The following is a 72,089-nucleotide window of genomic DNA, read 5'->3' as shown; positions in this document are numbered from 1 at the left end:
GATTTCTCATTGTCGTCTTGATTTGCATCTCCCTGGTGATTAGTGATGTTGAGTACCTTTTCATGTGCTTTTTGGCCACTTGTATATCTTTTTTGGAGAAATGTCTGTTAAAGGTCTTTCCTCTTTTTTTTTTTGAGATGAAATTTCACTCTTGTTGCCCAGGCTGGAGTGCAGTTGCGCGATCTCAGCTCACTGCAAGCCCCACCTCCCGGGTTCAAGCAATTCCTCTGCCTCAGTCTCCTGAGTAGCTGGGACTACAGGCACGTGCCACCACGCCTGGCTAATTTTTTTGTATTTTAGTGGAGACTGGGTTTCACCATGTTGGCCAGGATGGTCTTGATCTCCTGACCTCGTGATCGGCCCGCCTCGGCCTCCCAAAGTGCTGGGATTCTAGGCATGAGCCACGGTACCCGGCCAGGTCTTTCCTCATTTTTAAGTTGGGTTGTTTGTTTTTGTGGCTATTAAATTTTCTATCTGGCTTTCGATTCTGCCATTTACAGAGCACTGTACCTCAGGTATTGTGGGAAGCCCTTAACACACATAATCTCATTTTATCCTTACAACAGCCTTGAAACATAGATACAATAAGAATTCACATTTTACAGATGAGGTATCAAAGCACAGATAGGTTAAACTACATGCCCAAGGTCACATAGCTAGTAAGTGTCCAAGAGGGTCATCAGATCAGACCTATCTGATCCTAGCCTGGATCATAATGTAGAAGCTGTCACCTTATCTCACCACTGTGCACGTTGATAGGGAGGCTGCGGCAGGGCCCTGTGGCAAGCCACAAGAGTCTCTTCTCTACAATCCAGTGCGCTGGGAAGACAACAGGTTGGAGGGTAGGATCCTGGGATCTGCTGATCTCAGTGCTGCTCCGACTAGCTGGGGAGCTTCTGGCATAGTCGCCTCGTGGCGCTTGGCCTTAGTGACAGCATTGAGTCAAGGGATGGGAAGATGTTTTGAAAAATTAGTGTGTCAGAAAGGAAGTACTGCTAGGAGTCCCAAGGCTGGTGCATACATCATGCCTGCATCTTCCCCCATCTCAGAACCCAGAGGCTGTCTCCTGGCTGGGGGCTGACAGAGGGTCCTGGCTGGCCGAAGTCTTGCTTTCTGGTGTGTCAAACACCCACAGGGTTGGAGCAGAGAGGATGGGGAGCCCGTTGCTGGCCTCCTCGTTGGGACTGTTCAGGGGTCTTCAGGAGGCAGAGGGATGGGGTGGAGGGGTTATGTGGATATAGGGAGTTGATGCTTCCAGGCCCCACTTTGCCAGGGTAACCCATGAGACTGCAGGCAAGTTAAGCTCCAGGACATCTGATTAGCACCAATTCTTTCCCTTCCCTGGATCCCTCTCCGCTTTGCCCCGTCTCACTCCACGTGAGTACAACCCTTATCGCATCTCAGGAGAACACCTGTCTGCCTTGGAGGAGGCTCAACCTGAATCTGAGCCTGTCTGCTCTCTGAGTCCAAACTCTGAGTCCAAACTAATGCTTAACCAGGAAGTACATTTCAGTTAGGAAGACTCTTTAACTTCACTGAAGATGTGGACATCGAAGTTCAGGGAGGGCAGATAGATTTGCCAGACTTGACTGTCCTGCCATCTACTGGTGGGATAAGAGGATTAGCTGGCGTCCCCTTCAGCTGTGGCTGCCCTGGAGCGAACAGCAAGTTTTTGGAGGATAAAAGAGGGAAGATTGGTTTGGTAAATGCACCGTCATTTTTTTTTAAGGCAGAATGCATGGCAGTACGCAGTCAGTTGCTTGAGATATTTAACCAATTGTTGGGCAAAAAGCAGTATAAATGTTGGCACCTGTGAGAACGCTGTAAGTTTTCTCTAAGGGGTCTCCTTCAAATGCCATCAGAAGCGGGACTTTGGGGCCGGGCGCGGTGGCTCAAGCCTGTGATCCCAGCACTTTGGGAGGCCGAGATGGGCGGATCACGAGGTCAGGAGATCGAGACCATCCTGGCTAACACAGTGAAACCTCGTCTCTACTAAAAAAATACAAAAAACTAGCTGGGTGAAGTGGCGGGCACCTGTAGTCCCAGCTACTCGGGAGGCTGAGGCGGGAGAATGGCGTAAACCCGGGAGGCAGAGCTTGCAGTGAGCTGAGATCCGGCCACTGCGCTCTAGCCTGGGCGACAGAGCGAGACTCTGTCTCGAAAAAAAAAAAAAAAAAAAAAAAAAAGAAGCGGGACTTTGGAAATGATGAAGTTTGGAATTCATATACTCATAAGTCACTGGTTCTTGCTAACTTATGTTGACGCATCACAGTAGAGGTGGATTCTAATGATTCACTCTAGGCCAGGCGTGGTAATTCACATCTGTAATCCTAGCAGTCTGGGAGGCCAAAGTGGGAGGATAACGTGAGCCCGGGAGTTTGAGACCAGCCTGAGCAACACAGTGAGACCTCCTCTGTACTATTAAATAAAATTAGCTTGACGTGGTGGCATGCACCTGTAGTCCCAGCTACTCAGAAGCCTGGGTGCTTGAGCCCAGGAGTTCAAGGCTGCGGTGAGCAGTGATTGCACCACTGCACTCCAGCTGGGGCGACAGTGAGAGACTCCCGTCTTAAAAAAAAAGTATACATATGTAACAAACCTAACAAACCTGCACGTTATGCACATGTACCCTAGAACTTAAAGTATAATAATAAAAAAATAAATAAAAAAACATAAAAAAAATTAATTCAAGAGATGTGCTTTCTCTGATTTATTTGGCAGAAACAAGTAGCTCTGAAACTAAAAAACAGTTACAGTGAGGACTCTAGAAATTCCGAAAATGATTACTGAGATTGTCCTACTGTTTCCATTTATTGAGAGCTGTATTCCTGAAACTCATGCAATACGGAGATGTAGTGGAGAAGGAAAGCTGGGAGAGGAGGAAAGAGAAAGAGCTCAGGCTCCTCCAGAAATCATCACCTTCAGCGATGATAACAAAAACAGTAAGAATGACAGCTAACTATCAGTCAGGAGAGGTTACGTTTTGTTATGACGCTATCCAAGATAAACAATGCTGACCGACACTAGTCAAAGTGGTGAGGACAGGTTTTATTCAGCAAGGAAGAGAGACCAGTATGGATTGAACTCAACTTCTCCAAAACAAAAGGCTGGAAACTTTTAATGGTGGAGTGTGCTCAGGGAAAGGCACTAAAGGTGTGAATGGGGTTAGGCCATGTCAGGCCACCTGGGTTTGTTGGCTGCTGTCTATCTGAAGGACACACACACTTCTCATGTCTTTGTGACCCGGGCAGTGGTGCAGGTTGGAGCGAGGTGCCCACAGTTAGGACCTCAGCCTCCCTTAGAGACTAGGAGAGACAGAATTATCTCCCTGAAGCCTCGCATTTTAAAGAGAAGACTCTCAGGTCCTGGAGGAAACAGTTTTGGGTGGTAGTTTTACATCCCAAAGAGCAGAGAAAGGCTTTATAATTGCAAGCTTTCTAGAGTGACGGCTCTATAGGCAGTTGAGGGATGGTGGTGCAGAGTTCTGTTTGCCTATCTCTTGGTACTGGCTGGATCAAACAGTCAATTCTCCTGGTAGCCTTGAGCTTTCTTGGGAAGGCCTTTATTTTAATTAAAAAAAATTTTTTTTGAGACAAGGTCTCACTCTGTTACCCAGCCTGAAGTGCAGTGGCATGATCATAGCTCACTGAAGCCTCGATCTCCTGGGCTCAAGTGATCCTCCCTCCTCAGTCTCCCAAGTAGCTGAGACTAAAAGTGTGCATCACCATATCCATCTAATTACATTTTTTTTTTTTTTTTTTTGTAGAGATAGGCTCTCCCTAGGTTGCCCAGGCTGGTCTTGAACTCCTGGGCTCAATGGCTCCTCCCATCTCGGCCTCACAAAGTGTTGGAATTAGAGGTGTGAGCCACCATGCCCGGCCATAGGCAGGCCTTTAGCTGGGATTAGGGTCATCCTAGAGACAGGGCCTTATGCTTCTAGAAGCCATGCTAGAGTTCAGTCGTCTATTAGTGCAGAAGTTAGGATGGAGCCATTGTATGCTGGGAGTTCCACAGCTTTTGTTTGTTTCAGGGAAAACTTTTTAAAATTGTTACAAAATATACATGTCATAAAATTTATCATTTTAACCATTTTTAAATGCACAGTTCAGTGGCATTAAGTGCATTCACATTGTTAGGCAACCAACACCATCCTCCACCTTCAGAATGTTTTCATCTTCTCCAACTGAAACTACCTCTCAAATAATAACTCCCCATTCCTCTCTCCTGCCAGCCCCGAGTAAACAACATTTTATTTTCTGTTTTTATGAATTTCATTCCTCTATCTACCTTGTCTAAGTGGAATTATACAATATGTATCCTTCTGCAACTGGTTTATTGAACTCAGCATAATGTCCTCAAGTTTCATCCTTGTAGCACTTTCTTCAGTAGGCTAAGATTCCACTGTATGCGCCGGGCTCAGGCCTGTAATCCCAGCACTTTGGGAGGCTGAGGTGGGCGAACTGCCTGTGGTCAGGAGTTTGAGACCAACCTGGCCAACATGGTGAAACCCCATCTCTATTAAAAACACAAAAATTAGCCAGATGTGGAGGCAGGTGCCTGTAGTCTCAGCTACTCAGGAGGCTGAGGCAGGAGAATTGCTTGAACCCGGAAGGCGGAGATTGTGCCACTGCAAGGAGATGTGACAGTTTCAAATTTGACCATGTTGGGATGATTCACCGAAGTGACTGGTTGTAGAGAACCGATCTCAAGACTGCAGGGAATCAACACAGGAAGATTAGACGATAAAAATGGCCAATAAGGTAATGAGCAGAGGGACAGTGTTATAAGGAAATACAGACTAGGTAGAATAACAGAGTAGGAAAAGGTACAGAATTAGAGCAGAGAACAAACTCTCATCACTCTAAGCTTTGATTAGTGGGGTTAGGGTCATCCTAGAGACAGGGCCTTATGCTTCTAGAAGCCATGCTAGAGTTCAGTCGTCTATTAGTGTAGAAGTTAGGATGGAACCATTATATGCTGGGAGTTCTTCAGTTTTTGTTTGAAACCTTAATGAACATCTTGCCTTTCAGTTGCTTTCCCGATTCATCTGTGCCTTGCACACTGCTATATAACTATTCTTTCTAGAGTACCAATTTCATTCCCAGGCACAGGGGATCATGCCTGTAATCCCAGCTACTTGGGAGGCCGAGGCAGGAGGATCGTTTGAGGCCAGGGGTTAAAGACCAGTGTTGGTAACATAGTGAGACTCTGTCTTATAAAAAAAAAAAAAAAGTGAAAAAAAAAGTTTCCATGTCTTTAGCTAAAACTTAAAGATTTTTAGGATAAAGAGTACTATATGTTGCATAAAGAAACAGTCATGGCTGGGCGCAGTGGCTCACGCCTGTAATCCCAGCATTTTGGGAGGCCGAGGCAAGTGGATCACCTGAGGTTAGGAGCTTGAGACCATCCTGGCCAACATGGTGAAACCTCGTCTGTACTAAAAAATACAAAAATTAGCCAGGCATGGTGGCACACTCCTGTAGTCCCAGCTACTCAGGAGGCTGAGGCAGGAGAATCACTTGAACCCGAGAGGCGGGGTTTGCAGTGAGCCAAGATTGCACCACTGCATTCCAGCCTGGGCAACAGAGCGAGACTCCGTCAAAAAAAAAAAAAAAAAGAAAAAAGAAAGAAAGAAAGAGTCATAATACTTGAATAGACATCTCTCCAAGGCATACAAATGGCCAAGAAACACATGAAAAGATGCCCAACATCATTAGTCATTAGAGAAAATGCAAATCAAAACCACAATGAGGAACCATTTCACACCCACGAGGATGGCTATAATAATTTTTTTAAAACAGTGCGAAATAACAAGTGTTGGCAAGGTTGTTGAGAAATTGGAACTCTCATGCATTGCTGGTGAGAATGTAAAATGGTGCAGCCACTGTGGAAATTGGTTTGGCATTTCCCCAGTACGTTAAGCATAGTTACATGTCCCAGCAATTCTACTTGTAGGTATGTACCCAAGAGAATTGAAAACAGGTATCCAAACTAATTTTTTTTTTTTTTTTTTGAGATAGGATCTCGCTCTGTCCACCAGGCTGGAGTACAGTGGCATGATCACTGTTCACTGCAGCGTTGACCTCCTAGTCTTCTCTCTTTTTTTTTTTTTTTTGAGATGGGGTTTTGCTCTTGTTGCCCAGGCTGGAGTGCAATGGCTCAATCTCAGCTTGATACAACCTCTGCTTCCCGGGTTCAAGCGATTCTCCTGCCTCAGCCCCCAAGTAGCTTGGGTTTACAGGCATGCACCACCACTCCTGGCTAATTTTGTATTTTTAGTAGAGATGGGGTTTCTCCATGTTGGTCAGGCTGGTCTCTAACTCCCGACCTCAGGTGATCTGCCCACCTTGGCCTCCCAAAGTGCAGGGATTACAGGTAGGACCTCCTAGTCTTAAGCTATCCTTCCATCTCAGTTTCCCAAGTACTTGGAACTACAGACAGATGCCACTATGCTTGGCCAATTAATTTTTTTTTTTTTTTGTAGATACAAATCTTGCTATATTGCCAGGACTGGTCTCAAACTCCTGGGCTCAAGCAATCCTCCTGCCTCAGCCTCCCAGAGTACTGACATTACAGACATGAGCCACCATGCCTAGCTTGAACAAAAATTTCAATGTGAAATTTCATAGCAACATTTTTCATGATAGCCAAAAGGTGGAAAAACCCAAATGCTCATGAACCGATGGATAGATATAAGTAAAACATGGTGTGTTCATACAATGGAATATTACTCAACAGTAAAAAGGAATGAAGTGCTGATACACGCCACAACATGGATGAAGCTAAAAAAATGTGCTAAGAGAATTAAGTTGGTCACAAAAAGCCACATATAATATGATTCCATTTATATGAGATTCCCAGAATAGGTAAATCCATAGCGACAGAAAGCAGATTAGTGGTTGCCAGGGTCTGGGGGAGGGGAGACTAGGGAGTGACTCTCTAGTGTGTATGAAGCTTCTTTATGGGGTAATGAAAATGCTGTGGAACTAGGTAGTGGCAGTGGTTGCTCACTATTGTGACTACACCAAAAACCACTTCATGGTATGGCATTAAAATGGTTAAAGTGGTGCATTTTATGGTAGATGTATATAAACACACACACACACACACACACACAAAGAAATAGTCATAACAGGTTTTTTTGGGCAGTTGTCACCTGAAAGATGATATCAGAAGAAATTAACATCACAGTATGATGGAAACTGGGACAGTTTCCTATTCTGGTTGATTGATTTCTGAGCACAGTTTTGATTACAAAACATTTCAAACATACTGAAACCTACAGAAAATAAGACACCCACACATCTGTCACATAGATGTAGCAGAGGTTAACATTTTGCCAGATTTGTTTTTGGTTAAAAAAATCGAACATTACAAATACAAGTTTAACCTGACACAGATACACACACATATAACAGATGCTAACAGCATTATTTATTTATCATAGCAAACTAAACAGTTTAAGCTAAGCAACCACTGGTAGGAGATGGGAATCTGTGATCCAAGTTGTTAAAGAGGTTTCCTTAAGTGGGGGTGACAAGAAGCTGTGATGGTGAAATCACCGAGGGACTTTTATCTCTGGTTTGTTTGTTTGTTTGTTTGTTTGTTTGTTCAGAGTCTCACTCTGTCACCCAGGCTGGAGTGCAGTGGTGTGATCTCTCCTCACTGCAACCTCTGCCTCTTGGTTTCAAGCGATTCTCCTGCCTCAGCCTCCTGAGTAGCTGGGATTACAGGTGCCCACCACCACTCCTGGCTAATTTTTTGTATTTTTAGTAGAGATGGGGTTTCACCATGTTGTCCAGGCTGGTCTCGAACTCCTGACCTTTGGTAATCTGCCTGCCTCGGCCTCCCAAAGTGCTGGGATTATAGGCGTGAGCCGCCACACGTGGCCTGTCACTGTTTTGCTTTAACAATTTCAATGATCATCCTTGACTATAAACTCTCACTTGCGTTGGTTTTCTAGGGCTGCAGCAACAAAGTACCATAAACTGGGTGACTTAAAACAATAGAAATTTCTTCTCCCACCGTTTGGAAGCCAGAAGTCTGAAATCAAGGCATCGGCAGGGTTGGTTCTTCTGGAGGCTCCAAGGGAGAGGCTGCTCCATGCCTCCCTTCCAGCTTCTTGGGCTGCTAGCAACCCTTGGTGTGCCCAGGCTTGCTCCCTGGTCTTTGATCTCTGCTTCCATCCTTGCCTGGCCTTCTTTCTGCATGTCTTCATAGGGTGTTCTCATCTCTGTGCGTCTCTGTCCAAGTTCCCCTCATCTTACAAGGACACTAGCCATTGGATTAGAGCCCACATTAATTCAGCAAGACCTCATCTTAACTAGATTACATCTCAAAGACCTGATTTCCAAGTAAGATCTGATTCATAGGTACGGGGATCAGGACTGCAACATCATGTATCTTTTTGGGAGGGCACAATTCAACCCACAGCAATCAGGTACAAACAGAAACAATAAAGATACTTCCGCGGATTAAATGGTAAAAAAGTCATTACAAAATAGAGAGAAAAGAGAATGCAAGCAAAGCCAATTCAAAGGAAGAAATAAAAACGGAGAGGAGATGCAATGGGGAGATGTCGGTCACAGGGTGCAAACTGAGTCAAAAGGAACCAGCTCTGAATCTCAGGTGCAGCAAAGGCAGTGAGGGGTGTGTTCCTTAATTGGATTCTGGTAATCATGATACAATGTATATTGATCATCACGTTGTACACCTTGAATATATGCAATCTTCATTTGACAATTAAATATTTTAAAATTAAAAAAGTTTAAAAAACAAGGCACATTCTGGACACTAAAATCCTGCTCCAGTAGGTACCATTCTTCCTGAATCCAGCTCCTTGATTATCCAGGAATGCCATGATCACAGGGTAGATTTTCCCGCAAATTTTTTTTTTTCTGTTAAACTGATATGTGCCGTTTAAAGTTTCTCAAACTAGTCCTTCCTTGCTGGAAAGTCTCTTATACTTAAAACACTGGGAGGAGAGGAGCTATGGGAAATGAGAAAGGGGAGGGGACAATATATTAAAGGTGAGACAGTTCTCTCTACATTGGGTGGACTATCAAGTGACGTCATCCCCTAGGCAGGTGGGAAGGACGGGAGTAGATCCTAGAATAGGCCACAGGACAAACACTGGGAGCTGCCCGCGGAGAACTGAGGACTGAAGCAGCCATAAACGCTGAGTTCTGCAAGGGAGTGACCACAGAGTGAAAAGGGCAGAGGGTGGACCACGAAATCCTCGGGAGAACCTCGGAAAGGGGAACAGGGAAGAACTGACGTGAAGATGCCATAAAGGGGTGGGGATCAGAACTGGGCAGGTCTCCAAAGTGAGTGAAGGCAGGAGTGTCAGGGGAAGGGAGGTCCACATCACATCCTACACACATGATGTCAACAAAGTCAGAGGGGAGGTGAGGAGGCAAAGACCCTAAAATGCCACTGGGTTCATTTGGGAAGTTGGTGTTGATTAGAAGAGAGTACTTTGGTGGACTGAAGGAATTAGTGTTGAAAAGTAGAAAGAACTCCTATAATTTGATAAAGACTCTCTGCTTGACCAAACTTTAGTCAGGCTCCTGAACCTTGTCCCGGGCTCATCTGTGCGCTTCCTTATAAATCTAGTTTTAGCAAAGAACCCGGTCAAGTCAGTTTAGCCAGTGCTGCCGGCCTCTATGCTCTGATCACCTGGATGTCTGATCACATTCCTCACTCTGCACCATCTCCCAGGTAATGTTGGGTCACCTTGGCCTGTCTTTAGCAAGAGTCCCGTTAGGTGCGGTTAACCAGAATTCTCATTACCTGTAATATTTCCTTTTAGTAATTTTCCACCCACTGACTGCCACCCTGCTCCTTGGTTATAAACTCTCACTTGCCCAGGCAGTATTCAGAGTTGAGCCCAATCTCTCTCTCTCACCCACTCCAAGACCCCATCGAGTGGTCCCTATGCCCATCCAGGTGGTCCTGAATAAAGTCTTCCTTACTGTGTGTTAACAAGTGTCATTGAATTATTTTTCCTTAACAAATTCAATATGAAAAAGACGACTCAATAGAAAGATGGGCAAAGTATATAAAACAACACCTACAATAGACTTCTTTACAGAATTTACAGTGAATAAACAGGGGCTATAGGAATCCACATGGATAAATCTGAAAAAGACAAGATAGGACAAATTGCAGAAAGAACTGCACAATCTGGTACTTCAAATGTTTTAATTTTCATTTTTTACTTAACAGGTGAAATTTCACATATTATTTGTATATACATACACATGTAGTAAAAGAATAAATACATTTAAAAAATGGTTACACATACAGAAAAAGACAAGGGAATGAGATTCAGGAGAGGTTCACAGGGGATTTTAATTGTATCTACCATGTTTCAAAAACATTTGACATTTTGTTAAGGATATTAGACATCATAAAATAAGCCAGCCTCCTATTGTTGGTATCTAATGAAAATCTCCTTCTTGGTCAGGCACGGTGGCTCATGCCTATAATCCCAGCACTTTGGGAGGCCGAGGCGGACTGATCACTTGAGGCCAGGAGTTTGAGACCAGCCTGGCCAACATGATGAAACCCTGTCTCTACTAAAAATGCAAAAATTAGCCAGGCAGCCGGGCATGGTGGTGCATGCCTGTAAATCCCAGCTACTTGGAAGGCTGAGGGACAAGAATCATTTGAACCTGGGTGGCGGAGGTTGCAGCGAGCTGATTGCACCCCTGCACTTCAGCCTGGGCAGCAGAGCAAGACTCTGTCTCAAACAACAAACAAACAAACAAAAAAACTCTGTGCCGTGCCCCTTGAGCATTGTGTTGCTGCATTGCACCCCACCAACTCCACTATGTTGAAGAAATTCGACAAGAAGGACGAGGAGTCAGGTGGAGGCTCCAACCCATTCCAGCACCTTGAGAAGACTGCCGTACTCCAGGTGGCCAGTGTATTTAATGAAACTCCCATCAACCCTTGGAAATGTGTCCACATCCTCACCAAGATTCTTTATCCTATAAACCAGGGGGAGCAACTGGGGACCACGGAAGCGACCGAGGCCTTCTTTGCCATGACCAAGCTCTTTCAGTCCAATGATCCCACACTCCATCGGATGTGCTACTTGACCATCAAGGAGATGTCTTGCATCACAGAGGATGTCATCATTGTCACCAGCAGCCTAACAAAATACATGACTGGGAAAGAGGACAACGACCAGGGCCTGGCCGTGCGAGCCCTCTGCCAGATCACTGATAGCACCATGCTGTAGGCTATTGAGTGCTACATGAAACAAGCCATTGTGGACAAGGTGCCCAGTGTCTCCAACTCTGCCCTCATGTCTTCCTTGCACCTGCTGAAGTGCAGCTTTGACGTGGTCAAGCACTGGGTGAATGAGGCTCAGGAGGCGGCATCCAGTGATAAGATCATGGTCCAGTACCATGCACTAGGGCTACTGTACCATGTGTGTAGGAATGACCACCTGGCCACCAATAAGATGATCAGCAAGGTCACCTGGCACAGCCTTAAGTCTCCCTTTGCCTACTGCATGATGATCTGGGTGGCCAACAAGCAGCTGGAAGAGGAGGATGGCAGCCATGACAGCCCACTGTTTGACTTCATCGACAGCTGCTTGAGAAACAAGCACAAGATGGTGGTGTACAAAGCCGCCTTGGTCATTATCAATCTGCCAGGCTGCAGTGCCAAAGAGCTGCCCCTTGCTGTGTCAGTGCTCCAGTTTTTCTGCAGCTCACCCAAGGCTGCTCTCCACTATGCTGCTGTTCCCACCCTCAGTAAGGTTGCCATGAAGCATCTGTCAGCTGTGACAGCTTGTAATCTGGATCTGGAGAACCTGGTCACAGACTCAAACCGCAGCAGTGCCATGCTGGCCATGATCACCCTCCTTAAGAGGGGCAGTGAAAGCAGCATTGACCACCTCATGAAGCAGTTCTCCTCCTTCATGTCAGAGATCTTAGATGAATTCAAGGTGGTGGTTGTCCAGGCTATCAGTGACCTGTGTCAGAAGTATCCTCACAAACATGCCATCCTCATGAACTTCCTGTTCAACATGCTGTGGGAAGAGGGTGGTTTTGAGTACGAGTGTACCACCATGGACTGCATCATCAGCATCATTGAGGAGAACTGAGAGAGCAAGGAGACAGGGCTGTCACATTTGTGCGAGTTCATCGAGGACTGCGAGTTCACAGTGCTGGCCACCCATATTCTACATCTCCTGGGCCAGGAGGGGTCCAAGACCACCAATCCCTCAAAGTACATCCACTTCATCTCTAACCGAGTGGTCTTGGAGCATGAGGAGGTCCGGGCAGGTGTTGTGAGTGCTCTGGCCAAGATTGGAGCCCAGAATGAAGAGATGTTACCCAGGATCTTGGTGTTGCTGAAGAGCTGTGTGATGGATGATGGCAATGAAGTAAGGGACCGAGCCACCTTCTACCTAAATGTCCTGGAGCAGAAGCAGAAGGCCCTCAATGCAGGCTATATCCTAAATGGTCTAACTGTGTCCATCCTGGTCTGGAGAGGGCTCTGCAGCAGTACACTCTAGAACCATCAGAAAAACCTTTTGACCTCAAGTCATGACCTCTGCCTCATGGCACCCACAGCAGAGCAGAGAACAGAAAGTGCTCCCATCACAGCTGTCAAACAGCCTGAGAAAGTGGCAGCTACCAGGCAGGAGATCTTTCAGGAGCAGTTGGCGGTGATGCCAGAGTTCCGGGGACTTGGGCCCTTCTACAAGTCCTCGCCTGAGCCCATGGCCCTCACCGAGTCAGAGACGGGGGTATGTCATCTGCTGCACCAAACACACCTTCACCAACCACATGGTGTTTCAGTTTGACTGCACAAACACAGTCAATGACCAGACCTTGGAGAATGTCACAGTGCAGATGGAGCCCACTGAGGCCTATGAGGTGCTCTATTACGTGCCTACCCAGAGCCTGCCCTACAACCAGCCTGGGACCTGCTACACACTGGTGGCACTGCCCAAAGAAGATGCCACAACCTGCACATTCAGCTGCATGATGAAGCTCACTGTCAAGGACTGTGATCCCACCACTGGGGAGACGGATGACGAAGGCTATGAGGATGAGTATGTGCTGGAAGATCTGGAAGTTACTGTAGCTGATCACATTCAAAAGTCAAGAAACTGAACTTCGAAGCAGCCTGGGATGGGGTAGGGGATGAATTTAAGAAGGAGGAAACGTTCAGCTTGTCTGCCATCAAGACACTTGAAGAGGCTGTGGGTAATATTGTGAAGTTCTTGGGGATGAACCCTTGTGAGAGGTCAAAGTGCCGGATAACAAGAACATCCACATGTTGCTCCTGGCTGGTGTGTTCTGGGGTGGTCATGACATCCCAGTGCACTCTCGGCTGCTGCTTTTGGACACAGTGACAATGCAGTTGACACCCAGAAGTTTGGAGGAGCTGCCAGTAGACATCATCTTGGCATCTGTGGGCTAAGGGGCCAGCCTGCATAGGACCTTATACCCTTCCCCAACACTATCTGAAAGTTGTGCCTTTCTCATGAAACCGACAGAAACCCCTTCCCAAGTTTCTGTATTCAAAAATAGTTAGGAATCATTGCAGATATATATATATTTTATTCTGTCCCCTACCCGGGACTACTTGGAGGTGAATTTTTTTTTTTTTTAAATAGGGGGTGATTTTAGCTTGTCCTACATCTTGCTATCCTCCCTTCCAGGAAAGGGACATCATAAATGAATAAAACATTCTCAACTCCTCTTGAATTTATCCCCCAAGAAGCCATCTTATCCCTGTTATAAATCAGCATGTATTTATTGAAAAAAAAAAAAAAATCCTGGCCGGGTGCTGTGGCTCACGCCTGTAATCCCAGCACTTTGGGAGGCTGAGGCGGGCGGATCACAAGGTCAGGAGATCAAGACCATCCTGGCTAACACGGTGAAACCCTGTCTCTACTAAAAACACAAAAAATTAGCCGGTGTGGTGGCGGGCGCCTGTGGTCCCAGCTACTTGGGAGGCTGAGGCAGGAGAATGGTGTGAACCCGGGGTGGGGGGCAGGGGGTGCAGTTCTTACAAGTTTAAATATCTGAAACATGAAAAGCCGCAAATATCTACAGTGAGCCGAGATCACGCCACTGCACTCCAGCCTGGGCGACAGAGCGTGACTCCGTCTCAAGAAAAAAGAAAAAGAAAAAAAATTCCCGTTCTTACAGGCATAAAACTGTTAAAGCAGGGCTGGTGAGAGGCTACCTCCCAGCCCTGCCAGGAAATCCAAATACTTGCAATCCCATTTCTTGATGTTTCTTAGAGTCAGTCCAAGGTCATCACATGTGCTTCACCACCCTGCCCCCTGCCATATACATTGAAATTAACAAAAAAGTTTTCATTTTGTTAATAAAGCCATGATTTTGAGTTTAAAAGTGAAAATTAGGCCAGGCGCAGTGACTCGCACCTGTAATCCTAACACTTTGGGAGACCAAGGCAGGAGAATCGCTTGAGCCCAGGAGTTCGAGACCAGCTTGGGCAACATGGCAAGACCCGGTATCTACAAAAAATACCAAAATTAGCCAGGCATGGTCGTGTGTGTTTGTAGTCTCGGCTGCTTGGGAGGCTGAGGTGGGAGGATCACTTGAGCCTGGGGAGTTTGAGGCTGCAGTGAGCTGTGATTGTGCCACTGAACTCCAGCCTGGGCAAAAGAGCGAGATTCTATCTCAAAAAAAAAAAAAAAAAGGGGAAATTGCATTTTTTCTGTTCTTGGGCACCTTCAGCTGTAACAGAAGAGAGAAGAGCTGACTTCTGGAATTAACCAAATGTGACAGGTCCAGGTTTAGATGCGTCTGGGCAGGTGTGGGGCTGTGCAGAGGCACACTATGTTTAAATTTGTCTTGTTACATCTGGCTGACAGCCTGGCCAAAGCTACAACATTCCTGCTCACATAGGCCAAATGTGACTGCATTACGGTCTCATTGCAATTTCCGCAGCTCTGAGGGCAGGCTGGAATCGCCACCAGGGATGTGAGAGAAACTAGAAGGTGCTTTGTTCCTGGGGCTGGACTTTTCTACTGGAGTTAATATTCACAAACTCTGGAAATGAGACTGAATCAAATTTCCACATCCAAATCAAGTTAATTGTACTCCCTATTCTCTTTTACAAGTTATCAGCAGCAAGCATTAGAGCTGTCAAATCTTTACCCACTTGATGGAAAAGACCAACAAAGCTGCTCTTTTTGAACATTGCTGATTTTTATTTGCTTTTACATTTTCTGGTCATAACAAGACATTTTCTCAGAACGCCTTATACTTGATCAAAAGATTTGTACTGACTTACAGATGTGCTTTTCCCTTAGATGAAATGAGATTGGAAAAACAGTGTACTACTCCATTTTATTTCAATTCTCCAGCATGAAGCCATTGAAAAATATGAAAATTGTATTTTTTTTTTTTTTTTGAGATGGAGTCTTGCTCTGTTACCCAGGCTGGAGTGCAGTGGTGCTATCTCGGCTCACTGCAAGCTCTGCCTCCCAGGTTCACGCCATTCTCCTGGCTCAGCCTCCTGAGTAGCTGGGACTACAAGTGCCCGCCACCACGCCTGGCTAGTTTTTTGTATTTTTAGTAGAGACAGGGTTTCACCATGTTAGCCAGGATGGTCTCGATCTCTTGACCTCGTGATCCGCCTGCCTTGGCCTCCGAAAGTGCTCGGATTTGAGGCGTGAGCCACCGCACCTGGCCGAAAATTGCATTTTGAACATTCCCTTAATTTTCTTACAAGATGAACTATATGAAACACGAAAAGCTGCAAATATCTACATTCATTGTACATCATAAATATTTTATTACTCTTTAAGCTGCCATTTCTATGATGTTCATAAGAGGAATTCCCAGAAGATAGAAAATGATTAGAAAATTTAAGCCAAGTTCAACATGAAAATGATTTGGCTTATTTTCCTTTAAACCTTGTGGCACCCAGGATACAGCTTCATGCTCGCCTTGTTATCGTTCCTCACAAACCCACTGGTCACTCTGCTTCCCGCTCATTTTCTAGAGACTTTTGTTCACAAACCCCAAGCCTTAGCTTCATGCTCCATGAAGTCAATGTCCATAGGATGATCAGTTCCACTTGCCCTGCTGTTCTTTGAACCTCTCATCTCCACCACCCCCCTACCCCCCCACACACACACTGGCATCCCCATGCCTCACCAGCACCAGGACCTTTACCTCTAGAACATTCACCCCAGACATCTCTCACCACCACCAGTATGTCAGCTACTTGCTCGAGAACTCAGAATATTCAAATCCTTTTACCCCGGGAGAGCTCTGTCCTGAGTGCGTATGTTCCTGTTGCCAGAAAAGAGGGTCCCAATCCAGACTCCAAGAGTAGGTTTTTGGATTTCATGTAGAAAAGAATTCAGAGGGAGTCACAGAGCACGGTGAAAGCCGCAAGTTTATTGGAAACTACTCTGTTACAGAGTAGGGCATCCTCAGAAAGCAGGAGGAGGAATGCATCGTCCTTTGTTAGTGATTCTGCTTGTAAGAAACTTCAAGGAGGCCAGGCGCAGTGGCTCATGCCTGTAATCCCAGCACTTTGGGAGACCAACACGGGTGGATCACCCGAGGTCAGGAGTTCAAGACCAGGCTGGGCAACATAGTGAAATTCCGTCTCTACTAAAAATACAACAATTTAGCCAGGCATGGTGGCATGCGCCTGTAGTCCCAGTTACTCCGGAGGCTGAGGCAGTTGAATTGCTTGAACCTGGGAGGCGGAGGTTGCAGTGAGCCAAGGTCACGTGCCATTGCACTCCAGCCTGGGCGACTGAGCGAGACTCTGTCTCAAAAAAAAAAAAAAAAAAAAAAAAAGAAAAAAAGAAAAAGAAACTACAAGGAGCTATGACTAAACTTGGAACATGCCTACGTACTCACTAAAGGTAGGGACTATAGGCATTATCGATTTTACATGACTATTATAATCCTTCAACCTAAGCCTGTTCATTGGCATTATTTCCAAGTAAAGAGTGCTGCATTCCGGCCTGGCGCAGTGACTCACGCCTGTAACCCCAGCACTTTGGGAGGCCAAGTCGGGCAGGTCATGAGGTCAGGAAATCAAAACACGGTGAAACCCCGTCTCTACTAAAAATACAAAAAATTTGCCGGGCGTGGTGGCGCACACCTGTAGTCCCAGCTGCTGTGGAGGCTGAGGCAGGAGGATCACTGGAATCTGGGAGACGGAGGTTGCAGTGAGCTGAGATCACGCCACTGCACTCCAGCCTGGGTGACAGAGCGAGACTCTGTCTCAAAAAACAAACAAAAAAGAGTGCTGCATTCTGAGGAAATCTGGCAAGCTTGTCCAACCCATTTGATTTTGTTGTTGTGTTGTTCTGTTTTGTTTAGTTTTAGGCTTTTAACACCCTGAAGCCATGGTTTTTAGTTTCTGTCTCTGGTGATAAGTGGAAGATAAGAATGAGGAAGGGGCTTTACTGGCCCAATCAGAAACAGAAACTAAGAACCCATGACTGGGCCGGGAGTAGTGGCTCACGCCTATAATCCCAGCGCTTTGGGAGGCCAAGGCGGGCAGATCATGAGGTCAGGAGATCGAGACCAGCCTGGCCAATATGGTGAAACCCATCTCTACTAAAAATACAAAAATCAGTCGTGTGTGGTGGCACGCGCCTATAGTCTCAGCTACTCGGGAGGCGGAGGCAGAAGAATTGCTTAGGCCGGGCGCGGTGGCTCAAGCCTGTAATCCCAGCACTTTGGGAGGCCGAGACGGGCGGATCACGAGGTCAGGAGATCGAAACCATCCTGGCTAACACAGTGAAACCCCGTCTCTACTAAAAATACAAAAAACTAGCCGGGCGAGGTGGCGGCCCTGTAGTCCCAGCTACTCGGGAGGCTGAGGCAGGAGAATGGCGTGAACCTGGGAGGCGGAGCTTGCAGTGAGCTGAGATCTGGCCACTGCACTCCAGCCTGGGTGACAGAGCGAGACTCCGTCTCAAAAAAAAAAAAAAAAAAAAAAAAGAAGAATTGCTTAAACCCAGGAAGTGGAGGTTGCAGTGAGCTGAGATCACGCCACTGCACTCCAGCCTGGGTAACAGAGCAAGACCCTGTGTTGCCCAGGCTGGAGTGCAGTGGTGTGATCATGGCTCACTGCAGCCTCAAACTCCTGGCTCAAGGGATTCTCCTGCCTCAGCCTTTCAAGTAGCTAGGACTACAAGTGTAGGCCTGCATACCCAGCTAATTTTTTTCTTTCTTTCTTTTTTTTTTTTTTTTTTTTGTAGAGATGGGGTCTTGTTATGTTACCCAGGCTGGTCATGAATTCCTGGCCTCAAGGGATCCTCCCACCTTGCCCTCCCAAAGTGCTGGGATTACAGATGTGAGCCACCATGCCTGCCCTAATCACATTCTTTAAACTGTGTATACTTTAACTGATTTTTTAAAATCTGTTTATTTTACCAGTTACTGACAGAGGTATGTTATCATATTATGGTTCAGGATTTACTTTTCCTTTCAATTCTGACAGTTTCTGCTTTACATATTTTGAGATTAAGTTATTAGGTACTTTTTAAATGTACAGTTGTTATGATTATCTAGTGGATTAATGCTTGTATCATTATATTATTCTTCATTTCTAGTAATGCTTCTTGCCTTAAAATGTCTTTTGCATGATATTAATATAGCAACACTAACTTTATTTTGATTAGGGTTTGTGTGGTATATCTTTTCTCCATACTTTCACTTTCTACTTTTTGTGCCCTGAAATTTAAAGCGCATCTTTTGTAAACAAAGTAAGTTTTTAAAAATTCAGTCTGAAAATTTGATCTTCACTTAAAATATTTATCCATTTATGTTTAATGTAATTACAAATGTGTTTGGGTTTAAGTCTATCTTCTTGCTATTTGTTTTCTATTTGTCCCACCTTATCTATGTTTCTTTCTCTCTCCTTATTTTCCACCTTTTGGAAATTCTCCAAATGTTTGTCATTAAAGGACCGCTTGGATACACTGTACAACCAAACAATATAGTAATATGCAACTGTAAAAAGGAATGAGAAATATCTCTGTGATTCTTAGGATTTATTTTTATGTGGGAAAAACATGAATAGTATGCTGCAGTTTAAGAGAGAACGGAAGGGATAGAAATATATATGTACACATTTGTTTATGCTAAATAATGGAAGAATAAACCATAAAATTTAAAAGTGGTTAGCTATAGGGGAGGGAGTGAACTAGGTAGAGGGCATAGGAATAGAAGTTGGGTTTCTCTATTCTGTTTTGTGGATTCTACTTTGATAGCATAAAAAACTTTACCTAATTATAAAACCAAAATACATTAAAGAAAAAGCAATCCATAAACCTTGAAAGTACAATGAAACAAAGGAACTTGTGTATATTAGTTTCTTGTGGCCACTGTACAAATCACCACAAACTTGGTGTCTTGGAACAGTTTCTCACAGTTTGGGAGGCAAGAAATCTGCAATCAGTTTCACTGGGCCAAAATCAAAATGTTGTCAGGGCCATGCTCCCTCCAAAGGCTCTAGAGTAAAATCTGTTCCTTGCCTCTTCCGGTTTCTGATTGCTGGCATTTCTTGGTTACTGACTGCATCACTCCAATATGTGCCTCTGAGGTCACATTATCATCTTCTCCCTTGTTAAATTTTCTTCTGCCTGTCTCTTACAAGGCATTTGTAATTTCATACAGAGCTCCCCAGGAAAAACAAGATAACCTCCCCAACTCAAGATCCCTAATTATTCACACCGAAAATCCATTCTGACATTATAAAGTAACATTCACAAGTTCTAAGGATTAGGACCTGGATATCTTTGGGGGCCATCATATGGTCTACTACATGGTGGAGTTGGTGTTATTAAGGAAGGAGACCACTACTACTGCTGCTGCCCTCCTCCCCCCACCTTGCCTAGTTCGCAAGACAGGAGAGAAAAGCAAAAAGTTAGAAAGAAACAAAAGTAAGATAAATAGCCAGACAACCCTGGCACCACCACCCGGCCCTAGGAGTTAAAAAAAGGTATTAATAATAACATCAACCCCTGACCTAAACTACTTGTGTTATCTGTAAATTCCAGACACTGTATGAAAAAAAAGCACTGTAAAACTTTTTGTTCTCTTAGCTGATGCATGTAGCCCCCAGTCACGATTCCCACGCTTGCTCAATTTATCACGACCCTTTCAGGTGGACCCCTTAAAGTTGTAAACCTTTAAAAAGGCCAAGAATTTATTTTTCGGAGAGCTCAGCTCTTAAGATGCAAATCTGCTGACACTCCCGACTGAATAAAAAACCTCTTCCTTCTTTAATCAGGTGTCTGAGGAGTTTTGTCTGCGGCTCGTCCTGCTACATTATAACACCCAGAGAAAAATTATTCCAAGTTACTTTAAGATTCATTGACTTGACTGTATATCTCTAGTAGAGTATACTCTAAGGACAGAAATAATTTTTAAAAAATCTTAAACTTTTCAATAATAATGGTGATGGTACTATTATAATTGTTCTGAAATTTTTAAAAACGTGTGTATTGTTTGATAAAGTAAATGAGTAATTATATTGGCATAACTGATAATTTGGGTTTCCAACATTGGAGAATAGAGACACAGATGTAAGACTGATGAGGTTAAGTAAAAATCCTGTTGTTTGAATTTGAATTGGGAGTTATCGGTTTGAACTGTAGCTCTATTTGGGAGAGGTCACAATAGTGATGAGTACCACTTGCACCTAGATTGTGGTTTGCAAATACCAGCTCCCACCAAAAGGAACCAGGGTCTCCAGAAGAAATGATTAAATCTAGGTATGGGGCAAGAAGTGTGCCAGTTGAACCTGGTATACCATATCATTTCAGAAAACAAATAAGTCTCCATCTTTAGAAATTGGTACCGAAATGTTTACGATTCTGAGATGTGCTTCAAAATAACGGGGGTGGTGAGCGCAGCGGTGGAAGCTTAGCGGGGTGTAGGTTGTAAATGAGATCGGTAATTCCTCAGGCCGTCTACAGGTACATGACGGTTCATTAGAGACCAATGAGAGCGAAAGGCTGCTGCCATCTTCCAGGAGGGACATGACGGTAGCGCTGTAACTGGGGACAAGGCATTTACTTCAAGAAACCCCGTCCACAAGTTCCTCGGGTCCCTGAAGCAGGGCTCCTGAGGCAGCTCGGCCAGTGTGTGGGTGCGCACCCACACATTCCGCTGCCGATCTCCCCCTTCGGGTGGGAAGATCTTACAAACTGCGTGTCTCTCCCACTTAAATTAGGAGTCAGCCTTAAATAAACCCGGCCGCCCTCACCACAACACCGCCACCGAGACCGGTAGCGCCTGCCTCAGCATCCGCCACGCCTCCTAGTACCCCGGCAGGGTGCTTGCGCGCTCTCGGGGACAGGAGTCTCCAGCCGAGCGCGTGCGGCGCAAGGCCACGGCGCCTGCGTGGAGCGGCGCCCGCGCCGCTGAGGCTGTGGACCCCATTTCCCAGGAACACTGCGTTCCTGGCCCCGCCCAGTGTCCCAGAGTCCCTTTCGAGCCGGAAGCTGGGCTCCTCCCTACGTCTCTTTGTGGGCAGCGGAAGCTGTCCTTTCTGAAACCTGAGGGAATTGTACTTCAGGGAGGGGCACCTCTTGCACCTAGGTCCGTTAGGAACGAGTTTTAGGTTCGAATCCCATCTTATGGAAGGTGGTATTGGTCCCTTGGGTGTCCTACCCCTCTCAGCCAAACTGCAGGCCATTTTGCGGGGTGGGCAAGGGGAGTTACCCCGCCAGTGGGTAGACTCGCGGCCCCTCGGAGGCGGGAGGAAGTCGAGCATCGACAGGAGCTGGGGTGCAGGGAGGAGTCTCAGTTAAGAATGAAAAGGGTGGCCAATGGTGGGCCAGGCGCAGTGGCTCACGCCTGTAATCGCAGCACTTTGGGAGGCCGAGGCGGGCGGATCACGAGGTTAGGAGATAAGAGACCAGCCTGGCCAACATGGTGAAACCGCGTCTCTACTAAAAATACAAAAATTAGCTGGGCGTGGTGGCGCGCGCCTGCAGTCCTGGCTACTCGGGAGGCTGTGGCCAGAGAATCTCTTGAACCCAGGGGGCGGAAGTTGCAGTGATCCGAGATCGCGCCACTGCACTCCAGCATGGCGACAGGGCGAGACTCCGTCTAAAAAAAAAAAAAAAAAAAAGTGGCCAATATGGTGAAACCCCGTCTCTACTAAAAATTCAAAAATTAGCTGGGCGTGGTGGCGCGCGCCTATAGTCCCAGCTACTCGGGAGGCTGAGGCAGAAGAATCGCTTGAACCCGGGAGGCAAATGTTGCAGTGAGCCGAGATTGCGCTACTGCGCTCCAGCTTGGGCGACAGAGCGAGATTCCATCTCAAAAAAAAAAAAAAAAAAAAAGAATGAAAAGAGGACTCGCTTCCGAGAAGCTGCCCTCTCTGCAAACTTAAGGGACTGAAGTTAGGGAGAGGAAAGGGAAACACATCTGTTAGTGCGAGTTGCATGTCTTGTTAGTGCGAACTTGAACCCAAGTTTCCTTTCGTAAGACTTTGGTGAAAGAGTACAGGAACACCAGCCACTCCAGAAAGAGAAGACCGCTCCTCTTGAACCCGCCCATTTAACTCCTCCCACAGGCTCTACGTTCCGCATGCCTCCACCCTGATTTTAGATAGTTAAAGGCGCACAATCAAGGAATGTCGACAGAGGGCGTCCTTGCTCTAAGTAGCATTGTCCATCTACTTCCTGAGCGGAGATGAATGATGATTCTCTGAACCTAGACTTCTGGCGTTTTGTCTCTATACTCCATTTCCCTGCTTCAAAGCTCTCCTAATTGACTTTATTTTCGGACACTTCCCCACTTTACCCCCCAGGAGTGTTGCTTCTTTTGTTTCTTTGCTTTACTGTTGTTTCTTTGCCTGGATGGTTGTTTGGCTTAGTAAATAGACCTAGACCCCACCCCATGGTGTAGAAGCAGTTGGTGGACTTCTACAAAGGGCCAGATAGTACACGTTTTAGGCTTTGCAATCTCCTTATGGTTGTAAGTTCGGCTGTTGTAGCACAAAAGCAGCCTTGGACAGTAAACAAATAGGTGTGGCTGTGTTCCAACAAAACTTCATTGAAATTTGAATTTCACTGTAATTTTCACGTGTCAGATTTTTTTTTAACCATTTAAAAATGTAAAAAATAATGTGTGTGTCTGTGTGTTTTAGCTTGGGCCGCCAGCTCGCAGTAGTTTTTCAATTCTTGGTAGAGAAACAGAGCAGTCTCCACCTAGGTCTGGGAATTCTGGGAGAGAGGCCTTGCCAAAATAACAGTTCATGGCTTGCTTTTCTAGATCTGGGAGTGAGGAGGACTACTACTAGACTCTCATTTGACCTCTCCTTTGGGAATTGCAGGGTATATAATGCCCACTGATTGGTGGGAATTTTGTCAAGGTGGGTCTGTTAATCTGTGGCTTCTTTCCCTTCCCAGCTCTTTAGAGTCTTTCTTTCTTTTTCATTGTTCTCTAGAGCCCTCTCTCTTTTTAGAGATGTGGTCTTGCTATGTTGCCCAGGCTGACTGCAGTGACTATTCACAGGCGGGATCTAGGGCACTGCAGTCTTGAACTCCTGGCTTATAGTCCTGCTGGTTTCTGAGAAGCAGGGGAAGAAATGGCCACCATGCTCTGCAGCTAGGTTTCAGGTAGGTTTGGGCCATCTGAACCTACCTTCAGGTAGGTTAGGGCCATTTCTGGTTTCTAGGCTTATCTCAACTCAGCATGCACCTCTCCCTAGAAAGGTGCATCCTGAGTTGAGATAAGTATTCATCCTGGTTGCAAGATGAATACTTTTCATTCTTTTACTACATAATCATTTTAAAGTTAAGTTTCATCTATGAGGGGTATTCTGGGTCCTAGAAAAGAGGTGGTACCTGGGTCAGTTCCTTTGCAGTCTGGAGTCTCACATGTACAGATTACATGAATGTGAAAATATAAAAATGCTTTGTAATTACAAAGCAGTCTACAAATACAAATGTTGCCGTAAAGAAAAAAAAGTATGGTTGACATCTTTCTTTATCCTGGAAAGTACAAATCTATCCTTTTTGAATATTTAGCACTTCTCTGAACTACTGTATCTTGCCAGCACTTTGCACAGTGCATATTAGAATGATTCCTTCAGTTAATATTTATTGAGTGCCTGCTTGCCTACTGTGCATCTCTTAGTGCCTTTCTGGTTCTTTTTTTTTTTGAGACGGAGTCTCGCTCTGTCACCCCAGGCTGGAGTGCGGTGGCGTGATCTCGGCTCACTGCAACTTCTGCCTCCCGGGTTCAAGTGATTCTCCTGCCTCAGCCTCCTGAGTAGCTGGGACTACAGGCGCGTTGCACTGTGCCCAGCTAATTTTTGTATTTTTAGTAGAGACGGGTTTCGCCATGTTGGCCAGGCTGGTCTCGAACTCCTGACCTCAGGTGATCCACCCGCCTCGGCCTTCCACAGTGCTAGGACTACAGGCATGAGCCACCAAACCCGCCCCCTTTCTGGTTCTCAAGTGAATCTTCTCCATTACTGCTGTCTTTTGGTTTGAGAAAGGGCAGGACCAGAAATTGGCCTTCTCAGCATCCTTGATCACCTCCATTTTAGTGGTACTAGAGTCCCCTTAGCAGGTGGGACTTCCTAGGACCCTAGTGTAAGGTATTATAGAGTTGGCTCTTGGCCCTTGGTATGCAAATGTTCTGCATTTCTTTTTTCTTTTTTTTTTTTTGAGACGGAGTGTCGCTCTGTCACCCAGGCTGGAGTGCAGTGGCCAGATCTCAGCTCACTGCAAGCTCCGCCTCCCAGGTTCACGCCATTCTCCTGCCTCAGCCTCCCGAGTAGCTGGGACTACAGGCTCCCGCCACCTCGCCCGGCTAATTTTTTGTATTTTTTAGTAGAGACGGGGTTTCACCATGTTAGCCAGGATGGTCTCGATCTCCTGACCTCGTGATCCGCCCGTCTCGGCCTCCCAAAGTGCTGGGATTACAGGCTTGAGCCACCGCGCCCGGCCTCTTTTTTTTTTGAGACGGAGTCTTGCTCTATCGCCAGGCTGAGTGCAGTGGCATGATCTTGGCTCACTGCAACCTCCGCCTCCCGGGTTCAAGCGATTCCCCTGCTTCAGCCTCCCGAGTAGCTAGGACTACAGGTGCATGCCAGCATGCCCGGCTAATTTTTTGTATTTTAGTAGAGACGGGGTTTCACCATGTTAGCCAGGATGGTCTCAATCTCCTGACCTCGTGATCTGCCCACCTCTGCCTCCCAAAGTGCTGGGATTACAGGCGTGAGCCACTGTGCCTGGCTATGTTCTGTGTTTCCCCCAACCACAGATTGGAAATATTGAGCAGAAAACCCTCAAAATGATGCAATAAAAATTTAAAACTACTGTGTAACAACTATTTACATGGTATTTACATTGCATTAGGTATTATAAGTAATCTAGAGATGATTTAAAGTATTTGGGAGAATGTACATCAGTTATATGCAAATACTATGCCATTTTTTATATCAGGTACTTGAGCATCCAGGGATTTTGGTATAGGGTGTCCTGGAACCAATCCTGGAACCAATACTGAGGAATGACTCTACTTTAATGTAAAATATAGTGCTCAGCATGAATATTCCAGGTATAGTTTAAAATCAGTTTACAGTGGAGATCATTCCTTTTCAACTTCTGGATGCAGATCTTATTTTGGTATGGCCCAAAATTGTTCTTCAGGAAAAAGCCTCTACTCTTGTAGGCATGAAACAGCCAACTTTATTGTAAAACCAATAGGACTAAGATGATTATTGGTGAATAAGAGAGTGGCTCCTAGCTCCCCTGTCAAAGTTATAATGAATTTAGAGAGAAGAGGTTTGGGGATGGAAACAATTTAGTTTTAGGTTAAACCACAGAAAGTACTTGTGAGATAGTTCTGGGTGATCACTGACTATATGGCTTTGAAACTTGGGATAGATCTGAGTGAAAAATTGGTAGGGGGAGGTGCATCCTGAATTGAGATGTTCTTATTTAAACATTTGAATTTAAGAAACTGTACGGGAGGGGGACCTCCTCTTTTGGCTTTGGAGCCCCCCCCACCCCGTCTCTGTACAGGGGAGCTGCTTATTTCTTCCTTTTCCCTTCTTTCTTGCCCCTCTTGCCTATTAAGCTCTCCGTCCCTTAAAACCACTCCACGTGTGTCCGTGTCGTTTCATCTAAACCGGCATGAGGACCAAGAACCCTGGTGTTCCTCCACTCATCGGAGCCGTATCATTTTGGTGCATTGGCTGGGAAAGGAAATTCAATCATGAGACTGGTGAGTATGGAGCAGATTTCAACTTTAAATCTGTCCTTTAATCTCAAGGCTCTCTTCCAGCTACCCTGTCGCCAAACTTTCTTTCTATCCGTGGTCTCTCTCTCTCTCTGTGTCTAATGTGCAGGATTCTGTTAGAAAAGATCGTGAATCACGGCAGGCAGTGACTCAATAAATATCTCTCTCTCTATGTTTTATCTGGCAAGCACATGGTATTTCTAAGCCACCTAGTAGAAATCAGGCTCTAGACCTCCTCTAAGAACCATAAGTTTCTGCTTTTTAACAGGAGTAGGATGTCTTCCGTAGCCAAATTTTAGTCTCAATATTGTCCCACTGGCAGGAAAACGGCCATTCAGTTCCTATGTTCCTTTAAGCCATCATTCTGGCCCCTACTAAGACAGTACTTAATTAGTAAGGGGATTTTAAGTCCAGAAGTTAACCAGAACCATTCTTCTATGGGTAAATGCTTTAGCATGGGCTATAATAGCAGGATATAGAGTTCAATCTAGCACGCCCCCTCCCTTAAAGGGGCTCTTCCCAATTACATGGTTTTTCTTGAAATCCATTTTTTGGGAGGCCACACAAATCTAGGAGGTCAAAGGGAAATAAAAGGCAGAAAACTGATTGCTTGGAAACAACGTGACTAAGGCCCCAAACTCAGATCCTCTGATGCCATGGCTTGGAGGGTTACACCTGCAGTCATGGGTGGCACATTTAAATGGGTGCTGGGAATCCAGGAACGAAGTAGAGAAAATAGTTGGGGGACGCCTCCTACTGCTTTCTTCTCCATTCTGGATCTCATACCGAAAGGAAGGAGACTAAAAGGATGCTTTTATTCTCACTTCTCTTTCTAGATGGGTAACAGATCGTCTTCAACATGCACTCCCCTTGAGTGTATTTTGAAGCACTGGGACTCTTTCGACCTTGAAACTTTGAAGAAAAAGTGGCTTATTTTCTTTTGCAGTCATATTGGGCAGGCCCAGGGAAAACAGTTCCCCCAAATTAAAAAAGTAACTTTCAGGGAAGTCATCTGAGGGTCCCCCTTATTTGGGGCCCCTTCAAGTTCCCTTCTCATTGCAAGACCTTTGGCAAGTAAAGGGAGACTTAGGCCAATTTTCTGATGACCTTAATAAGTATATAGAACCTTTCCAAAATTTAACTCAGGTATTTAACATCTCGTGAAGGGATGTTGCTGCTAAGGCAAACTCTCACTGTAGCTAAAACAGGCAGCTCTGCAAGCAGAAGAAAATTTTGGAGATAAGCAATATGTCTCCTATAGTAGAACAAAAGGGAAAAGAAAAACTTGAGAAGGCAAAGGGGAAACACCATTCCCAATAGGAAAAGAGGCAATACCTCCTGACAACCCTAACTGGAACTCCTTTCTGTGGTGGTGTTCCTTCTTCCGCAGTTTAAAATGGCTTCTATCTCTTTTATAATGTTCTTCCAACATGGAAAAGGTTAATTTTCCAAATCTTAAAATGCTTGGCGTAGAGTTGAGCTGGGGGAAGGAAACCCAGAAGCCTGATATGCTGGCAAAAGGGTAAAATCTTCTTACCAGTTGGGCTTTTGGCTTCTCTCTTCCTGTGGAAACTGGAAAAGGGATAATAAAGGGATAATAAAAGGGATAATAAAGATGATTATTTATGTTTTCTTTAAATATATAATCAATGAAAAAGGATTTGTGAGGTTGGTCTTAAGCTGTAAACAATCTGCTCTGCTTTGTATGTCTTTCTGTATGGTTCTGTTAAAGAAAAGGTATCTCGGCCGGGCCCGCTGGCTCACGCCTGTAATCCCAGCACTATGGGAGGCCGAGGTGGGTAGATCACGAGGTCAGGAGATCGAGACCATCCTGGCTAACACGGTGAAACCCTGTCTCTACTAAATAAAACACAAAAAATTAGCCGGGAATGATGGCAGGCACCTGTAGTCCCAGCTACTCGGGAGGCTGAGGCAGGAGAATGGCGTGAACCTGGGAGGCAGGGCTTGCAGTGAGCCGAGATTGCACTACTACACTCCAGCCTGGGTGACAGAGCGAGATTCCGTCTCAAAAAAAAAAAAAAAGAAAAAAAAAAAGAAAGAAAAGGTATCTAAGCTCAGGATGAGGCCGAGAACCCCACAACCCTGCTGTTCAAACCAGCCCAGCAAAGCGTCAACTGGCAAACTTGGCTACAGGCCTCCATCTTGTTTCATGTCATGGGAACATAATCTGTAGCCGCATGGTAATACTTTGTTTTAGTCTCCGCCATTTTACAATGGTGGCTGTCTTCTTGTGCTAAATCAGATATGCCAATTTGTCAACCTGGGCTGTGTCAGCTGATCCATCAAGGGCAAGGTTTACAAAACATCTTAAGCACTGATCATGAGAGCAGTTTAGGGAGGGCCAAAATCTTGTAGCCTCCAGCTGCATGGCTCTTGGGCCATGGTTTCTAATCCTGTAGCTAGTTTCTTGGTCTGGTCCCCAGGCAAGAGGGAAGTATATCTTGAGAAGCAGCTGTTATCGTCTTTGTTTTAGACTATCAACTGTGAACCAGGCTCCTCCCCAAGTTGGTTCAGCCTATGCCCAGGGATGGGCAAGGACAGCTTGGGGGCTGGAAACAAAACGGAGTTGTTTGGGTCAGATCTCTTCCACTGTCTCAGTCACAATTTTGCAGTGACAGTTGTAAAAGCTGCCTGTCCGGGTGGATCATGAGGTCAGGAGTTCAAGACCAGCCGGGTCAAAATGATGACACCACGTCTCTGATAAAAATACAAAAATTAGCCGGGCGTGGTGGCATACACCTGTAGTCCTAGCTATTCGGGAAGCTGAGGCAGGAGAATTGCTTGAACCTAGGAGGCAGAGGTTGCAGTGAGCCGAGATTGTGCCATTACACTCCAGCCTGGGTGACAGCGAGACTCTGTCTTAAAAAAAAAAAAGCTGCCTGTCGCTTCTTTAAAAATACCTTTTACACTCCTGGTTAAGTCATAACCTAATTAAAGCTCTTTAGTTTCACCTGTGAGGTTACTTGTTGTAAAGTTCAAAAGGCAAAAATCTTAACTGCTTGGCGTGGCTAAAGCCAAGTAACAAGTGATTTAAAATAATTTTCTTAAAGAGTGCTCAGCTTAATTAAAAGTGGATATTCAAGTTATAGGTATATTAAAAGGCCTTTATGTTTTTTCTCTTCTTGAATCTTGTTTTTCTGGAAAAAGGCTCATCTCAGTCGACTGAATTATTTTTCTCCATTTTTTTTTTTTTTTTTTTTTTTTTTTTTTTTTGAGACGGAGTCTCGCTCTGTCGCCCGGGCTGGAGTGCAGTGGCCGGATCTCAGCTCACTGCAAGCTCCGCCTCCCGGGTTTACGCCATTCTCCTGCCTCAGCCTCCCAAGTAGCTGGGACTACAGGCGCCCGCCACCTCGCCCGGCTAGTTTTTTGTATTTTTTAGTAGAGACGGGGTTTCACCATGTTAGCCAGGATGGTCTCGATCTCCTGACCTCGTGATCCGCCCGTCTCGGCCTCCCAAAGTGCTGGGATTACAGGCTTGAGCCACCGCGCCCGGCCTCCATTTTTTGTCTTACTACTCTTAATGCATGCATACAAGGCCCTAAGATAACTTCTGGTAGCATGGGATTCATTGGGAAAAACAGAGGAGGTGCCACAGACCCCGTTTTGGGAAAAAAAACCCTCTGTTTTCCTCATGAAACCCCAGGAATTAAAAGCAAATAATTCCCTCTCAAAATCAAAGGCTCTGTTCTGTTTTGCATTGTGTTATCTGATGGTTTTGAGTTTTTGGGGTATCAGAAATTACTTTGCATTATGAGAAAACTTTGGTGGATAATAATTAAGTACAAAATACACTGTAAGGGATGGCTAATAGTAGTTATAAATCAGGGATGCTCTTGGCCACCTGGAAGATAAGGAAACATCCCCACCCCGCACTGGGAGATGAGACTCCCATCAGGGATGGGCTAATTACAAAATAAGCCAATCGGCTTGGGTTACCTCGCACTGCAATGCACGGTAGAAGCACTACAGCATCTTCTCCCATAGTATCTACATGGTCTTTTCATAAATTAAGCATTAAAATAAAAGCATAGCAAGGAGTTCTTAAGACACTAATCTATCCCTTAGTAAAAAGGTTATAAAAAGTTTGTAAAGATTTCACCTTGGCTGGGTGTGGTGGCTCACACCTGTAATCCCAGCACTTTGGGAGGCCGAGGCAGGCAGATCATCTGAGGTCAGGAGTTTGAGACCAGGCTGACAAACATGGAGAAACCCCATTTCTACTAAAGGTACAAAATTAGCCGGGGGTGGTGGTACATGCCTGTAATCCCAGCTACTTGGGAGGCTGAGGCAGGAGAATCGCTTGAACCTGGGAGGTGGAGGTTTTGGTGAGCTGAGGTTGTAGTGAGCCAAGATTTCGGTGAGCCGAGATCATGCCATTGCACTCTAGCCTGGGCAACAAGAATGAAACTCCATCTCAAAAAAAAAAAAAAAAAAAAAGATTAAAGATTTCACCTCATGGTCAAATTGGTTAGGATTAGATGGAATAATCTATAAGGTTTCATGTAAACGAATTGGGGTTAACATTAATAAACTAATGCAAGGGTAAAGTTTTGCTTTGAACAAGATTTTCATTTCATAAAAAGGCTAATGAAAGGTTTTTGCCTTGAGTCATCATTTTGGCAAAATAATTTATGGCAATCTGGAAATTGTCCTTCCTGATGCCTGGCTTTTTGGATGGCTCAGAGGGCCCCTGAAACATTCAGAAAAGAGGTAAACAGGATTATTTGACATGTGTAGTCACATGAGATTGCCAAAATGATGTCCAATCTTATTTAAGTTATATTTTGGTGAATAATACTAATATATGTTCCAGAATTGTATGGGATCTCTAAGATTCTAATGTCTAACTATGTGCTATCAATCATAATTAAGGGTAAAGTTATTGTAAACCATGAAGATAAACTTCATTTGCAGACAATTGTTGTCCTGCTTTGTTCCTTCTCAAAAAATAGTTTATAATCAAGCTCTATTAAGGAGTTTAACAGGTGTTCTCAAATGTAGGTTTTTAATAGCTTTAAAGATTGTAACATTGGAATAGAGAAAGAATGTACGGGACTCATAAAGAACTAACATGTTCACAAATATCAAGCAAAACAAGAGTTAACTAAATGGACTACACTCAGAAAGTTAAAGCAGACTTTTTAACTTTGCTTGGAATATTGCTGATCCTTGTTTTGTTTTTCAGAGTCAAAAAAAGTTTTAAACTATTTATGGCCTTTAATAATTGAGTAAGGTATACTCCTGTGAACAAAATTTGGGGCGTGTTTATTTTTCTCTGCCTGGTTCCTCTAGAATTTGGAGACTAGTTGTAAGTACTCTTAACTTATGGCAATATAGCTGTTTGCATCAGTGCAATAAGAATCCATTTTTCTTTGTCAACAGGACACAATTGGAAAAACTGGTTATTTTAACCAAGGCTTTGACTGAAAAGGATGTATTTCCTTTTAAGGAATGAAGCTTGACATGCAGAGCCAATAAAAGCCCCTTGGGGAGAACTGGCCTCATATCTTGTCTGCACAGTCCCCACACAGGATTCCTAACCGGTGGTCAGTAAAGAATGTCACTTTCTAACAGGTCTGGGGGCTACGAGTTTATCTTGGGACCTCAGGAGGAGGGGATCACCCAACTCACAGGTATTTAAGGATACAAACCCATGGCTGGGCTTGGCTTTAAAAGGGATTATCTGAGATTCCTTGTGGAACAGTTTCATCAAAGCCAATCCAAAAGGCCTGTATAGAAATAACCTTTCTCACTGCACTTTATGCAAATAATCAGGCCACGTATAGGACTAAAGTTTACGGACAACACACACGGTCCTATCATAATTTGTTTTTATCAAAAGTGAGGACTGGAGAGAAAAATTATGCTCCAAAGTTTATCATACATTTCTCCAAAGCTTAGCATACATTTCTCATTAAATCCTAGTCTCATTGTTTTTAAACTTTTTGCCTACATTTTGTACTAACCCTGCTTATTCCTCTGAATCAAGTGGTAATCTCCTCCAGTTTGGAAGAAATAAAAAGGGATGGGTAATGTAAAAATCTGAATCAATATGCTAGTTCTGGGCAATTATCCTGCAAATTCTGCCAGGTAATGAAAGTGAGTATGATGCCCATAACCCAGAGGTTTTTTGTTTGGGAAGATAAAACCAAGGCTTTATAGACCACCAAAGGAAAATTCTGTATCTTGGCAAGTAAAATTTTACATGGAAATTATCTACTACACCATACTTGTGGAAGTTGCTATACTCACTCTACTATTTGCAATAGGGTTATACATGGTAGCGCCTTCTAACTGAAATATTGGACAGAGTTTACATTGCTGTTGTATTTTGCTTAATTATTATCCTTATAGCAGGGATAATAGTTACTGACAAAAAGGAAGCATGAAAGTTTTACTATCACTGAGTATGCTAGGACTTTTTTTTTTGTTTTTTTGAGATGGAGTCTCAACTTTGTTGCCCAGATGGAGTGCAGTGGCGCACTCTCGGCTCACTGCAAGCTCCATCTCCCGGGTTCACGCCATTCTCCTGCCTCAGCCTCCCAAGTAGCTGGGACTACAGGCACCCGCCATCACGCCTAATTTTTTTGTATTTTTAGTAGACGGGGTTTCACTGTGTTAGCCAGGATGGTCTCAATCTAACCTCATGATCCACCTGCCTTGGCCTCCCAAAGTGCTGGGATTACAGGTGTGAGCCACTGCGCCTGGCCTCTGCTAGGACTTTTTATTGGGTTTAGTAATGATTAACACCTCTAGTAGAGGAAAATCTACAGGTACTTAAAAACGAAATCAAAATTATCAACAGGCTCAGGGAAAATGCCAGCTTCAGCCCTGGGTGGCTACAGTCCCTCTTTAATGAATTCTATTCTTCTTTATGGAATTGGTTAGCCCCTTTATCAAGCCCTCTCTTGCTTATATGTCTTGTATTGACATTTGGACCCTGTATACTCAATACTATAACTCGAACTGTTTCTTCTCACCTCGAAGCAGTCAAACTCTAAATGATGCTGCAAACTGAACCACATATAGACACGCCCTTCTCCAGAGGACCCTTAAGTTGACCCCAGGAGGAGCCCTCGCTGCTGGTCCCCATTTGACTTCCTGCTGAAAAGCAGAAAGTAGCCAGAAAGAGTCGTAGCCCAAAACCCCCTAACAGCAGTTAGTGTCACATCGCCACAGGGAGGAATGTGGTAGGAGTTACTAAGAAATTATTTTAGGCAGATAGACAGGAAAAGGGCTCTTTGGGAAGTTCTAGTTTTTTAAAGCATCTCCAGAAAAGATTCTTGTAAAGCCCAGGCTCTTACAGTCAGGCTGTCAACCTTTGATATACAAATGCAGACTATTTGAAACTGGGTCAACGCAACATGGTGATTCCCACAGCCTTCTTGCCCTTGCCCCACATGTTCCTGGCAACATGGCCACCCCCACCTATCCCCACGTGTGTAGAACATCATGGCGCCCTGTATTTGCATATTAAAAGACTAGGGTGGGAGGGCCAGCTCTTTCTCTGGCTATGTGAAGACATGCCTAGTCAAACTAATCCCCTGAGCCCTATGCAAATCAAACACCGTGTTCTCCAGCCTTTGCATATATACCTAGCTGGTATCCGTGGCGGGTGGGGACCTTCTCTTTCAGCTTTGGAGCCCCTTCTCCTTCTGTCTCTGTACAGGGGAGCTGCTTCTCTCTTCCTTCTCCCTTCCTTCTAGCCCCTTCTTGCCTATTAAACTCTCTGCTCCTTAAAACAAAAAACAAACAAAAAGAAACTATGGGAAATAAGACAAAAACAGATTTGAAAAACTTTCAGTGCTCTAATCTCATAAAAATACATAATTTTATAAAATTGTAGGTACATACTCTTTGTACTCAGAATTTCCATTCAACATTATTTTACAAGAAGAACTCAGTTAATTAAGTGCTGGAGCTATGCTGTTCCAATCCTTTTCCTGTCATTATATGACGTATGACCTCAAGCAAGATACTTCAGCATCATGGGCTTCACTTTCCCCATTCATACAGAGTGTGGGGCCCAATGCTGCTTACACACTTACACATTTGTATGTATCACTGTAGTGCACATGCTTGCCATTTTTAATGGTTATAGTGTTCTAAGGGGCTAATACTTATGAAAGAGCTATGGGGAGAATAACAGAAACAGAGGAGTAAGAATACATTTACAGGCACATGCAAGTGAACTGACACCAGAAGACAAAGATGAAACATAACAGCCTTAGTTTTAGAGATCAAAAGGTTTAGTAAGAAAAACTAATACTTAGATTTGCATGAAACAGATCCTTAGGATTAATATTCAGATCTTACCAGAAATCTGCCTTAAGAGATGTGATGGGAAAGGAGGGCTATTAGCTTATAAATACCGTAAGTTATCAAAACATGTAACAGTTAAAACACAACATATTAGGTATACATCTAGTTGCTCTCTTAATTGCCCTCAACCCACTTGGCAGAGTAACTGACAAGCTCTATTCCCTTGTAAATTTCCTGATGGCCTTGTCACAGGCCTCTTGCAGCTAATTTGCTGCTTTCTAGCATACATAACATGGAAGTGTTCTCTCCAATTTAGGTGCATGCTTAACAAGATTTAGTTGTTTGTGCCCTAAAGTTTATCCCAGTTATGTAATTATATCCCTCATCACACAGACATTATATAACTGATGGCATGAGTGATGAGTTGTCTTTATGAAAACCAACTTGAATAGTTGGAAAGAATTGCCAGTGACACTCCAGGAGCAGTGAGAATGCCTAGTGCCCAGATCTTGGTTTCTAAATAGCTACCTATTAAAAGGAGCCAGGGATTCTTGGAAAAAGGTTTCATTCCATGCCTGGGGCATTGAAAATGCAAGGTCGGCCGGGTGCGGTGGCTCAAGCCTGTAATCCCAGCACTTTGGGAGGCCGAGACGGGCAGATCACGAGGTCAGGAGATCGAGACCATCCTGGCTAACACGGTGAAACCCCGTCTCTACTAAAAATAAAAAACTAGCCGGGCGTGGTGGCGGGCGCCTGTAGTCCCAGCTACTCAGGAGGCTGAGGCAGGAGAATGGCGTAAACCCGGGAGGCGGAGCTTGCAGTGAGCTGAGATCTGGCCACTGCACTCCAGTCCGGGCGACAGAGCGAGACTCCGCCTCAAAAAAAGAAAAAAAAAAAAAAAAAAAAAGAAAATGCAAGATCAACTTGAGATATCTTGTGTTAGAAGGCAATCAAGTGTCCAAAGACTAGAGAGTGAATGTCAAAAGGACACAAGAGCTACTTGAAGGGCTCCACCTGGCCAAATTTGGGACAATTTGAACATCAGAAACAATGATCATAAATGACTGTTAACACATTGAATCATTTGTTATCACTGCAGATGAGAGCATCAAACTCTTTACTGGTAATTAAACTCCTACACCAGTAATTAAGGGAAAATAATTGAGCCTGACTCTGCCTCTAGTGCATTCCTAGTTGATGAGGGAAGGTTATACAAGAATGCCACTCAACAAATGTAGAGTGATAGAATTAGAAAATTGTCATTTTGCAAACACTGATGAGACAATGGATTCAGGCAAGGATCGTTAGTTACTTTTTACCAGGTAAAAAGTTGTTGGCAATCAAAATATCCATATGCTGCCAGTGTCAGTACACAGATTAACTGTAATAGGAAAAACTATCTTTATGTTGGGAAGATCTGGTGACCTCAAATGAGTGATCCATTAATAGTGACTCAACCTGATATTAATGAGACTTTTGATATGATGCACTATGAAATACATCTGTGAGGTTTTATCATTAAAAATGTTTAAACAACCCAATCAAGCCTTTTGCCCTAACTTCTAATTTATGGAAACTACAGGGGGTACCAGAACCCACATGTAAATAGTCAGTTGAATCGTGAGATGTTTTTCAAGACAACTGACCTGCTCTCTTAAAGACGAAATACCAAAGTGGGGACTGTTCTAGATAGATGAAACATATAATAATCAAATATTATGTGTGAAAACTGACTGGATCAACAGAGGAAATTTAAACACAGACTAGGTGTTCAGATATTAGGGAATTACTGTTCTTTTTTTAAAAAAGGTATGTAAATGTATTGTGGTTATGTAAAAGACCATCCTTATTTTTATGCAATGCATGCTTAAGTGTTTAGAGATGAAATGGCATGTCTGTAAGTTCCTTTCCAATGTTTGGTTAAAAAAAATATGGCAAAATGTTAGTTTTTAAATCTAGGTGGGTATACAGTTCACTTTATTATTTTTAAACCTTTCTGTATATTTGAAAACTCATAATAAAAAGTTCTGGAAAATAAGGCTATTTGCTAAAAACTGTTGAATAATCTGTGGGTCAGACAACTGTAAAAGTGGGAAAAATACACACAAATCTACAGTTCTCCACTATTACTAGTCTGTTATTTTATAAGGGGATAAATTGCCTCTGTTTATCAGTGGAAGACTTTATAAATGCATTATTTACATAAAACATACAAAGACAGGAAATACAGAGTAATGCAAAGGAAGGTGCTATGGACTGTCACGTGCCACGTGCTCAACCAAGGGAAATAAGTGCTGTGTGAGGGATGAAGCAGCATCAAAAAAATAAGATTATCAAACCACTGTTATTTAAAAAAACATAGCTATATAAGCACAGTTTGAGTATTCTGCAACCTGTACTTTGTGCAGGATGATACTATGAAATCAAGGTTAACTAATGTAAGGGAAATGGAAATCAAGTTTTTTAAAGAAAACACTCAACAATATAGCCTTTAGGATGCTAGCATCCCAGGTCTTTCCTTCAGTACCTGTTTGTAGGATGGTTTTATAAACAGTAATGTCCAAAGGAAGTTGCATGGTTAATACAAGCTTAAATTGATATTTATAGTACCAGAATTGATATCAATTTCCCCTCATTTAGCTCAGGAAAACTTCCTGTACAAAGATGTCCCATGAAACCTGATTCACTACTTTTAAGCAGTTCCCAAGTAAATGTTATTTGTTGAACATTTCTTTGATATATGCACAAAAGTATTTTTAGTTATGCCAACTTTCACTCCATGCCAGTCAATTCTACTTTATTACTGAAATCTAATTTATATAATTTATTCATTAATTCAACCATGTATTGGCTATGCACTATTATGCAAGGGACTGGAGAAACAAATATGAGCACAATGAAATCTCAGTTCTCAGAATATGGCCTTATATTCTGGTAGTGGAATGCTGTAAATATGAAATACAATAGTATTTTTATCTATTTCTATTTGCATTTCTGCCCGTTTTCCTTTTATGTTTAAGACCCACAAATCCAGTAATCATTGTTTAATGATTACTGCATCAATGCTTTTGCCAATTAAATTTTTTCCTGACATGTTAAGAGTAACCTCTATTTTACTTGCATGTATGAAGGAGTGTCAGGCTTCCAATTATTCCTTAAAAATCAGTCACTTTGTTTTTAGTTTCTTCTAATATCCAGGCTGAATTCTTTTTTATTTAGCCACTCATTTCATAGGCAAAGCAAGTCCAATTACATTTCATGTTATAGCAATTATCTATGTATTTTTTTCCTCACTCCATTAAAATTTCACCTTTTTCCCTGACCCACATTCTGCAGTGAACTCAAATCTATTTTCCATTATTTATTTTTTCTCACATTATTTATATAGCTACACTATTATTTCCACTTCCTTCTCTTGGGATGTAGGTAGCATTTGGCAACCCATTTTAGCAGGTTGCTTATGCTCATCCCATGACAAAATATCACATCCTCACTCTCTCATTGCTCTGGAAATCTTTCTGTTGTGTAAACCACCTGTGAATTTCAGCACTGTAACAAGCCTTGAAAGGATCCAATTAGGAAGTCTGGGACCTAAGCATAGTAGACACTTAAGAAATGTGTTTAAGTGGAAGAAATGAACTTTCCATGGTAAAACAGTCACAGATAAATCTAAAGTATAAATTTAGGAGTCAGGTGAAAAAAATGCGAACTGTATACCTTATACCTACTTTTTTCCTTCAGGATGACCTTGAATGTCAAAACCTAGTAAAATCAAGGCTAATGTGTATTAAAAATTCATTTAAGCTTGGAGCATTTAATTTTTGCCTGTTTAAATCTCTACACATCTTATGTTATATACACATTAGTTTCTATCATATCTTTCATTAAGCTTCTCTTTAATATTTCGATATGTGAGGGAAGGTGTAACCAAACTGTGGTCACATAGAAATCTTTAAAATACTTTCAACTGTTTTTTTTCAAACCTACTGGCTCCATATGGCAGTTATGGCATAACAGGAGAAGGGGAAGTAAAACAGGGAAGGGAGTCCTTTACATATTTTAAGGCTTCAAAGCTGGGAGTAAAAGGCCTGAAAGCAGCTTTCTCTTTATATTCTATAATTTTAAGATCACTCTCTAGTGTGAAATCTCTACTTGATGGACACCTTCCCAAGTTACATTCATAAGGCCTCATCAGGATGTACAGTTGACCCTTGAACAACACGTTTGAACTGTACAGATCCACGTATACTGGAATTTTTTTTTTCAACTGAACAGAGTTTGAAAGCACATTATTCAGGGATGGGAAACCTGCGTAGATGTAGGGTTTTTCATATACACAGGTTCCACCAGACTGACCATGCAACTTGAGTATGGGTAGATTTTGGTATACATGGGTGGTCCTGGAACCAATCCCCCGAGTATACTGAGGGATGACTGTACTTGAAATAGAGTTGATGAGTTATGTTTCTGAACACCCTTCACAGGGTTTCTTTCTGTAATGAATTAAACTCGTATCAAATAAAAGTTAAGAAGTCAAGTTTCCTTCTTAAATTTCACATTAAATCTAAATAGGTTATATCCCTACCACTACTTCTGATACTTCTGCTGAGTGGTATCTAACATATTGCACTTCTTCGGATTTCTGAACATCTTGACACACAGAATGCACAAAATAAAATTGAAATGAAGTTGTAAAACCTAACTGAAGTTTCCCTTATCCATTAATTACGATGTTTGGCACCTGTATGAACACGCTGATGCTGAATAAGGTTTGTACTCTGGGTGAAGGTTTTACCACATATACGACATGCATAGGGTTTCTCTCCTGTGTGAATTCTCTGGTGTTGAATAAGGCATGTTCTCTGGCTAAAATCCTTATCACATTCATTACATTTATAGGGTCTCTCTCCAGTATGAGTTCTCTGATGTTGATTAAGTGATGAGGAATAAATGAAAGCTTTCCCACATTCATTACATTTATAGGGTTTCTCTCCAGTATGAATCCTTTGATGCTGAGTAAGATTTGCACCTTGTCTATATGCTTTCCCACATATATTGCATTTAAAGGGTTTTTCTCCATTATGAATCCTCTGATGTTGAGTAAGGTGCACACTCTGGCTGAATGCTTTCCCACACACACTGCATTTATATGGTTTCTCTCCAGTATGTGTTCTATGATGTTGAGTAAGATTTGCACTCTGGCTGAAGGCTTTCCCACATATATTACATATATAGGATTTCTCTCCAGTGTGAGTGGTTTGATGTTGAATAAGGGTTGAGGAATGAGCAAAGGCTTTTCCACATTCATTACATTTATAACACTTCTCTCCAGAATGAATTCTCTGATGTCGAATAAGGTAAGTACTCTGACTAAACACTTTCCAACATTCATTGCATTTATATGGTTTCTTCCCAGTATGTATTTTTTGATGCTGAAGAAGGTGTGTACTCTGACTGAAAGTCTTCCCACATTCATTGCATATATAAGGTTTTTCTCCAGTATGAACTCTCTGATGATTAATCAGTGATGAACTGTGACTGAAGGTTTTACCACATTCCAAGCATTTATATGGTTTCTCTCCAGTATGTGTCCTTTGATGGATGGTAAGGTGTGCACGCTGACTAAAGTCTTTCCCACAGTCATCACACTTATAGGGTTTCTCTCCAGTATGAATTCTCTGATGTATAGTAAGGTGTGCACGCTGGCTGAAGGCTTTACCACACTGGTGGCATTCATATGGTTTTTCTCCAGTGTGCATTCTCTGATGTGCAATGAGGGATGAAATATGCCTAAACTCTTTCCCACATTCTTCACATTCATACGATTTCTCTTTGGCATGGGTACTTTGGTGTTTCAGGAGGGATGGGTATTTCCTAAATTTTTTCCCACACACATTACACTTGTAAGGCTTCTCTCCAGGAAGTATTTTCCTATGTACAATACCATATGAGACATGATTGAAGGTTGCCCTGCCTTCATTATACACAGAAGTTTTATTATCTAATTGGGTATCAAACTGTACAATTAGGTTTGAATGCTTTTCAAAATTATTTCTATATATATCATATTTACTAAGACATTCTTCTGTAGGATCACCTTCTTGTGAAAGGACTGACTTCAAACTGAAACCTCTTTCATTAGTGTGAAATTTCCAGAAGCCACCTGTTGCTCGCCTCTGTAATCTATCACTGTAGTCATATGAGTCTTCTAATTTGATGGTCTGGGTTTCTTCCTTTGTGAGTTTAGACATATCCTCCACTGGAGTACATGCTTGGGCTTTAGTTTCCCATTCTGAAATTAAAAAAACATAAAAAATCTTCATTTATTTTGAGAGAGGAAACTGCCAAAATAGAAACAAAATAATAAACATAGATAAAATGCCCAAAGAGAACAACAGCTCTGAAAACGTCATCTTCACGGTCTTTCAAATTTGGGAAAGGAGACAAAAAGGGCAAAAAAATGGGAGACTAAGTTGTTGAAAACAGACAGGTTCTTCATATTCAACATGGACACAGAGGGAATAAAACAGATTAAGTCAGGTGACAGAGCTAAGAGAAGCCAAAATAGTGATAACACTGTGTGGGATAACTTGGGATGGCTTCATGGATTAATTTATGTAATGGGTTCATAAAGTAGACATGCTGAGTCTCATCACTCTCTCTTCCAATCTGCTCTGCACAATCCACATAATATTCCTAAAGCAATTTCACCAAGTGCTTTCTATGCTCAAATATCTCTAGTAAATCTCCCATAGCCTAAAACAATGGTTTTCAAGGTAGTCGTCCCACTAGCAGCATAAGCATCACTATCATCAAGAAATGTGTTAACATTATTGGGTCTCACCCAGACATACTGAATCAGAAACTCTGGCGGTAGAGCTGAGTAATCTGTTTTATTAAACCCAGCAGTTTTGCTACATACCAAAGTTTAAGGACTAGTCGCTTAAAGTATAAAAGTGAAAAAGTTTAAAATACCTCCACTTGGCATTCAATCCCAGAATAACTAAGCCCTTTCTATTCTATTCTGTCTCCTACTACAACTCATGTTCAGCTTAATTTAAAGTTATCCGCTACTTTTTTTTTTTTTTCTTTTTTTGGAGACAGACTCTGTGCCATCTTGGCTTACTGCAACCTCTGCCTCCCAGGTTCACGTAATTCTCGTACCTCAGACTCCTGAATAGCTGGGATTACAGGCAGGAACCACCATGCCCAGCTAATTTTTGTATTTTTAATAGAGACACGGTTTCATCATGTTGGCCAGGCTGGCCTCAAACTCCTGGCCTCAGGTGATCTGCCTGCCTCAGCCTCCCAAAGTGCTAGGGTTACAGGTATGGGCTGCCATACCCAGCCTAAAGTTATCCACTACGCTTCATAATCTTCTCTAGATGCCACGCTAATCCTAGACTCTAGGCCTTCTCTTGTGATGCCTTCTGCACCTATTAAAAAAGATGTTTATAGTCCAACTCATATTTCTCTCTACAATGCTTCTTTGAATTTAAAATACAGATTAGAGGCCAAGCTCTGTGCCTTTCTCCTGTAATCCCAGCACTTTGGGAGGCCACGGCAGGTGGATCACTTGAGGTCAGGAGTTCGAGACCAGCCTGGCCATCATGGCGAAATTCTATCTCTACTAAAAATAGAAAAATTTAGACAGTTGTGGTAGTGTGCGCCTGTAGTCCCAGCTACCTGGGAGGCTGAGGCATGAGAATTGCTTGAGCCTGGGAGGTGGAGGTTGCAGTGAGCCATGATCGCCCCACTGCACTCTAGCCTGGATGACAGAGCAAGATCCTGTCTCCAAAAAAATAAAATAAAATATAGATTAGGTTGAATCATATAGGAAATTGCCTTTTTTTATAGGTCAAAATGGCTGAATGTCAGCAACCCTATATGGTTCAACCTAATATAGTACTGGGCTCATGACAGAACTTGGCTTTATATGAGTACAGTCATGGATTGCTTAACAATGAGGATACGTTCTGAGAAATGCGGTGTTGGGTGAATTTCATCCCTGTGTGAGCATCATAGGGTATACTTATATGAACCTAGATGATATATATATATATTTTCTTTTTTTAAACATGGAAAGCTAAATGTACCAGCACTATTACTGAATATCAATAATTTCCCCTACTTGATCTGCAATACAAATATCAAGTGCTTATATATCAGGCTTCTATATATGCTCCATTGTTGTCTTATGGGACCACTGTCATACATGCAGTTTATTGTTGACCAGAACATCACTATGCAGCACATGACTGTAATTCACAATTCTGTACATTTCTTATATTTCCAACCTAGGTGCAAATTCTGGAAATAGTTTATCCTTCTTACACATTTCCTTTAGAAAATGGCCCAAGACTCTGGATATGGTGGCGACTCAACTGAAATGGTAAAATAAATGACATTAACATGTAAAAAGGTGAACTCAAATCAAAGTGTACACAGATGTGCATGCATAGACATAACCAAACACACACACACACAGACACACACACACACACACACACCCCAAACCAAACCAAACCAAAAAGGTTGACCCTCAATCTAACCTGGCTGTAATAAGGCAGTCAAATATGTATTTGTTGGTGCCTATTATGTTTCTTGTATAATTATTTAACACAAAATTTAAGTTACAACCTCTATCCTTTGAAACCAGGTGGGAAACATATAACTTGCAAATATCAAGAATTACATAATGTAATTTAATCAAATATGGAATTTATAATATAGCAAAAATGGTACTAAATACTTCAGAAACTTTCTAAGAGGCAAATCACAGTATAATACCTTCACAAATGTATCTATTCAATTGAGTAATATGCAGTAATTGAAAATGACAGCTACATCATCAGTAAGGGACTAGTTATTAATAGAATAAGGGATAACATAATATTGATAACTGATAATTAGGTAGGTCTAGGTACACTGACATGAAAAGGTGTACAGGATACATTAAGTGAAAAAAAAAAGCAGATGTATAAAAAAAATAGAGCAACATCCTAACTGTGTCAAGATATGCTATTTGTGTTACAGACAGACAGACACACCCCCACACACCCACACACATAATCTAAGGGGAGAAGGTCCTGGTCATTACTGAGGAGAGAGGTACACTTAATATTTGCTTCCTTGTATTGCTTGAATTTACAAACTACTTTTTTTACTTTTATTCAAATACAAAATCATAGTTTATATAAGAAAATGTTTAGGAGTAATGTTAAATGAAAAAAGAGTATAATAACAAGCATGAAAACACATCAGAAGTGGAAAAAGATTACCAAAATGCTAATAATGATATTATAGGTTTTCTTTTCTAGTTTCTAATTTTCAATAAATTTGCTATATTACTTTTGTTGCTATTTATTACTAGTAAGTAGTTATATTCCATTCCAGTAGGTATAGCAAAATAAAAAGTAATAAAAACAGAAACATAGAAAATAGTTATATTACTTTTATGAAAGAAAAAAATTTATAAACCAACATTCTCAAACCAGGATTTGTTATTCCCCTCCCCAGAAGAAAATGAGAATGTGGATGGACTGTACAAGTAGGTGTGTATACACACAGAAAAGAGATAATATCAGAAGCTGAATTCAACTTCTATGTAATCAGTATCAGTCTATGACAGATTGTACATACAACTGAAAAGTACTAAATTTATAATTAACAAACTTAAAGTGAAAGACTGAATAATGACCAGGAATAAATTGCTACTATAAACACACTTTTGTTTTTGATATGGAGTTTTGCTTTTGTTGTCCAGGTTGGAGTGCAATGGTGCGATCTCGGCTCACCACAACCTCCACCTCCCGGGTTCAAGTGATTCTCTTGCCTCAGCCTCCTGAGTAGCTGAGATTACAGGCATGTGCCACTATGCCTGGCTAATTTTGTATTTTTAGTAGACAGGGTTTCTCCACGTTGGTTAGGCTGGTCTTGAACTCCTGACCTCAGGTGATCCACCCGCCTCAGCCTCTCAAAGTGCTGGGATTACAGGCATGAGTCACTGCGCCCGGCTGATAAACGCACATTTTTAAACAAATTAGTTTACCAAAACTTCTGAAACAGATCATTAAGCAGGGTTTAAATACATGTTTATCACTAAAACCAGAAAGGATTGGTTAGAAGTGTTATCTGTTGGTTAATAAGGACAAACAGTATAATATTTCTAAACAGAGGAGATTAATGTTGACTCAGGTAATCAAGGAAAGCTTCAGTGGGGGAAATGTGAGTTGAAATGAGCCTCAAAGAATGGCAAAGTACTGTATAAACATAAAGAACTATAAACCATAAAATATAAACATAAAGAACTATAAAAGATCTGAGACAGTAATGGCCATCAAACCAATACTACTATTCTGTTTGTTAATTATCAAAGTTTCCATTTCCTGAAGTGTGACTAACCTACTTCCTGAAGTACCCTAACCAAAGGTAGATTCAACTTACTATGTATCTCTGAGCTGGCAAGAAAGCAAAATCCTCACAGGCCAAAAATTAAGTAAAAGCAGGAAGGCAAGAAGTCAGTAATAGCTGAAGTTGACTGCCTGAGATAGCTTTTCAATCATGTTTATGACCTTAAGCTTCCATTTTGAGGGTACAAGGGATTCTGGCACTAGAAGACAAAGGCTGGGGCCCAGTCAAGGAGAGGAGGCTGACAGGAGTCCCTTGAACAGAGGACTACACACTATGTAAGAACAGGCTAGGCTAAAAAAACAAAACCCCAAAACCTCACCTCTACAGAAGGAAAAAAGGAACTGTCTTTCTCAGTCTTTGTGCTCTTTGGAGGGTGGAAAATCCCCCCTCTCCAAATGCATAACCATACATTGCCCTTTCTTGAGTATTCAGAGCCCAAATTTGTGCTCTCTGATGATCTAAAAAACTCTTCATGTTGAGAACTGACTTCAGACTGCAAGTATCTCCCAGAAGACTATCCTGACTCTAATCCAGACTTATTTCCATTATACTGTATATGTTTTCTCAGTGCCTAGAGTGTGCAGAATGTGTTCCTCAGAGAATCTAGTGTGCTGTAGGTGTATTTTGTATTTTGCCAACTAAGGTATATAAGGCCATAAATTATAGAGAATAATTAGCTTTTAAAGTTTATGACCCTTAAAGTACCTAATGACCAAAGTTAGTTTTTTAAAAAAGTGAAACAATTCACTCTAAGGTAGCATTTTTTTTTTTTTTTTTTTTTTGAGACAGAGTATTACTCTGTCACCCAGTGGGAATGCAGTGGTGCGACCTTGGCTCACTGCAGCCTTGATCTCTCGGGCTCGAGTTATCCTCTCACTTCAGTCTCCCTGAAGGTGGGACTATAGTCATGAATCACCACGACCAGTTAATTAAAAAAAATTTTTTTAGTAGAGACAGGTCTCACTACGTTGCCCAGGGTGGTCTCAAATTCCTGAGTTCAAGCGATCTGCCTGCCTCAGCCCCCCAAAGTGTTGGGGTTACAAGTGTGAGCCACTGTGCCTGGCCGTATCATATCTGTCATTATTGTTTAATTCACTGTTGTATACTAGCATCCATATTGGTGGACATATAAGAAGTCAGTGTCTTAGATTTAAAAAATGGAATAATGGCTGGGTGCCATGGCTCACACCTGTAATCTCAGCACTGGAGGCCAAGGCAGGTGGACTGCTTGAGCCCAGAAATTGAGACCAGTCTGGGAAACATGGCAAGACCCTGCTCTGCAAAATATACAAAAATTATCTGGGCATGGTGGCACGCACCTGTACTCCCAGCTACTCAGGAGGCTGAGGTGGAAGGATCGCTTGAATGCAGGAGATGGAGGTTGCAGTGAGCCATGGTCATACCACTGCACTCCAGCTTGGGTGACAGAGTGAGACTCTGTCTCAACAACAGCAGTAAAATAAAATAAAATAATAATTAAAAAAATGGAATAACAACGCAAGATGCAAGAATATACATAGTATACTTCTTTCATATACAAAAGAAGATACTATATTAATAATTTATTTTTGCAAAGAGAAACATAGGAAGGATACGCCAGAAACTGATGATCATGGTTACCTATAGGGAGTAGGTGGAAAGAGAGCAGAAGGAAAGGAAATGTATACTTTTCTATATAGTTTTTGAGTTATCAGCCATGTTACTGTTTTCGCATACTCAAAAATGTAAATTAAAAATAATTTTAAAAAGCAAGAAAACACTATCCTTAGTGGTATATATTCTAAGGACAAAAAGGACTTCAAAGAAATCTTGAACTTTCTAGACTGTTTGTTATAGTGATGTAAATTTGAAACTATTTTTGTGTGTAACATATGATACAGCAAATAAGTAAATATACTGATGTTGGAAACTAGGTTATTCACTGCATGAGAAAGGAGATACAAAATGGAAAATTGGAATATATAAAATGGAATATCCTTGTGGTGTTAGATTTGAATTGGAGTTTAAGTATGAACTCCTGACTTAAAAGAACTAACACACACGTACACATGCATACACACACACACACACACACACACACAACTTCCCAGCTCTATCCACTGAACAGTAGCAATGATACGCTAAATGTGTGTATAACACATAACAGTAGCAATGATTCATTAAACAGTGAATGCACTTATGGCCCAGATCTTGGTTTCTAAGCACCATTCCCTACTAAAATGAATCAGGATTCCTTGGAGAAATCCCAAGTCTAAGGTGAGCATAAGGTGAGCCTAAAGAACATCTGGTTGTGCCAGAAAGCAAGGAAATGGATGAAGACTAATTGGGACATGTCAAAAAGATGCTGGACTTTGTTTGATGCTAGAGTGCCCAAATTTGGGACAACTGAGCATCAAAAACACAAAATGTAAAAACTGGAATTAATGGACTAATAATACATAAATATACATACATATATATATATTTTTCCTTTTTCTTTTTTGAAATGGAGTCTTGCTCTGTTGCCCAGGCTAGAGTGTAGTGCCACAATCTTGGCTCACTGCAATCTCCACCTCCCGAGTTCAAGCGATTCTCCTTCCTCAGCCTCCCGAGTAGCTGGGACTACAGGCACGCACCACCATGTCCAGCTAATTTTTGTATTATTATTATTATTTTTTTAGTAGAGACAGGGTTTTACCGTGTTGGCCAGGCTGGTCTCAAACTCCTGACCTCAAGTGATCCACCTACCTTGGCCTCCTAAAGTGCTGGGATTACAGGAGTGAGCCACCATGCCTGGCCAACTAATAATATATTGAATTTTAAAAATTTCCATTAGTCTAGAGTGGTATATACATAAAAATGGCGTGGGGGAGGGAGAGCTATTCTTTTTTGTTTTTTTTTTTGAGATGGACTCTAGCTCTGTTGCCCAGGCTGGAGTGCAGTGGCACAATCTTGGCTTACTGCAACCTCCGCCTCCTGGGTTCAAGTGATTCTCCTGCCTCAGCCTCCCAAGTAGCTGGGATTACAGGCACCTGCCACCACACCCAGGTAATTTTTGTATTTTCAGTAAATACAGAGTTTCACTGTGTTGGCCAGGCTGGTCTCGAACTCCTGACTTCATAATCCGCCCACCTTGGCCTCCTAAAGCGCTGGGATTACAAGCGTACCCAGCTGAAAGAGCTATTCTTTAATGAAGAATGCTATTAATCATTTAGAAAAGATAACTGAATTAGAAAATCACCATTTTGCAGCTGGGCATGGTGGCTCATGCCTGTAATCTCAGGACTTTGGGAGGCCAAGGCAGGTGGATCACCTGAAGTCAGGAGTTTGAGACCAGCCTGGCCAACATGGTGACACCCTGTTTCTACTAAAAATACAAAAACTAGCTGGGTGTGGTGGCTCATGCTTCTAATCCCAGCTACTGTGGAAGCTGAGGCAGGAGAATTGCTTGAACCCAGGAGGCAGAGGTTGCGGTGAGAGGAGATCACGCCATTGCACTCCAGCCTGGGCAACAAGAGTGAAACTCCAACTCAAAAACAACAGAAACGAAAATCACCATTTTGCAACCAGCAATATAACAATGCAAAGATCATCAAATGGATGCTAAAAATTTTAAGTAAAAGATTATCGAGGAATAGTCATGTGACCTCAAAGTATCACTCCACAGATTACTTATTAATCACAAAGAATGCACCTTTAAAAAGGAGAGATCCTGTAGACACCACCTTAACCAAACTGAGCATCACCAATGATAAGATGAATTACCATTATGTACCTCCTGAGGAAATGCAATGGAAGATACACATCACCTTTCAAATATTCTTGGTAAAATCTTTAAACTGACTAATCTTTAGGAAACAATGAGGCAAATCTACACTGTAGGTCATTAAAAAAAAATGGCTTGGATCCTTTAAAAAATGTCAATATCATGAAAGACTTTTTTTAAAAAAGAAAAAAGGCTGGGGAACATTTCTCTATTAAAAGGTACTAAAGATAGGAGATAAACAAGTGGAACATGTGATTCCTGACTGGATCCTGTACTGGGGAGAAAGATATCTATAAAGGATGTTTTTGGGACAGTTGGGAAAATCTGAATATTTGACTATACCTTTGATGACACTATTATATAAATGTTAAATATCTAGAGTGAGAGAATGGTATCATGCTTATGTAGAAGAATGTTCATGTTCTTAGAAGGTATTTAGGGGTTGTCATGATGTCTATTAAAATGGCTCAGTGCAAAAACCTTTGTACAGAGATAGAGCAAAAGTGGCTAAATGATGATAATTAGTGATTCCAAGTAGACAGTACATAAGTGATTAATGTAATGTGCCTGTGTAGGTTTGAAACTGTTTAAAATGAAGTTACTATGGAGGGAATAAGCAAGGAGTGAGAATGAAAAAGTCCATGAATAAGGAACAAGTTCAATAATAAAAATATGATGCAGACATAAAAAAAGAAATGAGGAAGCTCTTTACATACTCATTTGGAAGACTTTTCAAGATATACTTTTAAGTTAAAAAGGCAAGGTACAAAACAGTATGTATAGTATGCTACCATTCATATTAAAAATGGAGAAAAACTATTTTTATATTGGCTTTACATGCAAAAAACCCAAAGCAAAATAAACATCTCTAACAACTGTTTATCGCCATACTTTTATCCTGGAGACAACAGTTGTTCAAACTTTATTACCTGACTTCTACTTATGTGGGAGGACAGACTTCTACAGGAAAACAGTGGTTCATGGACGTGCTCTAATGACAGCGGTCACATGCTAGGGAGATGTAGGAACTGGGTGAATGTGGTATTCAGGTGGGTAATTTATACATATATTTATATATATATTTTGCTTTATACATTTTTAAAAATTGTGAATCTTGTGAATATATTATCTTTTTAAGTAATTAGAAAATAAAAAAGAAAGGGATGATTTAGAAAAGTGAAGGCAGGGGGATGTAGGGATTTGTCAGTGAACAGAATAAAAGAAACTCAAAAAGAAGAAGGTTTAACATTTAAATTTTTAGGGGGCATTCATGCATGTTTAAATCTAGAGGAAGGGGAACATGGCACAATGAAAGCCCTAGACAGAGCCCTAAGAGATGGGACCTAGAGGTCATGTAGAAGGATAAAATGAGAAGAGACACGGGAAAAGTGTGTTAACAGCGATCTTAGGAAGCTCTTCCTGAAGAGGCATCTGTAAGGAAGCCACACCAAACAGCTCAGTGTTCTTCACAGGCTAGAAAGCCTTGGCAAAAAGTGACCTGGTCATATTTAAAATGCATATCTCACCACACTTAGGATATAGATTGTTAAATGCAAAGAAGCTCATGTGCTTTCTGTTTCTCACCTGGACTAGGGCCTTCTAAAATTTCTTTTATCACCATCCATGGTTCTTCCAACATGGGAATCACAGTTGGTCTGTACACTGTAAGTCCTGTTCAGGAGGAATATAATGAATTTTATCCTGGAGATAAACAGTTGCTTGAAGTTTTATTACCAGACTTCTACCTATCTGAGAGAACAGACCTCTGTAGGAGAACAATAGTTCATGGACATGATCTATTTTTCATTTTATTTTTTGAGACGGAGTCTCGCTGTGTCGCCCAGGCTGGACTGCAGTGGCGCGATCTCGGCTCACTGCAAGCTCCGCCTTCTGGGTTCACGCCATTCTCCTGCCTCAGCCTCCCGAGTAGCTGGGACTACAGGCCCCCGCCACCACACCCGGCTAGTTTTTTGTATTTTTAGTAGAGATGGGGTTTCACCCTGTTAGCCAGGATGGTCTTGATCTCCTGACCTTGTGATCCGCCCGCCTCGGCCTCCCAAAGTGCTGGGATTACAGGCATGCGCCACCACGCCTGGACCATGGACATGATCTAATAAGATAATTAGGCTGTTGGTTGTTATCCTTTTCAGAGACAGGATAACAATTTCCTGCCACTTAAGAGGATATGTGAAGGAAGAAACCTTCCCGTAGAGTAGCAAAGGCTGGGCAAGGCAGCGTCAGGTGGCGGCACTATGAAGTTGTGCATCAGTTGCCAATGTTCTCTCACTTAAAAACCTTTCCTTTGGGAAACGGGAGTAAAACAGTCACTCTTGTGCTTGAATGAGATAAGAGCATTTATTTCTAGACCCCATTTTTAGCCAAGCATGTCTGAGGGCCAACCCATTTTTAACAACGGGTGTAAGAAAGAGACCCGGGGGGACAGGCTGAGAGGAGGAGGGGTATAGATGATCCTTACCCAGAGAAACCATGTTCCAATAGTTCTGTAGCGTCACAGTCTTGTATAATTCCTTCTGCACAGGACGCATTAACTCCCAGTCCTCCTGGGTGATGTCTACAGCCACATCTTTGAATGTCATCGATTCCTAAAATATCAAATGTAACTTAGTTCAAGAACTAATGGCAAAGGGGACACTGATAACACTGGGTGTATGTATGCTGGGGGAGTGTCACAGAATTTTAAGCTTTAGTAGGATCCTAGAAGTTGTCTAGTCAAAACCCTTCCCCGACATAGCCCCACAGCGTCTCTCCATGACCCTAAATGGAAGTTTGAAAATAGATCAGAATTTATTTTCACTTGGCACTCGTGCATGCATTGGTGGCAGCTCCATTTTACAAAGAAAAAGTTTATTATTAATATTTTTAAAAGAGACGGGGTCCACTCTGTTGCATGTGCTGGACTAGTGCATGCATTGGTGGCAGCTCCATTTTTAAAAGGAAAAGATTTATTATTATTATTATTATTTTTTTTTTTTGAGACGGAGTCTCGCTCTGTTGCCCAGGCTGGAGTGCAGTGGCTGGATCTCAGCTCACTGTAAGCTCTGCCTCCCGGGTTTACGTCATTCTCCTGCCTCAGCCTCCCGAGTAGCTGGGACTACAGGCGCCCGCCACCACGCCCGGCTAGTTTCTGTATTTTTTTTTAGTAGAGACGGGGTTTCACCGTGTTAGCCAGGATGGTCTCGGTCTCCTGACCTCATGATCCGCCCATCTCGGCCTCCCAAAGTGCTGGGATTACAGGCTTGAGCCACCAAGCCCGGCCGGTTTATTATTATTATTATTATTATTTTTTTTTTTTTTTTTTTGAGAAGGAGTCTCGCTCTGTCACCCAGGCTGGAGTGCAGTGGCCAGATCTCAGCTCACTGCAAACTCCACCTCCCGGGTTTACGCCATTCTCCTGCCTCAGCCTCCCGAGTAGCTGGGACTACAGGCGCCCGCCACCTCGCCCGGCTAGTTTTTTGTATTTTTTTAGTAGAGACGGGGTTTCACCGTGTTAGCCAGGATGGTCTCGATCTCCTGACCTCGTGATCCGCCCGCCTCGGCCTCCCAAAGTGCTGGGATTACAGGCTTGAGCCACCGCGCCCGGCCTATTATTATTTTTTAAAAGAGACAGGGTCTCGCCTGGTCACCTGGGCTGGAGTGCAATGGTCCAATCATTGTTCACTGCAGCCCCGAACTCCTGGGCAGAAGTGATCCTCTCACCTCACCCTCCCGAGTAGATGGAACTACAGGCACACACCACCACAACTGGCTAATTTTAAAATTTTTTTGTAGAGATGATGGGGTTTTGCTGTGCTGCCCAGGCTGGTCTCAAACTCCTGAACTCAAGTGATCCTTCACCTCAGCTCCCCAAAGTGTTGGGATTACAGAAGTGATCCACCATGCCTGACTTGAGTTTTAAATTTTGAAAACAGATGACACAGAGTTGAATGGTTTTGCTTTTCAAGCTATGCTTTAAGAATAAATCCAACATATTATAATTAAAATGTTAAGATATTTTTATGTGTTCTATGGTTAAATTCAGTCTTTCTTTTAAAAAATGTAGCAGATACCAATAATCACAGTGTTGAACTGCTGTACTGTTAAAATACATTTCACAATCTGGTAAGGTTAGTGCCTTTCTTGTTTGCTCTTCTTTTGTTAAAAAGATAGTATTATCTTACATGTTTCTTTTTTCTTTTGTTTTTTCTGAGACAGAGTCTTGCTCTGTTGCCCAGGCTGGAGTGCAGTGACCTCCCAAGTAGCTGGGATTACAGGTGCATGCCACCATGCCCAGCTAATTTTTGTATTTTTAGTAGAGACAGGGTTTTGCCATGTTGGCCAGGCTGGTCTCCAAACTCCTGACCTCAGGTGATCCAGCTGCCTCCGCCTCCCAAAGTGCTGGGATGACAGATGTGAGCCACTGCGCCTGGCCACGTGTTTATTTTTGCATATAATTGTCAGTATCTTTAAAAAATAATATTGGAGGCCAGGTGCAGTGGCTCATACCTATAATCCCAACACTTTGGGAAGCCAAGGCAGGAGGATCACTTTGAGGCCAGAAGTTTAAGACCAGCCTGGGCAACTTAGTGAGATCCTATCTCTTAAAATTTTTTTTCTTTTAAATCATATTGGGATTTAAAACTTGTATTAAGTTTATAACTTAGGGAGAACTGGTGACTTTATAATATTTAAGGGTTCTTTCATGTTCCACAAAATATTAGACATGAAAGTACTGCAATATTTATACTATGCTTAGTTTTAGATATTTTAAATTTTTTGGGGGGGTGTGATACTGGAAGCATTTTTTTCATTTTATCATTTATCTCATTTTTATGTGTATATGTTGAGATATATATGTATATATGTGATTAATTTTTGCATGTCATTTTCTGTAGTCATTTTATCCAGTTTTTCTATTAGTGTTTCTAACAGTTTTTTCCTTGATTTTGTTAGGTTTTCCAGGTAAATGTTCACATCATCAATGAATAATCATTTTAACTTGGTTACCAAAGGCTTTCCAATTTCACAAAGACCAATTATATTTTTACAGTAAATCTTTCTCTTAAGGTAGCTTGAATTATTCTTTAAAATAATACAGACTCATGGCCAGGCGCGGTGGCTCACACCTGTAATCCCAGCACTTTGGGAGGCCAACGCGGGTGGATCACCTGAGGTCAGGAGTTCAAGACCAGCATGGCCAACATGGCAAATCCCTGTCTCTACTAAAAATACAAAAATCAGGCAGGCATGCTGGCGCGCATCTGGTAACCCCAGCTACTCCAGAGGCTGTGGCATGAGAATCACTTGAACCCAGGAGGTAGAGGTTGCAGTGGACCAAGTTGGCACCACTGCACTTCAGCCTGGGCAACAAAGTGCGACTCTGTCTCAAAAAATATATATAAATTCATGATCAACAATAATATGACAGAATGCATGGCCTTTAACTACTTGTTAATGAGGAAAAATAATAGTAACAATCATCTACTAATTGTTTAACTGTAATCCAGGCTAACTACAAGTCTCATAATATTTAATACTCACAATCTAAGAAGTAAATTCTATTTATGAGAGTAGAGTAACTCAGGCTAAGAGAGGTTAAGTATCTTGTCCCAAACTGTAGTTCCAATGGTAGAGCCGGGAACCAAAACCTAAATCCATCTGGCTGTGGAGGTCAATCTCGTATCCTCTATGTGATATTGCTGACAAAGTCAAAGTAAGGAAAGACATATCAAGGGAAGGCAATGGAAGCCCCTTTTCTTTATAGTACATTCACCTACCTTAACAGACCAAGATAACATAGGAGAGAAACTGGAGCTTAAGTCTTTGATAGAGCTTCTGGGGGCACAGTAGTTATAGGGCCAGGTCAGAAAATGTCCTCACACACTAAGAAGGCATCTTAAAATCAGAAAAGACAGTCACACTCACTTTGGTCACCAAGTCATTTAGCCATCCTGCCTGGAAAGCATGTTTTCCTCTGGGGTCTTCCTCTGGGGTATCTTGGGAAAGGGTAGAGTTTTGAGGAGCTAGAGAAGAGAAAGAGGTCACGAGGGAGATTAGTCCTTTTTGAATAGACTAGGAAACCCCTCACCAAATAGATGCCTACACTTTCTTAAATTGAGAAGTAAGAAGGAAATCAAAAACAGCACTCCTACTTCAAAGCATCAGACGAAAGGGCCAATGACTTGTCCTAAGACATCAAAACAGACTTCAAAAACAAGCTTGCTCTAAAAATCTTACAGAGTATGAACAAAATTCACATTTTAACTAAATCCTTACAGGATATTAATTTTGTGAGTTATCTCTTAATAAGGGAATATTCTCTAGACCCTTTCTTCCTTTTTTGGAAGTATTTTATTGTAAAATTCAATTCACAAAGCAAATGATTTATTAGTAGAATGGTGCAAACCTCTGCAGGCACTTTCTGAGGGCTCATACAGTGGTAATTTGGTTGTGTCTGGTCATTCTTTCAAGACATTTTTCCTGGGGGTTTAGATAATGTGTGTTTGCTCCCAAGCAATCTGGAAGGAGAACACCATGGATGGAGCTCATGTTAAAGCCTTGTTCTCACTCACTAGCTTTTGTTCTCCCCAGTTTCTTTCTTTTTAAAAAATGCATCCTGGACCTCTCAGTGTTCTCCCCAATTTCTTTAAAGGAGCTGCTCAGATGTGCTAGTTGTCTTCTTTAACCACCCAGGGATTCCTCCCCTCTCTGCTCTGTGATTCTCACCTTCCTCTTCTAGAATCTGAGTCAAATCCTCCACCAGAGTCACTGCTTCCTCGCTGCTCTCTGGATACTGGGACTTTACCCAAGTCCTAACCTCACCAGGCAGGATGGTCAGGAATTGCTCCAGCACCAGCAGCTCCAAAATTTGTTCCTTTGAGTGAATCTCAGGTCTCAGCCACTTAAGGCAGAGCTCTCGGAGTTGACTCAATGCCTTTCGAGGACCAGCCAGGTCTGGGTATGGAAAATTCCTAAAATTCTGTCGACAGGTCTCAGTGTCACGCAAGAATCTCGAAGTAAGGATTTCCTTCTCAACATTGTAGGGTCCACTCTGAGCCTTGTCTGACTTCCACCTTAGAAGGATTTGGGAACGTGAAGAATTGTTCATCCTCTTGCTTGAGGCTAACATTGCTACAGACAGGAGAGTCAATCTGGCAATATCCTTTATTTCTCCAGTAGTGAGCCAACTGCTTGAAGTCTCATGCTAGAGTCACAAGGACACTATATCAAAGGCTGCTGCAGCCGAGGGCAGAACAGAATCAAGGTAGAGTTAGCAGCCTTAGTGACAAATTCTGAGCCCAGAACTTGCAGGGATGGATAAAAGACCCTGAAACACAAGCATGGACCACAAGGTCAAGAATCCCTGGTGTACTCTACTATACATATATACACACAGAAACAGACTCGCAGTGTGCATAGATGAACACGCGTAGCTTTACCTTGTCTTCCTCCCCTATATCCTTAGACTTGTAAGGGAACTGCAATCTGCTTGGGGTTGGTGGGGGATGGTGCTGCTATTAAAAAGGTAGTGTCAGAGGCAATGACTCAAAGAATCTAAGCAAAACGACAGATTAAACCTCTAACCTGTTGAAACAAAAATTAAACATTTTTATAGAGAAAATAGTTTCACTATTTTAGTCACTGATGTTACAGAAGCTGTAATGACTGAACTGGCTCTCAACAATAACAGAGCGAATCTGTTACTTGGAAGAAACAAGGAGAATTTCTTCTTAATACAGTGCTCAAGGTTCCCAAGGGAACTGTCAGGGGAAAGGGCGAGCCATTTGTCTGCTTTGCATGTTAATGCCAGCCGATTCTAGCCTTTCACTATCAGATGGCTGGGAAGACCAGCGGGGTGGACTGGAAAAGAGTGAAGAGGTTGGTGTGACTCGAAGTCCTTTAAGTGCTTCTACAGGAGACAGTTCTTTAAGGATATATTCGAAACAAGGATTCTCGAAGGAAACCTTAGAACCGGCCTGATCTGGAGGAGAACCGACACCACCTGTCCCCAGGCTCCAGCTCCGAGCCCTGCTCAGGCACAGTCGTGCTGCCAAAGACAACTGTTTACAAGGCCCTGCAGAGAAGATGCGACAGCCTTGCCTTGCCTCCTGTCGCCTCCCCTTCCCGGCCAAGTCCCTCTGCCTCTTACTCCTCTTCAGCCGCAGGGTCGAGGGCGAGGGCAGCGGGGGAGTCGGGGACCCTGCGACGCGCAACGCTGGGACTGGGCCCACAGCAGCCTCCACCCCGTCTTTGCCCTCCCGCAGGCCGCGAGCACGGGAGCCCGCGCGTGGACGGGCTCGGGCTGTCACTGACCGCGCGGACACTCGCGCGCTGCGCCCGCACATCAATACCTGTCGCTGGGACCCGGCCGACGGGCAGCCGTAGCGGCCCTAAGGCCACAGGCAACAATGGCGACGCTGGCACAGGCGCCTGCGTGGCGGGCTCAGTACTGAGCGGCAGTGGGTCCTCGGGCTCCGCCAGTTCCCTTCCCTGCAAAGCACAGAGTGTCCCGGCCAGGAGCTGCACGTTCCAGCCCGGTCCTGAGAAGCCCGGCCCAGAAGCCTCGGCGCCTCTGCCTAGCCGCGACCTCGCCTCGGCGTCACTGCGCATGTGCACCAAGAGAACGCTGCGCGCCAGCAGAGCCAATCGGAGCCCGAGTTTCGGCCTCCCCCTCCCGCGCCTCTGGCCCTGGACCTGTCTCCATGGCAACCTCCTCCACCCGTCGCTCTGACTTGCTTGTCAGCCTGCGAGGTTCCGAAGGGAACTTCAAAGTTTCCCCGGGCAGACGCAGGTCTGGTAGACGTCTTAGAGGCCAGGGAGGTGCCAGTAGCTGGAGGAGCGCAGGGAGTTGAAGCCGCGCGCCAATTACCCAGAGAAAACCGGGTGCCAGATTTCCTAGAGGAAGAATAGGCAGGGAAGATGTGGGTCTGAAGGCAGAAAGGCTTAACGTGCGGTTTCGGGCTTTACTGTGCATACATATTAACTGTTAAAGGTTCTCATTTCCTCCTCAGTAATTTGATTCTGAGACTTTCAGATTGGGGAAAAAAATCCATGTTATTTCTTTCTTTTCTTTTTTCTTTTGAGACGGAGTCTCGCTCTGTCCGCCAGGCTGGAGTGCAATGGTGCGAGCTTGGCTCACTGCAACCTCCGCCTCCTGGGCTCAAGTGATTCTCCTGTTTCAGCCTCCCGAGTAGCTGTTATTTCTAAGAGACACAAACAAAAATACATAAAACACTGTAAAAATAAAATGAAAGAAAAACATATTCAAGGTGTTCCCGTTATCTACTGTTCTATTAACAAACTACCCCAAAACTTAGTGGTTTTGAAGAACAATCACCTTATTATGCTCAAAAATTTCGTGGTGAGGAATTTGAAAGGGGAACCGAGTGGATGGGCCTTTGCCTCATTATGTGTGTAGCCTCCGTTGGGATGATTTGATGGCTGGGAGGGACCGCTTCCAAGATGGCTTTTCCACTCACATGTCTACTGCTTGGGAGGAGTTGGGCTAAAATATGAGCTTGGCTTGTATTTGACCAGAGAGCCTCAGTGTGGTCTCTCCAGTATAAAGGACTGAGGCAGCTGGACTTATTACATGGTGGCTCTGGGCTCCAAGAGTGAGCATTCCAGTAAACAAGAGAGAAGTGCCATGGCCAATTATAACATGGCCTTGGAAGTCACCTGGCACCAATTTTGTCAGACTCTTGGTCAAAGCAGTCACAAACCTACACAGAATCAAATGGAGGCAGAATCCTGTGGGGCTGGGGGAGGACTGTCAAAGAGTCTTAATATCATGACACCAGGAAAATTTTAACAAAAGGAAAGTTGGGTCAGGCGTGGTGGCTCACGCCTGTAATCCCAGCACTTTGGGAGGCTGAGGCGGGTGGATCACCTGAAGTCAGGAGTTTGAGACCAGCCTGGCCAACATGGTGAAACCCCGTCTCTACTAAAAGTACAAAAATTAGCCTGGCATGGTGGCGCACGCCTGTAATCCCAGCTACCCAGGAGGCTGAAGCAGGAGAATCGCTTGAACTCGGGAAGCGGAGGTTGCAGTGAGCTGACATCGTGCCACTGCACTCCATGTACTCCAGCCTGGGTGACAAGAGCCCGACTCCATCTCAAAAAAACAAAGAAAAGAAACGAAACTTGGGGAGTGTGATGGTCTTTTGATGTGTCAACTTGACTAGGCTACAAGTCTCTTGCTATTCAAGTAAACACGAATCTAGGTGTTGCTGTAAAGGCATTTTGTAGATGAGATTGAAGCCCATGAACCCAGTTGGACTAAGTAGTATGGGAGATCATCCTCGATAATTTGGGTGGGCCTGATTAAATCAGTTAAAAGGCCTTCAAAAAAGAACTGAGGTTTCCCTGATGCAGAAGACACTCCATCAGCGTACCACAGCTTCCAGCCTGCCCTTCCTGATGGGGTGCTCTTAGGGACTTTGGACTCGTCTAGTCACCCCCTCAATTGAGTAAGCCAACTCCTTGCCATACGTATCTTAAATATCTACTGGTTCCGCTTTTCTGGTTGAACCCTGACTGATACACATAATGATTCTAATATCTGATAAGCTAGATTTGAAAAGATCACAAGGGAATAAATGTGTTTGATGGAAAATACATATTTATCATAAATATACAGTATGTCCCTAACAATAAGGCCTCAAAATCATGATGTTGGGAGGAAAACATAACCAACAACTGAAGCTGGAAATTTAATACACCCTGTAGTGCACCTGTGGTGCTGCCAGGATCCTCCTTCAGGGTTGAGGCATCCATCCCAGCAGCTGCTGGGTGAGTGGCTGCTGATGGCTCACAGCTAAACACTTCCTTGGGAGTTGTCCTAACTGCAGGGGGCTGCCTCTCACAAGTCACATCTTCTCCCTGGGGGAAGTCCATATCCAAAGACTGCTCAGTGCAGGCCTCCAAGATCTGGCCCCCTGTCTTCAACTTGCAGCCTCTATAAAGGGCCACCTTGGCTTAAGAGTTCCCTGTGAGACCAACTGAGGCCTCTGAGCATTTAAACCTATTACTCTGTCCAATTCTCCTTATATCATTCCTGTGCAGGCATTTTTCTAGAGAACACTACCCAGTAATTACCTTGTATACAATTCTCCATCTCAGAATCTATTTTTAGGGAATCTGCTTTGCAGATTCCCTAAAATTGGTACCAGCAGTTGTTCCAAGAACGCAAACTCTAAAATGGAATCTTTTTCTTTTTGAGGCGGAGTCTTGCTCTGTCACCCAGGCTGGTGTGTAGTGGTCCAATCTTGGCTTACTGCAACCTTCGCCTCCTGGGTCCAAGCAATTCTCCCTGCCTCAGCCTCCCAAGTGGCTGGAATTACAGGCACCCGCCACCACACCTGGCTAATTTTTGTATTTTTTAGTAGACACTGGGTTTTGCCATGTTGTCCAGGCTGGTCTTGAACTCCTGACCTCAGGTGATCTGCCCACCTTGGCCTCCCAAAGTGCTGGGATTCAAGGAATGAGCCATAAAATGGAGTTTTGAAACTGAGTTACCTGCCACTTTGCTGACAATGAGGGAGGGCCCTATGACTTGTGATTGGCAGAGTAATGATAGCATATGTCAGGCTGTAGCAATATGATTGTTAAAATTGTCAGTGGTGTTGAACTGGGGTAGAATATTGACAGAAGGGAATGCACTGGTGGGTGCTATATCTCAGATCTTTATAACGTTGGGGGAAGTGGTAATTCTAGAGATGATGGAATTGAATGACTATTACCAGGAGCTATTGACAATGAAAGGCTGATGGTGATTAGTGACAAATTTAAGGGAAAATGTGAGCATCAGAAGACTTCTTGAAGCCATATAGCAAAACAGCTGAGAATCAGGCCCTAACTTCAGCTAAGATTGAATTCTAAATCCCAGCAAGTTTGCTATGCCAAGGTCAGGATCCTGCTGGGAAAGAAGTAGAACTCTGAGATTTGGAATGGGAACATTTTGATTTATGCATGCAAACACTTTCAAACACCAATCACTCTGAATTTCTTGGGCTTGCTAAAGTGGCCCACTCCTCCAAGTCTAAAGCTAGGGCTCTGCCTTGGGATCTACCTACCTTTTCCTCTCCCTACCCCATCCACTAAACCAATAACTAGAATTAAGTCACCAAAAAACCCAACAGGGGAAATTCTGGGCATGGTAACAGAGGAAAAGAACCATCCGCTGAAGTTACTACAGGCCCTAGTTTATATGTATATGTAGGAACCAGGACAGTATGTATGAGACTGGACCCTGAGGATGCTGGATCAAGAAGGTAGAACATATATTTGAGTACCAGAGAGTTTATTGAAAAGGAGCACACTCCTGGCTGGGCACAGTGGCTCATGCCTATAATCCAAGCACTTTGGGAGACTGAGGCAGGCGGCTTACCTGAGGTCAGGAGTTCGAGGTCAGCCTGGCCAGCATGTTGAAACCCCGTCTCTCCTAGAAATATAAAAAATTAGCCAGGCGTAGTGGCGGGCACCTGTAATCCCAGCAACTCAGGAGACTGAGGTAGGAGAATCACTTGAACCCGGGAGGTGCAGATTGCATGAGCCGAGATCGCACCATTGCACTCCAGCCTGGGTAACAAGAGCGAAATTCCGTCTTAAAAAAAAAAGAAAAAAGAAAAGAAAAGAAAAAAAGCACACTCTTGTGATACAGGATTTAAACACTCTGACAAGGATGCCCGGAGATGGGGATTAGAGAAATACATGGCTCATGTTAAGCAGAAAATGTCAGAATTGCTTGACAGAGGGTAAAATAAGAAGTTAAAAGGCTCAGGGAACTGGGCATACTAGCATAGGGTAGAGTATGTAAGGCTGCAATACTTACCAGCTGTCTATGTTTCATTGGAAAGTCTGGAAGATCATCTGCTGTGATAAAGAATGTGCTAGAGAGAGGCACCAGCATCATTGAGAAATTCTGTGATAGCTGTCCTCTGTAGGCTGAGGCTGACAGTAGGGGATTTTTACAAGACTGGGGCTCCCTGAGGATGGCTCCAGAAACAAGGTGAGCTCAACTCACATAATGAGCAATAAGATTAAAGTGGAAGATGGGGAGAGGAAAAAGGGAAGAGGTGCTTCAGAGAGCTTTCAAGGAGATTAATAGAACATGGTGTCTCTAAAGACAAGAAATATGGGCAAACAACAGGGGAAGTAATCAGTCTGTACAGTCAAGTGAAATAAAGGATGGAGAATCAAGAAATCAAGCCTGATAAAATGTAATAATCACTGCCATTTTCAGACCCAGAACCCATGACTGAAGAAGCCAGATCTTCAGAAGTCAGGACCCTCTCTCACCACCATGAATATATGTGGTAATGATTTTCCCAGCCCCCTCCCACCCAAAGGGACCTATGGCCATTTACTCAGGTACACGGGGAAAAAGGGAATTTCAAGGCTGCTGGATAAAGGTTCGGGCGTTGTGGCTTACACCTGTAATCCCAGCACTTTGAGAGGCTGAGGCAGGCAGATCATGAGGTCAGGAGATCAAGACCATCCTGCCTAACATGGTGAAACCCTGTCTCTACTAAAAATACAAAAAATTAGCCGGGTGTGGGGGCGGGCACCTGTAGTCCCAGCTACTCGGGAGGCTGAGGCAGGAGAATGGAGTTGACGTTGATACTTAGGGATGTGAGGCAACATCATGATGACCTCTATATTAGAATGGAGGAGTGTGGGAGCCAGGTAGTCCATGAAAGTCTGTCTCATGGCAGACTCACAGGATTCATTGCCCTATTCAGTGGTAATTTCCCAAGACCTTGAATGTATAACTGGAATGGATGTACTTATTGTTGGCAAACCAAATTAGTTCCTTGGCCTATAGGGTAAGAGCTACCAAAAAGGCCAAATGGAATACTCTGAAACTACTTCCCTACCCCTTTCCTGGCCAAGACCTAAGTCAAAAAGTGTCACTTCCAGAGGGAATGGCAGAGATTCATGCCTCTCTTAATGACCTAAAAGGTACAAGGTGGCAGTCCTCATTGTATCCCCATTTGATTCAAGAGTCAGACCCTTCCCAAACCCATATGGATTATGAGGATGACAGTGGATTATTGTAAAAGATCAAACAAGAATTTTCTCCAATTGCTTTGTCAGAACAGACTGAGACATCCTCAATTACATGGCTTTGCTCTGGCAAGTATGTTCCATCTGCCAGGTGAGCAAGACATGGCAGGCAAGTTGGAGGCCTTGGTAAAATACAAGCACTACAGAGGGTGGAAATGGATCCTACACAATTTCAGGGGCCTGCTACAGCAGTAACATTTTAGAGGCATGCCAGCAATGCTCTCCAATATAGAGGGTGGATTATTGTTTCACATTCCTACCTGTTTTTTTTTTTTTTTTGAGACTAAGTCTCACTCTGTCACCCAGGCTGGAGTGCAATGGTGTGATCTTGGCTCACTGCAACCTCCACCTCCCGAGTTCAAGCGATTCTCCTGTCTCAGCCTCCCGAGTAGCTGGGACTACAGGTGTGTGCCACCAGGCCTAGCTAATTTTTTGTATTTTTAGTAGAGACGTAGTTTCACTGTGTTAGCCAGGATGGTCTCGAACTCCTGACCTTGTGATCCGCCTGCTTTGGACTCCCAAAGTCCTGGGACTACAGGCATGAGCTACTGTGTCTGGCCCACACTCCTACCTCTTAAGAAGGAAGCACAATCTGGATAAGACCTTTGGGTTTCTAAGGCGGAACATTTTAATTTGAGCAAGAATCATGACATGGAATGCTGTCAGCTCTGAGTGGGGCACAGAGCAGGAAAAGGCTAGGCAGCGGGTCCAGGCTGTAGTTCAAGCAGCACTTCCACCTGGGCCATATGACCCAGCAGCCATTATAGTAGTAGAGGTATCTGGGCCGGAAAAGACACCATGTGGAGTTTATGGCGAGTCCCACCGTGTGAATCACAATATAGACCCCTTGGATTATAGAATAGGTCTCATCATCTTCAGCAGAGAATTATGTGCCATTCAAAAATCAGCTCCCAGCCTGACACCGGGTAAAGCACTTGACCATGGAACATCATGTAACCCTGACCAGACCTGTTTATCATGAGCTAGGTTCCACCAGATGCTTTAAGTCATGAGGTCAAGCAAGTCTAGCAGTAATTCATAAATAGAATGGAAGTGGTGTATGTGAGTTTGGACATGTTTTAATATAGGTGTTACTATTATTTAAGTATAGTAAGTCCAATAGATCAGAAGATGACTGGCATTAAAAAGATAGTTTGTAATACAGATCCCAAGAGAAGGGGGTATTCCATGCTATGGGGATCCCTGTGAAGAAGCACTGGGTTGGTCAGGAGGCAGAGGGTGGGGAACTGTGGTCAAGAGCATTTACTGTGGTTTCCATCAGAAGGAATGATGAGGCATGGTAAGTGGATTCAGAATTGACTAGTTTGACTTTTTTTTTTTTTTTTTTTTGAGACCGAGTCTTGCTCTGTCACCCAGGCTGGAATACAGTGGCATGATCTCGGCTCACTGCAACCTCCGTCTCCTGGGTTCAAGCCATTCTCCTGCCTCAGCCTCCCCAGTAGCTGGGATTACAGGCACCCACCACCATGCCCAGCTAATTTTTATATTTTTAGTAGAGACAGAGTTTCACCATGTTGGCCAGGCTGGTCTCAAACAGGCTGGTCTCCCAAAGTATTGGGATTACAGGTGTGAGTCACCGCGTCTGGCCAGTTTGAATAATTTTAGTGCTCTCTGGGGCATAGGTCTGTGCACAGTTGTCTGTTACTTAGGTGCAGTGTGGATGGAGGGAAGAAAAAGTGGGAGAGAGGAGTAATTCTTTTTATTTTTTTTGGTGCTGGAGTGATTAGAGCAGGGGGATAGTGGCCCAGAAATAAAGAAGGTGGCTGGGGGTGTGGGCTCTGTACTAATTGGTTTGCATTTGAAAACTGCACTCACAGGCAAATTGTTAATTATCTCCAGGAATCAGCTACCCCTGGTAAGGGCAGTCCCTCCACAGTCAGGAAGGCTTCACATGTCAAAGCATCAGAATACAGAAAATAAAAGACATGGTTAACACAGGGCGAAAGCAGGACCAAAGTGCATAAGTAAGCTGCACAGGCAGATGGCCCAGCCTTTTATGGCATGATAACATGACACTTCCCCTCAGTGCACACCTGTGATGGTGTGGGGGAACCAGCTAATGGAGGAAGAAAAAGGCCAACCTTGGTTCATGGATAAGTTGGCCCAATATGTGGGTACCAGCTGAAAATGGACTGCTCCTACATCATAGCCCTATTTAGGAGTGGCCTTGAAAGAAACTGATGACAGAATATCCTTCCACTGGACAGAGCTTCTGGTGAACACCTGGGCATTTATTTTATGTAGAAAGAGTAGTGGACAGAAGTAAGGATACACATTAACAAAGATGGCTGGCTTGGATGGTTGGTCAAGGGACTTAGAAGATTGAAGGACTGGAGGCAAAGAGGTCTGGGGGAAAATGCAAGTGGATAGAGCCATACTAGGGGGCATGAAGTGTATCTTAGTTGGTTTTTGCTGCTATAACTGAAAATTGCAGAGTGCCTAATTTATAATGAACAGAACTTTATTGACTCATGGTTCTAGAGGCTTGGAAGTCCAATATCAAGAAGCCAGTATCTTGTGAGGGACTTCTTGCTGCATCATCCCATGTCAGAAGCATAAAGAGGGGGAGAGAGGGAGTAAAAGGGGCTGAACTTCCCCTTTGATAACAAACCCACATTCATGATAATGGCATTAATCCATTCACTCTGCTCTCAAACCTAATCACTTCTCATTAGGCCTTACCTACCAACATTGTTGATATTGGGGATTAATTTTCCAACATCATGCTTTTTGGGGGACACGTTCAAACCATGGCAGGGTGTGACAATCTTTATATTATATGTTAATGTTCATCAGAGAGGATCCACTATAGAAGAAGCATGAAACTACCAAGTAAACAGAAAGACTTGTCCAGTTGTCATCAGCCAATCTCTGCCATTAGCTACTCCCGTGCTGGCACAATGCATGATAGAGTACCCATGGAAGCAGGCATGGAGGCTGTGCATAGGTGGATGTCCATATGCTCCCATTCTCCAATGCTGATCTAACTATTGATGCTTTGAACACCCAACCTACTAGTAAGAGAACAATGCTGAATGCCTGGTGCAGTATAATCACTGGAGGAGCCCATCAAGCTTGGTAGCAAGTTCATTACATAGGACACTTTCCACTCTGGAAGGATCAGAGATAGCTCTTGACTGGAAAAGACACATGTTTGGGATTCGAGTTTATCTGTCCTATCTGCAAAGTCTTGGACAGCAGAACTCTCCAAGAGTTCCAACCCAGGGTTCCAGGTAACATTCCTGTTATCTGGAGGGTTTCAAGAGTCCAGGAATGGAGATCCCTAAACAAGAGAAAGACCATGATTTGAGTTCCAGTTCTGCTACATGCTCCTCATATGTTCTCGAAGGAATCATTTAATCACCGTCCCACCTCTGTTTTCTTCCCCTTTTTAATGTAAAATTTTTATTTTTAATTGACAAATCATTATTGTAAAATTTTATGGGGTAAAAAATGATGCTTTGATATATGTATACATTGTGAAATGATTATATCAAGCTCATTAACATATACCTTATCTCACATATTTATCATTTTTTGTGTGTGGTGGGAATATTTAAAATATATTCTTTTAACAACTTGAAATATATAAGATGTTATTATTGTCTATGGTCACTGTGTTGCACAATAGATCTTGAAAACTTATTTCTCCTGTCTAACTGAAACTTTGTACCCTTTAGTCAACATCTTCCCATTCTCCACACACCCCCACCGCCAGCAACTGGAAGCCACCATTCTACTCTCTACTTCTAGCTTTTTTATATTCCACAAATAAGCGAGATCATGCAGTATTTGTCTTTCTGTGCCTGCCTTATTTCACTTAATGTAATGTCCTCCAGGTTCATCCACGTCGTTGCAAATTTCCCTCTTTCAAATGGATGAATAGTATTCTATTGTGTATATATACCACTTTTTTTTTTTTTTTTTTTTTTTTTTTTTTTACAGAGTCTCACTCTGTCGCCAGGCTGGAGTGCAGTGGCATGATCTCAGCTCACTGCAACCTCCACCTCCCAGGTTCAAGTGATTCTTCTGTCTCAGCATCCCAAGTAGCTGGGACTACAGGGGCACGCCACCACGCCCAGCTAATTTTTGTATTTTTAGTACAGGTGGGGTTTCATAATGTTGGACAGTATGGTCTCAATCTCTTGACCTCCTGATTTGCCTGCCTTGGCCTCCCAAAGTGTTGGGATTACAGGTGTGAGTGACCACGCCTGGCCACATTTTCTTTATCCATTTATTTGTTGATAAACACTAAGGTTGATTCCCTATCTTGGCTATAATGAATAATGCTTCAATGACCATGGGAATGCAGATATCTCTTCAACATGCTAATTTCAATTCTTTTGTATGTATACCCAGATGTGAAATTGCTGGATCATATGCTAATTCTAGTTTTGGTTTTTTGAGGAACCTCCATACTGTTTTCTATAATATCTTGGCTGTGCTAATTTACATTCCCACCAACAGTGTACAAGGGTTTCCTTTTCTTCACATCCTCACCAACATTTGCTATCTTCTGTCTTTTTGATCATTGCCATTCTAACAGGTATGAGGTGATATCTCATTGTGAATTTAATTTGCATTTTCTTGATGATTAATGATGTTGAGCATATTTTCCCGAATCTGTTGGTCACTGGTACATCTTTTGAGAAATGTCTGTTCACATTCTTTGCCCATTTTTAAGTTTTGTTGTTGTTATTGTTTTCTTGCTGTTGAGTTGTTTGAGTTCCTTATACATTTTGGATACTAACCCTTTATCAGATGTATCATTTGCAAATACTTTCTCCCACTCGGTGGGTTGTCTCTTCACTCTGTTAATTTTTTCCTTTGCTGTGCCGAGCTTTATAGTTTGATGTAACCCAATTTGTCTATTTTTGCTTTTGTTGTCTGTATCTTCTGGGTCATAGCCAAAAAAATCATTGCCAGGCCAATGTCATGGAACTTTTCTTCTAATAGCTTTACAGTTTTAGGTCTTATATTTAAGTCTTTAATCCACTTTGAGTTGATTTTTGTACACGGTATAAGGAGACCCCCATTTTCTAGACTGTAAATGAAGAGAGAATATTGTCCATGCTGCCTAATCTCACAGGTGTCTTAGGAAGACCAAATGGGATTCTGAAATCAAGCAGTTATGTTTCAGAGAGTGACAGAGTTGTAAAACCATCATTCTGCCACCATTATAGTAAAGACAGATCAGGCAATAATCATCCATGGATGTGAAACATTGGTGAGGTAGGAGGAAATTTTGTTGCAGAGCAGAATGTTTTCATGGACTTAAAGTGTTTCTCCACAGACAGCTTATTAGTTACGGGGGGAAACAGAAATAACCTAGAAATAACCTAGAAAACAGAGAAAACCTTGGTTGGTTGGTCAAAATTGATATTACCAGTATGAGACTGTCTTTGTATTGTTATAAAGTAATTTACAAAGAAAAGAGATTTATTTGGCTCACAGTTCTGTAGGCTGTACAATAAGCATGGCGCCAGCATCTGCTTCTGGTGAGGACCTCAGGCTGATTCCACAAATGGCAGAAGGGAAAGGAAGCTAACATGTGCAGAGATCATATGGCCAGAGAGGAAGTGAGAGAGAGAGGAGGAGGTGTCAGGGTCTCCTAAAAACCAGCTGTAATGAAAACTAATAAAGCCAGAACTCACTCCCCATCCCCTGCTCAGAGAAGGGACTAATCGACACTTAAGGGCTCCACCTCCCACTACTCCCCACCTTCAACACTGGGGATCAAATTTCAACATGACATTTGAAGGCATCAAATATCCAAATCATAGCAGCTACAGACAGACATTCTGTGCCTCCAAGTGTGAAACCCTGAATAGGATACAAGATTAACTGGTATTTAAACCAAGAAAGAATAACCTGAATCTAATCTTAACAAAACATTACATAACTGTGGAATGTGCTTTTAAAATACAGGGAGAATGAGGAAACTGTATACTAACAAAAGGCAAGTATCAGACAGTAAATGGAAAGGCTAAAAATATTCCAGACGAAAGAAGGTAAAGATACTTTGTAATTAAATGTTGTAACTCCCTTTAGGCTAGATCCTATAATTGAGAGGGTTAAAAAGGACATTTTGAGTCATTCGGAAAATTACAAAAGGGCAGTAGAATAGTTGAAAGTATCGTATCAAGATTTAAGTTATGGATGTTGGTAACAGTACTGTGGTTATGTAAGAGAATATTTCAATTCTTTTTTTGTTGTTGTTGTTGAGACGGAGTCTCGCTCTGTCACCCAGGCTGGAGTGCAGTGGCACGATCTCAGCTTACTGCAAATGCCACCTCCCGGGTTCACGCCATTCTCCTGCCTCAGCCTCCTGAGAATATTTCAATTCTTAGGAAAACCCCTCAGATGTATTATGTATTTAGGGGTAAATGGTCATAACATATGTAACTCAAATAATTCAGGGGAAAATATTATGTGTGTATATATATATGTGCATGAGTGTGTGTGTATCTCCTAAGAAAGGAGACAGGAAGAGAGAGCAAGAGCATGAGCGAGTGACAGTGCACAAGCTATTAAGTGGCCATGAAAATGGAGAAAATATGAAAAAAAATGTGAATCTAGGCAAGGAGTATATTGATATTCTTTGTACTGTTCTGATTCTTGCAAAGTCTACACTGCATAATATCTTTATAATGCATTCTTAGGTGCCTTAATTTTTTCCTTCTTTAAATTTTCCTGGGAAATAATTTCAATCTTATATTCAAAAAGGAAAAGTTAAGCAATGAAAACAGACCAGGCGCAGTGGCTCACACCTATAATCCCAGCACTCTGGGAGGCCGTGGCAGGCAGATCACGAGGTCAAGAGATCAAGACCATCCTGGCCAACATGGTGAAATCCCGTCTCTACTAAAAATACAAAAATTAGCTGGGCGTGGGGGTACATGCCTGTAGTCCCAGCTACTTGGAGGCTGAGGCAGGAAAATCGTTTGAACCCAGGAGGTGGAGGTTACAGTGAGCCGAGATTGTGCCACTGTACTCCAGCATGGCGACAGAGCGAGACCCCATCACAAAAAAGAAAAAAAAAAATGAAAACAAAAATAAGCACCTAAAGATACATTAACGAGATATTGTATATGCAAATATTTTATTAAGGAAATTAGACGATTTTGAAAAACATTAAACATTTCTTAAGTAATGGACAGCAGAGCCTACATGGGAAAATTTTTGATGAGACTCTTAGTTCATCAAAACAACACAAAGGTGTGATAATCAAAATCATCTCACGCTCACACAAAGGCTGTGAATAGAAGGTTTTAGGGTAGGACAGGGCAATGTTTCTCCAGTAAGAAGGATGTCATTCAGTCCCTTCACTCTGTAGTTCTTGTCTTCAGGGACTACGTATGCTGTGAACTGAATATGTATGTCCCTCTAAATTAATATCTTGAAATCCTAAACCCCAACGTGATGATGTTAGGGAGGTGATTAGGTCTTGGGGAGGTGACACCCTTATGAATGGGATTAGTGCTCTTATAGGAATGGACAGGGGAGCCTCCTCTTTCTTTTTCCCTCCCTTCCTCCCTGCCATTGAAGATACAAGGAGAAAATGGCTGCCTGCAAATCAGGAAGAATATACTTACCTGACACCTAATCTGCTGGCACTTTGACCTTGGACTTCTCAGCCTCCAGATTGTAAGAAGTAAATGTTTGTTGTCTAAGCTAGCCAGTCTTTGGTAATTTCCTAAAGCAGCCAGAGCTGGCTAAGACAATGTGCATGTACTCCACGGGGACTTCATATGATAAAATTGGATGGAGGCCCAAGAAGGGACAGATGTAGCCTTAGCCTAGCTCTTGAGAGCACCAGAGCTCAAGGCTACCTTCCAGAAGAAAAGTGAGATAACTGAGAGGTGAGGATACATGGGTTCAAAATATTCTCCAGCCTATGCTGAGGTGTGAGGTCCCCGAAGTCATGATTCAATCAATGCATATTCTTCTGTTATAGGTTGAGGACATTAGTCTTGTTTATAGATGAGGAAATGGAGGCTCAGAGAGATGTTGTGACTTAGCCTAAGTCAGTGAGCCGAGGCAGAGTCAGTACCTGCTCTGCGGATCTACCTCCAAGGTAACCCTGTTTTTATGTTTTGGTTACTCATACTTAAAGCAAACATGGTGGTCTTGGAACCTATTTCTCAGCTGGCAATAATTTCTTCAGTTGGAAAGGGAGGTAAATTAATAGGACTAATTAAAAGAAGGGTCCTGCTGGGCGCAGTGGCTCACGCCTGTAATCCCAGCACCTTGGGAGGTCAAGGAAGGTGGATCACCTGAGGTCAGCAGTTCGAGACCAGCCTGGCCAACATGGTGAAAACCCGTTTCTACTAAAAATACAAAAATAAGCCGGGTGTGGCGGCGAGCGCCTGTAATCCCAGCTACTCGGGAGAATGAGGCAGGAGAATCGCTTGAACCCGGGAAGCGGAGGTTGCAGTGGCTGTGATTGCAACCATTGTACTCCAGCTGGTCAACCAGAGCTAAACTCTGTCTTAAAAAAACAAACGAACAAACAAACAAAAAACGGGTCAGAGGAAATGTTAGATGCTTAGCAGATTTCAAAATTCAAAGGGGCTTCTGGAAAATTCCCTCTGTAACGGTGAAAAATGGAAAGAATGGAACCGGAAGATGGTGTAGAAGTGGGGGTTCTCCAGTCCCCAGCAGAGGCAGGGCCTCACTTGCCCCAGCTCAAGTCCTGCTCCTTCCCTGTGGTCTCCTAGGCTTCCCCTCCTGCCCTCCACTGCGGGAGTTAGAAGGAAGGAAAGAATAAAGTGTAGATAAACGAAACAGAGAATTGAAAAACAGTAGACGAATTACATAAAACCAAAAGTCCTTTTTTTGAAACGATAAAATTGGCAAACATTTACCTAGACTGACCAAGAAAAAAAGAGGGAAGAGTTTCAAAATAATGAAATTAGAGTTGAGAGTGGGAACATTACTATAGGTGTTACAGAAAGAAAAGAGATAATAGAATACTGCGAACAATGTACGCCAGCAAATCAGATAACCCATATGAAAGGGACAGTCAAGTGCCACCGCGCACAGTGAATGCTCTACAAAGTGCCTGTGCTGCGCCCCGACGCCGTAGGAGGGCGCCCGATCCTGCCTTTTCTGCCCCGCATGAGGCGCATGCGTGTTCTGTCTGTAGACGCGGACGCGTGGCCTGGGAGCGGATACCAGCTTCGTTCCCTCATAGCCCACCCGGGATGCCCCGCAGGGCTTCGGACAACCCAGGGCCGCGTCCTCTGTGAGGAAACAGCTGTGACAGCTGAGGAAGGAGGAGCCAGCTCTAACCGATTGCTTAAGTT

The 72,089-nt window shown here is 43.1% G+C and overlaps 1 protein-coding gene and 1 pseudogene across 4 annotated transcripts; one reads left to right on the top strand and one right to left on the bottom strand.

Moving 5' to 3' along the window:
• The first annotated feature begins 10,834 nt into the window (after positions 1-10,834).
• Positions 10,835-13,449, top strand: LOC104681431 (annotated as a pseudogene). Its single transcript, XR_004054998.1, has one exon. The product of XR_004054998.1 is annotated as a coatomer subunit gamma-1 pseudogene (transcript).
• A 24,263-nt stretch (positions 13,450-37,712) lies between these two features.
• On the bottom strand, positions 37,713-57,305 carry ZNF287 (zinc finger protein 287). 3 transcript variants are annotated; one of them, XM_030923281.1, is made up of 7 exons: positions 57,045-57,286; positions 56,133-56,277; positions 55,420-56,020; positions 54,619-54,716; positions 51,173-51,299; positions 50,281-50,367; positions 37,713-40,830 (listed from the first exon to the last, which is right to left on the bottom strand). In XM_030923281.1, the coding sequence occupies exons 3-7, from the start codon at positions 55,820-55,822 to the stop codon at positions 39,260-39,262; spliced, it is 2,286 nt and encodes a 761-aa protein (XP_030779141.1). In that variant the 5' UTR covers positions 55,823-56,020; positions 56,133-56,277; positions 57,045-57,286; the 3' UTR covers positions 37,713-39,259. The 3 variants fall into 3 exon arrangements, with proteins under 3 accessions (XP_030779141.1, XP_010386037.1, XP_030779142.1); XM_010387735.2 differs by lacking the exon at positions 56,133-56,277 and having other exon boundaries at positions 57,045-57,305; XM_030923282.1 differs by lacking the exon at positions 56,133-56,277 and having other exon boundaries at positions 55,420-55,897.
• Between the last annotated feature and the right edge of the window lie 14,784 nt (positions 57,306-72,089).

The sequence above is a fragment of the Rhinopithecus roxellana genome, chromosome 19 (genome assembly GCF_007565055.1).
Source record: "Rhinopithecus roxellana isolate Shanxi Qingling chromosome 19, ASM756505v1, whole genome shotgun sequence".
Classification (NCBI taxonomy): Eukaryota; Metazoa; Chordata; class Mammalia; order Primates; family Cercopithecidae; genus Rhinopithecus; species Rhinopithecus roxellana.
This window is presented reverse-complemented; position numbering and strand designations above follow the sequence as displayed.

Excerpts from the sequence above, each read along its gene's own strand:
- ZNF287 (XM_010387735.2), bottom strand. The coding sequence starts at position 55,822 with ATGTTAGCCTCAAGCAAGAGGATGAACAATTCTTCACGTTCCCAAATC. Across the intron at positions 54,717-55,419 it reads TCAGATTCTAGAAGAGGAAG|CTCCTCAAAACTCTACCCTT; the intron begins GTGAGAATCACA and ends TCTCTTCTCTAG. Across the intron at positions 40,831-50,280 it reads TTTAGAAGGCCCTAGTCCAG|AATGGGAAACTAAAGCCCAA; the intron begins GTGAGAAACAGA and ends TTTTAATTTCAG.